Source organism: Anoplolepis gracilipes, unplaced genomic scaffold (assembly GCF_047496725.1).
Source record: "Anoplolepis gracilipes unplaced genomic scaffold, ASM4749672v1 Contig18, whole genome shotgun sequence".
NCBI classification, from domain to species: domain Eukaryota; kingdom Metazoa; phylum Arthropoda; class Insecta; order Hymenoptera; family Formicidae; genus Anoplolepis; species Anoplolepis gracilipes.
This window is the reverse complement of record NW_027328669.1, coordinates 2,055,729-2,127,817: the sequence shown is the minus strand read 5'-3', so window position 1 is coordinate 2,127,817 and position 72,089 is coordinate 2,055,729. Positions and strand designations below refer to the sequence as shown.

General features: G+C 44.5%; 2 protein-coding genes across 2 annotated transcripts; both read left to right on the top strand.

Moving 5' to 3' along the window:
• The first annotated feature begins 21,963 nt into the window (after positions 1 to 21,963).
• LOC140675711 (uncharacterized) lies at positions 21,964 to 22,770 on the top strand. Its single transcript, XM_072910336.1, has 2 exons — positions 21,964 to 22,311; positions 22,363 to 22,770. Exons 1-2 carry the CDS (start codon positions 21,964 to 21,966, stop codon positions 22,768 to 22,770), a joined length of 756 nt encoding a protein of 251 aa, XP_072766437.1.
• A 19,419-nt stretch (positions 22,771 to 42,189) lies between these two features.
• LOC140675710 (uncharacterized) lies at positions 42,190 to 42,798 on the top strand. The gene is made up of 2 exons (XM_072910335.1): positions 42,190 to 42,480; positions 42,583 to 42,798. The coding sequence occupies exons 1-2, from the start codon at positions 42,190 to 42,192 to the stop codon at positions 42,796 to 42,798; spliced, it is 507 nt and encodes a 168-aa protein (XP_072766436.1).
• The last annotated feature ends 29,291 nt before the right edge of the window (positions 42,799 to 72,089 follow it).

Genomic DNA, 72,089 nt, shown 5'->3' with positions numbered 1-72,089 from the left:
CCCAGGTGAGATCCACTATAGAATTCCCCTGTGGACGGACGCAAGTGGGCTCCTTACCTCTGTTAGCTATCCTAAGATCAAATTCGGCCGCCATATCTTCCAATAGCCTACCGCGATAATCCGTGGACCGGGCGCCCCATAGAGCCGATTTAGAGTTAAAGTCCCCGCAGATTAGAGTATTATTTCCAAGGTGTCGTATCTCGTTGCCGATTTCCTCTATTATCTTCGAGAATTCCCGTCGATCAATATTTGGCGAGATGTAGGCCGAAATCACCGATATATCGCCTATGGACACCGCCAGATAGTTCCTCTTACGACAGATCAGTCTACAGAGGGCACGTGAGTCTCCAGGGCAATAAAACACTGCAGAGTGTCCATCTAGGCTTTCATACCAGTTCGCGATTGTTGGGATTCGTGCCGGTTCGGAGATCACGCACAAAGTGATGCCCATTTCGACGACCTGTTGCCTTAAAAGATCAAAGGCTCCCCTGCTATTGTTCAGGTTGCATTGAATGATTTTCATATCGCACCGGAATTTGTGCTTGTCGAGAGCTGTCTTTCTTCAACCTTCCTACTAGCTCCGCATGGGTAACCACCCATTCGATGCCTAGAATCTAGACCCAATAGTCTACAAGGTAGACAATCGGTAGGATTGGGACAACTGGAGACTTGGTGTCCCTGTTCACCACACCTAAAACAATTCCCCGACCTATCAACCAAGGACTTGCACCTACCTCTAACGTGCCCGAAATCCCAGCATCTGTAGCATTGAGTGGGTTTTGCTTTAAGCAACTCAATACGCGCGACTGTCCATCCTATCCTAATTTTCGGAATCTTGGAAATTCTAATCGCCACAGCTAGTGGGCATCGTACCCAGGTCATAAATAGGCCTATCCTCATAGGCCGGATTTCTCCCATTTTTAGCTCATCGTTATTACAATTACCGAGCCTTGAGAGTTCGCTGAGAATATCCTCTCTCCTGACCGAGCCATCGAATCCTATCAACCTAAACTCGCCTTGGACAACCGGTCGGGTGATAGTAGCCGCCTCTCCAATTACCTCGGTTAACCTAGTTTGGAGGTTTTCAGCCTTTTTCCTATTGTCAGGACCGGCTATTTCAATTATCCACCCCCCATTGGCGGATGTACGAATCCTAGATTTTTCGATCCCCAGTTCCTGCAAGGATATCTTCTGCTTGGCTGTCCTAATGGCGTCTGCGTATGAGAAGCCCTCGGTCCTTCCCCTAATGACGACCGCTGAGGTCGTGGGGGCCCTGCGCCTAGATCTAGGTTGCAAAATCCTCGCTGATCCCTCTATTAGTTCGGACCTTTCTTGGGTGACAGGTGGATCCATCTGATTACCTCGTTTCCTTCTGGGTTGTTTCCTCCTACGTTTTGTTTTGGGCGAAACCCATCCTGACGATTCGCTCGCGCTCATATCGGCAGTGTCCTCACTGTTGACTCGTTTGGCTCTCAGTTCCGTCGTATTAGGAGGAGCAACCTGAATATGGCTTATTATTCTTGGGAGAGCTTTAGTTTTCCGTATCCTCTGAGGCTTGGGGGGCTTAATATAAATATCACTCCCACCCGCCAGGGGATCTAATATTCTGTAATTATCTATTTTATCTACCGTTGATTCCAGACAATTAGAATCCGAGAATCTGACTTTATTATTAGCCGAAGAGCACAGGGGGGGAAACTCCGTCGCATATTCGGAATTCCTCGCTTTCTCCAATCTCATTTCAAGGTCCCTCATCGGTGAAGTCCCTCTATTCACCTGTTCAGTCGTGAAGGTCCTTTTTTGGGTCTGTTCTTTAACAATCGTGGCCTGGAGACTCTCGATAACCTGTTGCATTTTCTCCATGTCACTTCTCAGCCGGACAACCTCTCTTTTATAGCCAGCAACCTCCGCCGCCAGCTCAAGGTTTCTCTTTCTCAAGGTTACTGGATCTCCCTTGTCCTCGTCTCTCTCTGCGAGTATCTTTACCGCCTCACCTATAGATACTAGTCTTTCGCTGATCATGCCACTTAAGGGCCCTTTAAGATTTTTGCTCCCTTTTCTAATGATGTCTATATCATCCACCCAGCCAATGGCATTTACTCTTAATCGAGAGGACGACAGATCCCTCAAGGCGTCGAGATCATTGGGAGTCTTCCTCATCTGTTCCACAATTGTCTTTTTTCCTTTCTTATTATTCGCAGTGCTGAGGGAATCGCAAGTGAGGTCAATAAAGCTTCCTCTTGGCGTTCGCTTTTTCCTTTGAACACTTAGCCCTACTTCTTCCTCGTCCGTCTCCTCATCCGTGAACAATCGCACCTTCCTCTTCGGTCTGATGTTTTCCGTTTCCATGTCGCTATCATACTCCTCTTGTAGGTTTTTCCTAGCATCACCCTAGGTTGGAGATGGACAGGGAGACAGTTCCACTGTATCTTCCGGGATAGCTGACCTCGTAATAAACTCGTCGTCCATTGGCGGCGGAAAACTATCGATCGTATTGCAAACAAGTTGGTCCGTGACCACATGAGTTAACGGAGTGTTCAATCCTTCTGTGTGTATAATACTTCCTATGTTATCCGCAGTTGTCGAAATATCGACAGCCGATTCCTCTATTCCGATTTTAATTAATTTTTTTGTGTTAATATCAGATTCCATTTTGGTCCCACGAGAAATGTCGGAAGGGTGGTTCGTCTGGGCAGAGCCGCTTGCCCAGATAAGCCTAACTTCACTGGGGGTGTCGGCCGGTGCCCCCAGGAGTCGTTTGAGACTGTGTCTATTCAGCTCGCCACAGCCACGAGCCCCTGAGCACGTCCTCACACCTCGAGCTACGAGCTACTCTTATAACTAAGATTCATAACGCATAAACAACTAGCTAACTACTAAAATGCAAGAATGCGAGTATTGTGAACAATAGTTAAAACTAAAAACTAAAGAGGTAAATAGGATTACGCGAAAAGTAATGCAGCAATGCAGCAATCAACAACCAGGTACGAGTATTGTGATCAACGCAACATAGGATTATATCAGGTATAAATTCAAGGTAAGTATATAAGGTAAGTAGTGAGTAAATATAATATATGAGTGGTTATAACTCCTAAATCAAAGTATGTAATTCCTATATCAAGATATAAGATACGAACGCAGTAAGTAAGCACCTGTATCGCCTACAACAAAAGATAACTCAACAAGAAGGTGTCATAACAAATAGGTGTGATATCTAAGGTAAATATAATCCAATAAACGGTTATAATCTCCTAGATCACAATCCGAGTACAAAATGCGAAAACACGAACACAAGATTATCCGCCACATGCTTGACACCGCCGCCATATGTAAGACACTAGCCGCCATATTTGTGACACTCGCACATGTGGGTCCATCATACCTACGAACGCGCTTTGTAAACGCGCCACCACACGGGCCGCGTAATGGCCGCCTGTCACTTGTGCCGTTGTTATCAGACTAAGCGGAGTGCATGCAGTTCGATATAGCCGTTTGATCGCGCAACGGCAGTCCACGGATAATAATCTTTTTTCTTTTCAGTTGTGCAGCCGTGCTGTAATACCTTGTGTGTCAGATGCGCCAAGAGGAGTACATCGACGGTGTCCTGCACCATCAACGACAGCCGTTGCCATCCCTGAGTATTTCATCCATTATGTTTATCATAGGTAGCCTAAGACTGCCAGTTGCGACGCTGGGGATGCGTCAAGTGTGCCAGGAGAAGCGCACTGAAAGCACCGCGATGCTCTCAACAACTGTTCTGGTATTCTACATCCATCCGTACTTGATTTTTATTTACATTTAACATATAACACTCCAGACTACAGTCTTATATATCGCACTATTTCAGATTAACCTTCCAAACTGTGACTGTCGCTCAGTACAGCGGTACACTGATTCAACTTAATCGCAAAGGTATCACACTCATTACCATAATCCAAACTAAGCTTATCAATCTGTTGCTTATGCCTTGTCTATCGCAGAAGCGCATCTGTCCAGTACAATATGATTCCTCTACCCTTAGATAGAGAGTATACTAATTAACATTAATTATAGGTCGCAGCCAGACAAATCTGTCACCGGAGAGGATGGAATGCATCGACTCATCGACGGTGTAATAACTTATAGTAAGTATTAAATTAATTTTAATTTATCTATTTAAGCTCCAAGCCGACTATTATGCCTAATAAGTTAGCATAACCTAACTTGTCATTGATAGGGTTTTAACCTAAAGTGTTATAGGCCATTTGCATGGACATCCTTACTGTTATAGTTTCCTTGCAAGAAAATAACCTGTTTTTGTTTTGTCGTGTAAAATGTGATACCAAATATTCCGCGGTATTGACAGTAACAATAACTTTCTCTGTTTCAGATTACTTATAGACAAAAAGGTATGATAAGAATATTGTTTTAGAGTATGTATGACCATAATCATCTATTTGGCTATATTTTATTATAGATACTTAAAATTTATTTAGTTCATCCTTTCAGATTATGTGGGTCAAATCTATATTCAACCATGAATAATATTTGTCACTATGAGTTCCAAGAGGAGGTAACCGGTATGTCAATATTTCTCACGTATTAAGTTACTGTCAACTCCCCGACACCTACGATATCAATAATTCACACTACTCTATTACGCTTCTGCCTTACAATTGTAGTGTATACACAATACAATGTTTACAATGTTTCAAATGTATCACCGCAGACAACCAACAACTATCATTTATTTACAGATCACTACTTTTCAGTCCAGCACCGGAGAGGATGACAAAACCGTCGACTCACAACAGTGTCAATTTATGGCGTTATCTACAATACGCAGCCTTATATCTAATTTGATGTATCTGTTCTTTTCATTGTGCTGTATTCAATGAAGAATGCCGAACATAACCATCTCAGCTGTCATTGACAGGGACCTTAACCTCGAAGGGCAAGTATCTCTTGTTAACCAATGTTATATGTACTAGTACTTATTATTCCTAATTGTTATCATCTGTGTTATATTAATAGTATTCTTCTTAATTATTATCGTCTATTTTATATTAATAGTAATCTTCTTTTCCAGGAAAAGACGTTCCGAGGACCCGACACCGCAGGGTCATCTCATTACTTCAACGGCTCCAGGTTTTCAACGGTAAATATTTTGACAATCAGAAGGATGAGGATGGGTTGAACAGCTCCCATCCTCTCACCTGTCATCTATCGTCTGTCTCATTCTGTATAAGTATATAACTAACTAAAACGTCTATTATATGTGAGTAGATGGATCAATTTTTTTTAATAAATCTAAGGCACTTTTCTTCTGTTCCAGGTTAATCTCTCAAGGATAATATCACCGCTATTTCGCTAGTATTAACTAGTACATTTGTAAATAAGGTAATTTCAGATATTTAATTAATTATGCCTTCTATTTATTCACTATTGAACTATCAGATACTATCTGTCTGTTAAAGTGAATTCATTCATGATTATAAATTAGATCTTCTGTATCATATGTAAATATAACATCAAACGTCAATAAACAATTAACACATCAAGTTAGTTTAACTGTATCTAATTTCTAGTTCTCTTATTTTTCAGGTTTTTCAGCAGCAAGAAGTCGGAAAGCAGCAAAGGATTCACTCAGGAGATAGTCACCGAGATGTCAAGCGATGGTAACCAGGACGATCCCGCGAGCCCTCCGGATCATCGTGTTGTTTTCTGTGGAAAAAACGGACGAGACCAGGCACACGCAACTGTCAAAGGTAAGTTTGACAATTACTGGTCACGCCGACACTTACGGTCAGCAACATTGCTGATTTAGTTGTTAATCTCCTAATACATTTCTCCTCCGCAGAGTAGAGACCAACCTCCGTGCAAGAACCACCACGATATCAATGACAATGACAGATCTTTGTCACTAAAAGTATGTATTATAAATAATATTTAGTCTGCTATTAATGGAATGTGACAGGTTAACCTAGACACATAATCCTTCTTTTCTAGATTACTGTTTCGACATCTGGAAGCTTTCGGCGCATCCGGACGAGGAATAATTGTCAATAAAGATTTTTCAATTCTTGTCTCTATTTTTATAAATTAACAATAACTAACACATGAGAATACACGGACCATTGCACAGCGGTCGTGTGCCATTGCACATCGGCTCACATAAGCCAATTATCCACTTGCCAATCATCATATGCATCTTCTCCTATATCTCACTGTTAACCTAGTCAACCCTCCACTATAACAAATACTGGTTAAATATTAATTAATTAATAATAATATTTTAACATTCCTTCTGTTGCATGTTATTCATTAAAGTCTTCTGTTTCATGTAGCCAAACATTCATCTCCTGTCATCAACTCAGCCGCCATTACGAGAAGCGCCCTCCTTAAATATCAGTCTCGTCACTTAGTTATTACCAGCCTAAGAAATAAAGACTATGAAGGCATGGTAACCAACCTCTTCGTTTTACACCGACCTTCTGTTCCAGTATTCCTCACGCATATACATTGCACCTCACTCATTTACTCACAGTGCACGTTCTTAATCAATTTATTTCAATTTAATAATTTAGTCTGTCTTAGTTGTTGGTGAAGTAATTGTTGGCCATAATGTAGCTTAACTAAATTATTGTACACTCTATTAATGCACCCTGTTATTGTACTTATACACTCAACTATTGTTTTACACTTCGCACAATCCACTGCGTTTATTAAACTAGTAGTCTACGTATTTACTTAATTAATTATTAAAATATAGTCTCGTATTAATAATCGTCCCGTTTTATTGTCTCGTTTTATCGCTTTACACGATGAATCCACTGTTACTCAAAGTATTCACAGTGCAGGAGGTACGTCATAAAGTGACGTCATCGCGACACTCAACGTCTGTATTAAACCAGATGTAACGTTTAAATAAATACTTCAGTGAACAAAATGCACTCTGTCACTATTTCTTGATCCAAGGTTCTCACTAATGTATGAAAATTATCAAAATTCACATTTCGCCACGGCACTATACTGTTCTACAGGGTGACGTGGATATGGACGTGGACATGACGTCACGTTCTTCCACGTACTCGACCGTCGCTATTTTCGCGGAAAATCACACGAAAGAGTTAACTAGCGCGCACAAAACCGCAACACCTCGGTTTTTAATTGTTCCGCGTTAAGCACTATGCAGATTTCACTGACCAAAGGCATCAATTAAGTCCATTTTACTCTTATAACACGCCAGCGTGGACGTGACGTGACGTCACCTCTCAGGCACGGTTTTTCGCTAATTATTAATAATTAGTAAAGCCTACACACCAGAAGAGTATATGTTTCTGTTCTATTCGACAGAGCGAACACACTAAAACACAATTCAAACCTCAAAAAGCACTTTTAACGTCTATTATAGGCCGTCTTAGCGGAGCGACTTCCGACACGTCTGCTCTTGACGCCAGACACCACCCAACCTAACCTAACCTAGCCTAACCTAGCCTAGCCTAACCTAACCTAACCTAACCTAACCTTTTTTTTTTTTTTTTTTTTACGTGAGGAAAATGCATTACGCATCCCCCCGGAATGTGGATATCCGGGGGGTATGTGGGACTCTCCCTATTTAAGGGGCATACCCACTAAAAACCTCACGAGTGGCATCTTCGGCGATTGTAGGAGAGACTCTTGGAACTAGCGATGCAATACTTCAGGAGCCTCCCCTCGCCACACTCCTTAGTTGGAGTTCTTCCTGGGAGGGAGGGGAGAAAAGAATATATCTTATACTCCCCTCCACTCCAAATCAAACTTTTACTCTGCGACGGGAGGGCCACTACCTCCTCCCGTCGTGTCTTCTCTTCCTCCCGATGGGGGTGGAGGGGGAGAGTCGAGATTTAGAATCTCGATCCTCCTCTCATCTGGGGGGGGGGTTAAATAGGGATGGCAAAAGAGGGGGAAGTAAGGGGGGGAAGGGCAAGCAGAACCAGTCTGCTCCCTCCCCCCACTTACTGTGTCACGTGCTGTGACCCACTGTTATCGTCTACCTAGGTGTCAATAACAGAATTGCTCTCTATTTAAGTTTTTGGGTAATCTGTCTAAGTCGGCTATACCCAGGGCTTCGCCGAGAGCAGGATCAATGTGTACTAGGAACTAATAAATCAGGGGATTTTTTTACTGATCTGGAATGATGATAATAGAGGCTTGATTTAAAAACTCTTTTATGATATTGTCTAAATTGTAAATAATATTTTCTTTTTTTTCCTCTATAAATTGAATTAAAGTTTCTAATATGACTTTAGGGTCAACGGAAGGATTTTGTTGAAATTCAGAATCAGTTGTCTGAGGCCTCATTTATTTTATTTTATTTGATAAGAAGGAAAAATAGAAAATTAAGAAAGTTGAAAATAAAAAGGTTAAATTTATGACATATGTATTTGAAAATGATTAAGAATGTCAAGCAAACGCGTTGAATCTCGTTATTGTATATTTGATATAGTCTGGTGGTCAGAATACAATTCACTCGGCACTAACGAAAGGCTGAGGAAGTTCTAGGAACTCCATGACACCATGACCATTATCGCGTATGCAATGAACGTGATGCACAATGACACTCGAGTCAATTAAAGAGTAAATAAAATTCTAAAATTATATCTGCAATAGTTTTAAATTTATTCAATTTAAAGTTGGAATGATTGGAAAATTTCAATGTTTTGAAATTATAAATAAATCAATTGTGATCAATTTAACAAATTTTCATTTATATTAGAGTTGGGCTAAGGATTAAGGCGGTTTGTGATAGTAATTATGAGGGATTAAGTACTTACTGTTGTTGTATAGTAGAATTCGCCGTCGAAGCAATTCCAAATATATACTGATTTTGGAAGTTTTAATTTACGACTTGTATAATGTAAGAACAAATTTCTCAGTAGTTAATAACTGCTTTAATATGAAGGACAAGGTTAAATTGTGAAATTTAAGTGGTTTGGATTTATATTGAATGTAGATATCTTTTTCCTTAAAAGAAAGTCAACTGTTGTAATATGATTTTATTTTTCATAAATTTCGTTGATGCATCTATTCATGTAATAAGAAAAGATTATTAAAATTGTTATTGCTCTTATGTAGATATATATATATATGTTAATAAGAGTATGGTTCTTTGCAAGTTCAGCACTGTATGGTGAGGTGTCATATAAAGAAATGTGCACTGGAATATGGTGTGGTGAAGGCCAGCGATACAATTTATTATTTCAAAATCACTGTCTCCGATGGAAAATAGGAAGTTGAGATTAAGCAAGGGATGCTCCGTTGTTTTTATTATCAAATTAAGTAAAACGAGTAGTTAATTCACTTACATTGATAGATCGATTATTTGCAAATTTATCGATATAGTATTTTAACTTTATAATTCTTGAGAGTAGTATCAGAATGTGAGTCAATTTGTAATTTTATGAGAGTCAATAGCTTGTACTGTAAGTTATTCAAAAGAGTGAGATATATATATATCTATATATCTTGTATGTACGTCTAGTTAACTGTATAAAAATTTTATTTCGGAGCTTGAGGGTGGAACAGTTTATTGCATTAGTCGTAAGAGCATATGTCTAGATTGTAATTATAATTGTTTTGCAAAATTAAAATTGTTAGAGTAATATGATGTCATATAAATGTCAATCACGATGTGTTATAAATAGTGGTTCAATTCGGAATTCTTTTCTTTTTATTATATTTTGTCAGAATATGAGTGCGTTTTCTTTTTTTATTAAAAATAGTAGTATTATTCTTGCTTGATCACATGCGCATGTGCCTGTATGTATTTAAAATAATGATTTACCTTTATTAATGACTCTAGTTTTGCTGATTTTCCTGGGCCTTTTCCTCGTAATCTGGACGTCGTGGATCTCCCTCAGGGATGTCAGTGGTAGAGATTGAGGCAGGATGCAGCTTGATTTCAACCAAAGGTTCGGGCCAGCCAATAAATTCGAAGGTTCTTCGCGAGATGGGAGCTTCAACTGAGTCAGATGCAGGAAGCTGATCGAAAAGTTCTACGACAATGCTTGGATTGTCAGGTACGTTAATTGGATTGTCTTTTTCTACTTGGCTGAGACCGTCATTACTGTTCGAAATTTGTTTCTGTCGGCGTAAAGCGGCACGTAGTTGTCTATGTCGTTTACCGGCGCGACGAGAACCAGGCATTTACTATAAATTATAACCAAAATTTTATTCTAATTTAAAAAGTTATTCATTTCAGTTTGACAATCTGGATCAAGCGACATTCAAGCAGCTCATCGACTAAGTCTCAGCTCTGCTCGAACTAACACGAGGGGCACGTCACTCTGCTCTATCCCAGGCACGGGTCTCGCTAACGCTCAAGATCCAGACGTACGTTAAATATTTAATCGATATTAAATTAATTATAGTAAATACTGGTTGGAGGTGAAGGAACACTGTATTAAAATAATTAACTTGTGAATATTCTGAAATAAGCGACTATGTATTTTAAAAGCTTGAAGATTTTACAGAAATTACAAGTAATGATTATAAATGTTGGTCACAATTCGAATGTAAAAGGTACAACCGCACTGTACCAGAAATTGGAAATTAATTAACAATAAAGTAGTAATTCTAAATTATAATGTAGAGTGAGTCGAAGCTCTAAATTATAATATAAGACGAGTCGCGAAGACGAGAAAGTAAAGTATTATTAAAGATCTACCTTGACGACACAAAGTAGCTGACGAAAATTAAGTTAAAATTGACTTTAAAACGCAGTGAATGTATAAAGACACAGAGACGACTTTTCACGACTTCGGACTAACGTTTCGGAGAGATGTTGAAGTGACTTATTAAGATGATGAGTGGTTAGCGACTTTTTAGTTTGAATGATGGGGAGCGACTTTCCAGGTTGATGGGTTGTTGGCGACTGACTCTGTCCGCAAGCTCGACTGACGTTCTGCGCTCCGTCCCCACTTTCGGGTCACCTCCCTCTAGGCGTTCGGTGGATCCAAGACTTCCCGGGTTGGCTTACTCATCCGGTGGAGATGGATTCTTGCTCTTGGTGAGGGAACTTTCCGTTTTCGAAGACGTCAGAAGCGGTGAGCTCTTCTTAATCTTAAGTTGATATTCAGCGGCGAATATCAAAAGGCACGTTGTTATAATATTTAGTTTCGTCGAGTCGCTGCGTCGAGAGATAGGCATAATATTCGATTTCACTGGTCTCTGCGTTGACATAATATTTAGTCAAGCTGAGTCTCTGCGTCAATAGATAAGAATAATATTCGGTTTCATCGGGTCTCTGCGTCAAGAGATAAGAATAATATTTGATTTCACTGAGTCTTTCTCGCCGTCGCCTATTGCGTCATCATGCGAATGAAAGGCTCTTTGTATTATAATAATTTCGCACTCTTATATTATAATTCTTTTTACAGCAAGAGAGACTTATTAATTTAACTATAGCAAGAGTTATTATTCGTTCTCAAAGTTATTATGTCTCATCATTAATATTTCTTTTCTTTTCACTTATTAATTTATGCTTTTATATTTAAATTTCCTTTAATTTTCTCTCTTGTTGTATCACATATTTTATATTGACATATCTGCTTTTATAATAGTATCCATATGGAAGATTTAATTAATGCAATTTTAATACTGTTATTTTTAATTTATAATTCCTTTCTATCGTGATTTCTTATGGTTTCACTTTAGCATAGGAGACTAGCTCTCCTTAAAATATATATATAGACATATATGTATAATACTTGTCGTGCGTTATCTTTTTAGAATATTACCTTTTCATCAATTACACTAAGAGAAAGTCTTCCATGTGGATTTACATGTTGATATATAAAATCAGCTTATTAATATTATTAAATATATTAACTTATATGTATTTCTCAATGTTAGTGTGCGTATACCTTTCGAAATGTGCTTCACTGAATAATATTTTCCTTTTTCTTTTATTATTTTCCTTTTGTTATAGTTATGAAAATGTAAAATTTATAAAGCGATTGTTAGTATGATTTAACTCTAATATAATTAGTTTGCAAGTGTTTCTGTTACAATCGCGTAATTGAATTTCAGCGATTCTGATATTACAGTAATATTTTATTTCCATATATTTTAGTAAAGAGAATTTTAGCTTTTATTTGGAAAACTAATATATAGTAGTCTAATGATTACAATTTTTTTTTATTTCTTTACTGATAAGGTCAGTATTATTTTGTTAATACTTCTATGCAAGCAACATCCAATTTAATAGCTATATAATACTATGCTTGATTAAATATTTTATTAAGTTCAAGTTGAGATATATATGTATATCTCATACTTTGTGTTCATATTTCTAGTGGTACTTTTATTTTTTTTTTTTTTTTTTTTTTTGAAAAATTTAATTTGAAATTTTTGGCGGGACGTCACACCACTTAAATAAGAGCCGCCTTGGTATAGTGACCGGATGAGGTGCTTCAGTTGATGAGCGCCCCCTGATCGACATGACCGAACCATGACGCAGCTAAGGAGATAAGCGAAATTATAATCAAAGCCATGGTTGAATACACGGGGGAATATAGACAGGAGTTAGGGATAGTAAAACGAGTGATGAAAAAGGGAAAAGAAAAAAAAACATATGTACACAAGAACCAAGAGGGTCGGTTATGATAGGTGGATAAGGGGCTCGTACACGCGCTAATGTAAATTGCTAAACGAGTTAACTTGACTTTATCTGACGGGTTGTTGGGACAGGGTGAGCCTTAATGAATTTACTTTAATTTAATATTTATTTTATATTTCAGACCAAGAAGAGCAATCGGAGGAATTGTGAGAGACGCCCTGAGAGAGGCGCAGTTCGTGGACTGACAGGAGGCAGATCACCCTGAGAGAGGCGCGACGTAGATAGAGGTAGTCCAGCCCTGAACGAGGCGCGCTGCTAGAAGGAACGTAGAGTCGCCCTGAAAGAGGCGCGCTACGTAGGAAGGATGTAGATCGCCCTGAAGGAGGCGCTTTACGGTTTAGGTAAGGATGGTTATCGCTCTCTGTCTAATGACACTCCCTATGAAGACGTCCGAATAAAATATTAATTTCTTCAATTATATGTTACAGATATCTGAGGCTCCGGGTATGTCAAGACGGAAGTCGCGGACCTTGCCACAGGTGAACGGATAAGGAAAAAGAAAAGAGAGAGAGAAAAAAAAATTAAAAGAAGAAGCTATATATAAGGAATACAAGAACGCCCTGGAGGAGCCGCGCACCGATGCAGGATAACCGGAACGTCCTGAAAGAGGCGCGCGTCGCCGCAGGATGAAAGAAAGAGCCCGATGTAGGCGTGAAGGAAGGATGACCTCATCAGATAAATAGCACTAATTTGCCCGATACTTTTAGTATTAAAATTATAATAGAAAGCTTGTCTCGATATTTACAGGTGCGTAGAGAGATTAATGGCGAGAAAGAATGTCACCGAGAAGATGACCGACGCCCGGAATGGACAGGGGCCGCGAACTGACACAGGTATGTATATTTCGAGTAAATTACACGTATACAATATGGTTAATGATTACACGAATATCTTAATAATAACGACAACGTACTCACTTCACTAAATTATTATATGTTACAGGAACCACTGGGGAACATACTGCCACGCGGGTGTATACGAGTATGTGGATCTACAATATTATTAGGATTATAACATTAATTAATAGAACTTTTCTTTGACTATAATTTCACGCGCGGACAGGTTTCGGACGCTTAAACGATATTAGACAGGCGACATTAATAATAATCTGATTGTCTGGAGAAGAAATAATATAACGCTTATATTGTTGATAGAGATAAATTTACTGCGAATGAAAATTAAAATAAAATGTTTTTGAAAATGATAGATAGAACTCGATATGTATTGTGAGTACCGTGAAAATCGAAAAAGAGAAAGGAAATATAATAGTGACAGTGAAAACAATTAATCAAGAATAAATTTATACGACGGTAAATGCAAGAACTGGAAACTATTTAATAATATTCGCGATATGCTAGTCTCGAAGTCTCTCTGAATTAATGATTTTGTATGAATAATACCGAGTAATAAACTAAAAACACTGATTCAAAGATATAATATTAATTACACTGTGTGAAAATTTGTAAGAACGTACGTATGATCGAATGCTATAAAGATAACCGATTATTAAATCGTATGAATAACTGTCTATACGTACAGTGAATTTAATTAATACTGAATACTGAATGTCTCAAGAACCGAACTGTAAGAACTGTCGATCTGACTGATCTGAATGAACTGAATGGGCGAAAACTGATTTGAATACTGACTGAATCGAATATCTGAATGAGCGAAAACTGAATGATCTGAAAGAATACTGACTACACTGCGAAAACTGAATTGTCTGAACTGTCTGGGCGAAAACTGAATTGTCTGAACTGTCTGAGCGAAAAACTGAATTGTCTGAACTGTCTGAGCGAAAACTGAACTGTCTGAACTGTCTGAGCGAAAACTGAATGCTGAGCGCACGGTGCTCCCGTTTATATACCCGTGGTCGCTAAGAGCTCCCACCCTTCTGAAGTGTAGCGCGCGCAACATGGTCCGATCCTGGTCACGCGTGTTTGTCACGGGTATCACGCGCCGGGCAATAGTAAGCGGTCACGGTGTTTGTCCGAAATTTTCACGTGACCCGACAGTTCCTGACTGTTCTAGAAGCTTCGGGACTAGCGTTATAATATAATATTTATATCGTTAATTTCTAGATATATCGCAATTATTACTAGCGTTACGATAACTTATCGCCACATTGTATTATAGCGTTGAACTTAAATAATTGTAGAGATATGAGAGCCTTTCGCTAATTAACTTATTAGTTAACAATTATTTATAATGTCGCATAATGTTATTTGTGGATTACAAGGTCTAAATTAGTTTACAGACATTAAACTCGCTATTATATAACTATATGTATGTATATCATTATAACTAGTAGTAAAAGTTTATATATATATATAAGTAATAATGGTATAAATGTACATGTAATACGCCGTGATATATTTACAATGAATGGATGAAGAGTGTGTAAGTGTGTATAAACGCATAAATGTGTGATTAGTTTATATTGTGAGAGATCGAGTGTGTAATTTAAATAATGTGTATGGAATATGTATGAATTAGCTATAAGATCCGGAACTATTGTGTTACCGTGTATATGATATGTTGATTATGCGTATATTAATATAGTATGCCTGTAATAAGTTTATAATAGGTTTATTGAGAATTTGTTTGAGAATTTATTTGAGATCTTGACGTGTAAAAAGCTGTCGTTCGGTGAGATCCTTCTCCTCCTTATTTTTGATTGTTGCTGATTGGTGGGCTCTGTACGGCCTCTTAGGAAATTTGGAGATTCTTCATTTGGTTATTTCCTGAGATTATGCAGCTGTTTTTATCCATTTATTTATTTAGGGGATCTCGCTATCGATTCTTTTCGATCATTTCTTTGAACATCGATTTCAATATTTAAAACATTTTTTCGTTCCTCGGCCCTCTTATGACTGGTTGGGCAATTATTGCTTCATCTTTATAGGAGGTAAAGACGTGCCGACAGTGCGTAGCGGCGTTATTTGTTTCTTTCTTAAGATTATGCAGCTGTGTTTGTCGATTTATTCATTTAGAGGATCTCACTATCGGTCCTTTTCGGTCGTTTCTTTTGACATCGTTTTTAAATAATGTTTTAAAATATTTTTCGTCGCGCGATCCTTTTTATGATTAGTCGGGCGATTATTGCTTCATTTTCGGGAGGAAAAACGTGAAGCCGACAGTGCGTAGCGGCATTATTTGTTTCTTTCTTAAGATTATGCAGCTGTGTTTGTCTGTTTCGTTGTTTAGAGGATTTCGTTATTGATCTCTTCCGGTATTTGTTTAGATATCGTTTTTAATGGGTCTAAACATTATTTGAGGGTAATGGTTCTTTTCTATTGCGCGACCCGTTTTTTGTGACCGATCGGACGATTATTGTTCATTTTGTGGGGGGGGGGGGGGGGAAACGTGGAGCCGACAGAACGTAACATATTTATTATTTATATTTATAGTCAAATATACATGATAATGCTTACCCACTGTGCGAAACGTTATTCTTCAGCGCAAACATCCGTACTGTCGGCGTATATGTTTTCATTTAGCAAAAATTTTATCTCACGCTTTGTCGTATAGATTTGTAACCGAATATTTGTATCGATTTCATCGTACGGCAACCACTTACGGCGCTCGAGAAAGCACGTGGGGACGCGATTTTTTATAATTTTTAGCAGCTTTACATTGGCGCTTGCAAAATTACGCCAGAAATACTCCCCTCCTCATTACGGTTTGCGATATTACAAATTGCTCGCAGTACTTTGAATAGTTTAGTATCGCATCAGTTGTCCGTACATAAGGTTGTGCTAAAAAATGTGCTCCACAAAAGAAACCAACAAGATGAATTTTTACATTCCGATTGAGAACGGTGAAATTCAATAAAAAAATGTAAGTTTCATTTATTTTCTAAATATTATTTTCTAAATATTATTTTTTAATATATATTTTAATATTTTATATAGCGTTTCATCTCATCGTGCGGTTTGCATACTTGGTTATACCTTAACCCCGACATCTTACAAATATTTGGAGATTGGAATAAGCGTTGGAGCTATGTCTTATGTGGAATTGATACTTGGTGATAACCAAGGCAATCGAGTAGTATTGCCTATCGTACTCTGGCACTTATTGATGCAGAAACGTACAGACATTGAACGATATGTACAATTGACTGAAAGTCAGCCATTATAGATCTGCGATCTATCTATCCAAATGATTAAATTAAACGGATCAAGGATTGTTAAATTAACATTATCTAATAAGTCTTTGTATATGCAACCTTAAACATTATTACATTTATTCAATTTTGAAAATTATATCGATTATATGCATCATGGTTGTGTCAAAATACACATCTCGTGAATGAAAAGTTTAAACAATTTTGTAACGTTTTGCAACGTAACAATATTATTAATGTAAATGATGCTGTGAAAGCGATTCGCGAGGTTAGGTTAGGTTAGGTTCCTCCCCCCGGTGCAAACAGTTGCACCCCCGCCCACACCCTTTCCCGACCAGGATGCAATTCGCATCCTTATTAGAGAGGAAGTGGCTCGGGCTCTCCATGAGAAACCGAGTTACACTGGAGAGAAAGATCCCAATAGGGTTCCCAAGGTGGGAGAGAAAAGGGAGACGAAAAAGAAAAAGGGACAGGAGCAGGAGTGGAGAGAGGTAAAGAAGAAAAGAAAGTCGGGGAAGGGTAACGGAGAGGTCCGCCCCAGTAACACTGAGGGCGGAAAAGATGGGAAGGAGAGGAGAGGGGGTGGCGATAAGATCAAAAAAGATCTACAAGACAGCCCTCTGAGATGTTTCAGGTGCCTCACAGTGGAGCACCTGAGCACCTCCTGCCGCTCTGGAGTGGACCGTGGTAACAGGTGTTACACCTGTTAACCGGTGTGGTACACCTGTAACACCACTCCAGAGTGGGATGCAGATCGGCCCCCAGGTGCCCCTTATGTGGGGACCTGGGGGTCGACGACGGTCATACTCTGGGTGGGGAGAACTATGTTCCGTCCCTCCTCGAGCGGAGAATAGGGGGAGGTGGAACACACCTCTCTCTCCGTCATCTCCCAATAAAGGGGGATGACGGTCAAGTGGGGGAGTAGGAAGGGGTAAGACATAGTCTTTCCCCCTCTCCCCCACGGGGCAGTGAACTCGGGGGGTCTTTTACCCTCCTCGCCCCAAAACGGCTTTCAATCAGGCCATTAGCGGGAGCGGAGAGAGTCATATTCTCACCTCTCCCAGGGGTCAAGGGGGAGTGGGTGCGGGAACACCCACTCCCCATTGCACCTTGGCCCCAGGGAAGGCGGCGGGGTTGCGTGGTGGTCCCGCAACGCCGCCGTTAATGCGTCACTGAAGTTTCTCTCAGTGACGCATTAAAAGGCAGGAATCTCTTCCGACCATCTGGGGGAGAAAGGCAGGGGTGGGTCCTGGTTGAATGCTAACGCGACCCCAGGGCCCACCCGCCAACCGCCGAGAGGACCACCATCTGGTTTTAGTGGGTATACCCCGTTAAATAGGGGGAGTCCCACATACCCCCGGGGAGTTCCCGCCCCTCGGGAAATGCGTAACGCATTTTCAGACAAAAAAAAAAAAAAAAAAGGTTAGGTTAGGTTCCTCCTCGTCGTGCGCCACCTTGTCGTGGTGAGGAGGCTTAACCCTGAAACTCCATGGAACACCCACACGGCTCCGGCCAAGTTGGGTGAACCTCCGGGATGGAAGGGAAACTAAGAGCGCACAGTACTTTTAGTAAGGGTACAAGGGGAGCCCAGCGACTCCCTTAGAGACTGCGCCCAACCCCTTGGGGGTGGTCTAAAGTGCGGACCCAATCGCTGGTAAAGGTAGGCGGCCCTGAGTGCAACCGCCCGGTGGTACGGCACCGTTGAGGGAGGACTGCTCCCCGCCCGTGACACACTGCTGGGTGCTCCTGGCACAGGAAGGTTTCCGCACGTGTGGGTGTTCCCGCCGTGCGGCGTCCCTCGGGGGGATGTGGGTGCTGGCATGGGCTGGCCTCCCACAGTGGGGCTCCATCTCGCGTGCAGGCGGCTTAGTGGGTTCTACCCCTGAGTGTGCGCCGCGGGAAGAACGGACGGGCCAATGAATTTTCGGAACTCCCGGACCCATCGGGCCGGGCCTCATTCGAGCCGCTTGGACGTTTTCCGAGGACGGTGTCGGGGAGACGGAGAGGGCCGACGCGGGCCGTACGGGCATAGCCCAGCGGCGCCGGGTCGGCCCGGCCGTTGGAGCCGCTCGGACGTATTCCGAGGCAGGGTTCGACGGCGGGATGGAGCCCGAGTGTGTATCGTGACCGTTTCCCTTCCAAAGCGGTGCACCGTCGGGGCCCTCTGGCGGGAGGTAACTTCCGTCAAGGGCGTGTGCAAGCTGGTCGCCATGGCGGGTAAGACTGGGCGGGGGAGCGGCGACCAGTCCCAACCGTCCATGGGGCTTCCCGGGTGGCACCACCCGCTGCGGTCTCCCGGAGGTCGGAAACCGGGAACCCCCGAAAGCCCATGGAGGCGTCAAAACCTCCATAGGTGAGTAAGGGGCTGGGGACCAATACCGGGGATGTATATCCCCCGGCCCGTGTCGTATGTCACCCCCCCCGGGGGAACTTGGGGCCCTGTCGTGGAGTGTTGCCGGTCACGTTTCGGGACACTCTGCGACAGGTGAGGGTATACCCTGGGTGACGGAGCCGTAGCGGGGAGCGGGAATTATCAAAAAATGGAGTCAACAAAAATAAATATAAATAAGGAGGTGGGCGTAACGGGAGGCACTGCGAGTCTCGCGGAAGGAAGAGGAAGGATAGCCTCGGTCGGAACGGCCGCTAGTGTCCCTGTGGTCAGGGGACAGGTCTGCTCTGCCAGGGAAAAAGAATAAAGCCTGGAAAAAGCTAAAATCTCAAAAGAAGATTGAGAAGGAATTAAAAAACTCTCCGGCAGCTGATGTCTGCGCAGAGATTCTCACCGCAACACAGGCGGTGGAGAAGGTGACGAAGGTCTCCAAGAATTTCAAAGGAGACCTCGTCAGGCTTCTTAAGGAAGCCGTGCTGGTGATCTCTGCGGGGGCGGTTACCATAGCCAGTAGGGGAAGCATGTCCTTTGATGAAGTAAGGAGGCAATTGGAGGAGACCAAGGCTCAGTTTGGGGCCCTCATTGAGGAAAATACCAAACTGAGAAGGGACGTCGAAGAATTGAAGGGAACGAGCGGTTCTCTTCAGCGCCAAATGGAGGAGTTGACGCGGAGAGAGACCGCGCTTAAAGAGGAGAATGTACTCCTAAGAAAAAGAGTGGAGGAAGGGACACCCATCAGGAGGAAAGAACCTCCCCTGGAGGTGGCTTCAAATACCCCTACCCCTGCCCCTCGTACAAGGAGCAAAGAGGGTATGGGGGTAATTAATTATGCGGAAAAAGGCTCCAGCGAGGAGATAGAAACCGAACCGCTCCTGGAGAAAAGGGCCCCAGAAGCTGACTCGGTGGCTCCCAAATCCATGGGGACAAACACATCCCCCGCGGGATCATCAAAGGGGGGAAGGTCTCAAATATAAAAGGGGAGGTAAGACTGGACAAAAGAAAGGAGGGGAAAAAAAAGGGTACGGCGAGGAAACTGGAAGTACCGCAACCCCAAAGTAAAAAACCGCCAATCTCCCTCTCGCTCATGGAGGAGGGGAAGATAAGAATTAAGGCCAACCCCGAGGTGGGCTGGAATGTGAGGGAGGTCGTGTCCGAGGCCCTTAAGATCATCAAAGGGCGGAAGTATCTCGGAGAGGGAGACCTGATGGTAGAGGTCAGGTATGCCGAAAACCTCGCCTCGGGATCGACCTTTGTGGGAGAGAATCATGGCCCCTCCAGAGGACAAAAGGAAAGAGGAACTAAAACCGCCATGCTTAAAGGCGGGGGAGGACCCGTCCCAGGGCCGTCGCGGGCAGTCGACAAGGAGCGGCTCACATATGCGGCGGCACTGGGAAGGAAAGGGAAACTGAGGATCAGGAAGGAGACCGCATTCCCGGCACCCCTGACAGCCAAGGTGAAGGGAAAGGAGAAGGGGGAGAAGAAGAGACCACTGCCACCTGAACTCCATAATGGGGGGAAAAAGAGAGCTGGTGCCCCCAGGCCGATAAGGGTCCTCCGCACTGCGGCGGTTGTCCTGACATGCCCGGATGGGCAGTACGGCGAAATGGTCCGCCATGCGAGGGGCCAGATCGACCTGACTGAGCTCAATATTACAGAGCTCAGGAACAGAAGGGCCCTGACAGGGGCGATTATATATGAAGTGGGAGGAGAGAGAGCCAGCCAAAAAGCTATGGCTTTTGCCTCCAAACTTAGGAAGGCGTTGGAGGGGGCGGAGGGAGTTAAAGTGTCCCTCCCTACCAAGACTGCGGAGCTCCTGTTCCGAGACCTGGACGACGTAGTCCAGGCTTCGGAGGTAAGGGACGCAATCGCAGAAGTCGGTGGATGTGCTCACGGGGACATCAAGGTGGGGGCGATTCGAAGAGCCCCCAACGAGATGGGGTCGGCGTGGGCCAAATGCCCTGCAGCTGCCGCCAATTTGGTGGCGAAAGCTGGCAGAATCAGGGTTGGATGGGCCCATACCAGGGTTGAATTGCTGGAGGAAAGGCCCCTCCAGTGCTTTAAATGCCTGGGTAGAGGACACGTACAGTCTAGATGCACGGCAGCCGTGGAACGGAGATTCGGTTGCTTCCAGTGCGGGGAGGAGGGACACCGAGCGGACTGTAGGGCGGCGCCCAGATGTCCCATATGCGCGGATAGGGGGAAGCCGGCAAGACATAGGGCAGGGAATGCGGCCTGCCCCATAGCGCAGGGAGGCCGCATGTCTGGGCGAACTGCCGGGGCCCCTAGTGGGGAAACATGCAGGCCCGCAGGGGAGAGCCCTGGCGGGAAACCCTCCTCTATAAAGGGAGAAAGACCGGACGCGTCAAAGAGGGCAATGGATGTGGGAACTCCCACGCCTCACGGCGCGTCAACCCCTAGGTCGCAACCGAAGAAGAAAAGAGAGGGAGAATTGGAGAAAAAGGCCAAAGACCTTAACAATTCTTGCTCCTCACCCCCCAATAAGCAGCTGAAGGAGGAAGGGAGAAAATAGAGGGGAATGAGGAAACGGGGTGTGTCCCCGACATCAAAGAAGGGGAGAATACCCTGGAGGGGGTACCGCCGGTAACCGCCGGAGCAGCGGTAGCTGGGATGGTGGGTGAGACCGAGGCGAAGAGAGGAAACAAAAAGGAGGATGAGGATAAAATTCTCTTTCCCTTAGAGTACCCCACTGAAGGAGAGGGTACAGAATGGGAAAAGGGTCCCGAAAGCCCCTCTTCTTTAAAGGGATCGGAGGCAGGCTCGAGTCAAAATTTAAATAATAAATAAATGGCGGCTTGGGTCCTGCAGGCAAATCTCAACCACGCCCGTCAGGCGCAAGATTTGTTTGTGCACACTCTGACAGAGCGTGGTTGTGGTTTGGGCATTGCTGCGGAGCCGTACCAGATCCCCGAGCACCCTTCGTGGGTGGGGAACGATTTGGGCTCCGTAGCGGTTACATGGAGGGCGGATGCTCCGGCCTCACTTCCCGCAACACTGGTGGGCAAGGGCAAAGGGTGGGTGGCGGTCAGGTGGGGACCCGTTTTGGTCGTCGGGGTCTACCTGCCGCCTAGCCAGGACCTCTCAGGATTTGCCGAGAGGTTGGACTCTCTTTCCGCTATCATCAGCGGGAGTGGAGTGGGACGGGTGGTAGTCTCGGGGGACTTTAATGCAAAATCGATGTCGTAGGGTTCCCCGAGGACGGACCGCCGAGGTGTCGCGGTCGAGGAGTGGGCCGTGACACTGGATTTAAGGCTGCTCAATGAGAGAGGAATAAGCACCTGCATACGGGAAAGAAGGGAGTCGGTGGTGGACCTTACCTGGGCATCCCCGGCGACCCTCAACAAGGTGCTAGAGTGGAGAGTGGCCACTGAGGTCGAGACATTGTCGGACCATATGTACATAGTCTACGGCCTCGTGGTCACACCTGAGCAGGTGCTCCAGCGTCGACAGCTGAGAGAGACGACTTCTCCTAGGCGCTGGAGCACAAAGAAAATGAACGAGGACGCCTTTATGGCCTCAATCCTCTTAGCCACATGGTTGGGGAGAGGAGAACCGAGAGAGGCCAGTAAAGACATCGACCAGGAGGTTGAGTAGATCCGGGGCGTCATGTCTGACGCATGTGATGCGTCAATGCTTCGGATCAAGGCTGGTCGACAAGGCTGTAGAGCGGCGTACTGGTGGAACGGGGAGATCGCGGAATTGCGACAATCCTCGGTCCACCAAAGGAGGATATACGCCCGGGCCAAGAAGAGGGATAGGCCGGTAGAGGTAGTGATAGGCCTTTACCAGGCGTACAGAGTGGCCAGGAACGCCCTACGCTTAGAGATCAAAAAGGCGAAAGCCAGGGCGTAGGACGAGCTCCTAGTGCAGTTAGAAGAGAACCCTTGGGGACGACCTTACCAGATGGTTCTCGGGAAGCTCCGCAATAGAGGGCCACCGGCTACGGAGACCCGGAAGCCCTGGACCGGGTGGTCGGAGGGCTCTTTCCCCCGTCCGAGGAGGAGGATACCCTTTCCCCCATCCTTACGGGGGGAGGACCCGAATGGTTGGAGGAGCTGAAGGTCTCGGGGGACGAAATGGAGAGGTGCAGGAGAAGACTCCGCGGCACCAAGGCCCCCGGACCCGATGGCCTCCCTAGGAAGGCGTGGAGTGGAGCCTTTGAGGTGATAGGTGGGCATCTCTCGCACCTGTATTCGGAGTGCCTCAGACTGGGAATCTTCCCCGAGAGGTGGAAGAGGGCCAATCTGGTCCTCTTGCACAAGGAAAGCAAAGACACGGAGACCTCCTCGTCGTTCAGGCCCATATGTCTGCTCGACGAGGCTGGCAAAATCCTGGAAAGGATAGTCGCCAATCGCCTCGTCAAGCACTTTGAAAGCATAGGGCCGAACTTGGATGACCGGCAGTACGGCTTCCGCGGTGGAAGATCAACCGTGGACGCAGTACTAAGGGTGCGCGCCTTTGCGGAGGCCGCGGTGCGGGAGGGCAGGGTGGCAATCGGCGTGTCTCTTGACATCTCGAACGCCTTTAACACCCTGCCCTGGAGATGTATCCAAAGAGCCATGGCCCGCTTCGGCGTGCCGGAATACCTCCGCCGAATCATCCAATCGTACCTCAGCGACCGCTCCCTGCATTACACCAACAACGAATCGGTTCCTGCTACAGACGCGACGGTCGCGGCGGAAATGATGGTGAACGCCACATAGTACGCCGGGAGCGAAAGCCCTTAAGCCGGAGCGTGGCTGGGCGGGGGTTGAGGAGTAACGAAGACACTACGCGAGGGCCTTAGCGCGCCCGCCTGAAGAGCGTCCTCCCTTCCGGAGGAGTCCTTATTATAGATGACACCGTATAAAACGTTACGTATATTTATATATAAATGGATTGATAGCTACAATTAGAATTATGTATATGTAAGCTTATACATACTTATACACAATGCCTGCAACATTTTATGTATAATTATTAATAATTATATATAAAATGGACAAATTTCGTATATTTTCGTATAAATTTGTATAATTAGATACGACTATTTTTGTCTGATTATATATAAAAATTTTTTACCGGGTTTATAACACAATATCAATATCTGATTGAATTCATGGTTTGTCACAAATGAACCAACGAGCATTTAACTGTAAATTTACAATATTTATATAAAAATGTAACTAATTTAGGGAAGATAATGTTACGCTGCGTAATATTACAAAAATTTAGATATCTTCATAAAATTTTTTTAAATATTAATGATTAAATTATACATATATTAATATTAAATATTAATTTAAAGTAAATTAAAAACTCTATTTTCTTTTTTTTTATTTATTTTCACACACATAAATACATATATATATTTTTATATATAATTATATATAAAATATAAAATAAAAAATATATATATATATGTTACGTCCAGGCCCGTAGAGAGGATGAGTCAGAGAAAGGGCGTAACAAGAACTGTTCCGATGTCAAAAGTCTTATCGACGAGTGACTCGGTCGAGCGAGCTGCAGGTTAGCAAACAGGTAAACGACGGGTGTCGTTATTACTCTGTTATGCGAACGCTCTCTCGGTGGTCCCTTTTTTGTAAAAGAATCGAATCTCTTTTACGCGGGACGGGACCTTATATGATTTTTCGCGTGGAGGGAGTGAGAGAGTTAAATAAGTTTACCGATCATTTTAATTTTTAGATTAATATTTATTCAATTAATTCTTACCATTTTACATATGATCTTATTAATATCGGCTTTAAAATTATTTGTATGAGTGTGTGCGTGTGTGTGTGTGTGTGTGTGTGTGGATCGCGGGTGTTACATAAGTACGGAGGTCATCAACCAGAAAAGAGGAGGAAAGAGTGCGATTCTAAAGATTTTATTCTGGTTGGTATTTGTTACAATGGTTTATAATAAGAGGAAAAAAAATAATAATAAAGATTTACGAAAATGTAATATGTGTTACGGCGCGATTTCGCACACGGTCGTGTCGTCCGATCTATGGTCTCGGCTGGCTCGCGAGAATCGGCGGGTCGGTGCGATTTTAGGCATACTTAGTAAAAGAACAGGGTTGAATAAAGGAGAAAGGAGACGATGAGAGAAAAAAAAAACAAAACAAAAGAAAAGGAAATTAAACTTACTATTTAGGCAGATTTGTTGCGTTTTTTTTAGCTGCTGGTGTAGTTGTGGCTCCAGTTGTGGTCTTACTTGGCGGGTGGTCTTTGTTGAGCACTGACTCTAATAGATTTTAAGATGTAATCGGGACTCCCGCAGTGTAAAACGAATTGCTTGAATCAGCGAACGATCGAAAAATCTGTGCCGAATGAATCTGATGCTGTACTGTCGACTGATTTTAAATTTTTTGGTCTTCGTAATGCGCGAGTCTTCCCTTTTTATATTAAATCTTGAGGGCGTGTTAACAATTTGAGCGGGAGTATTTTTGAGATTTTGACGTGTAAAAAGCTATCGTTCGGTGAGATCCTTCTCCTCCTTATTTTTGATTGTTGCTGATTGGTGGGCTTTGTACGGCCTCTTAGGAAATTTGAAGATTCTTCATTTGGTTATCTCCTGGGATTATCCAGCTGTTTCTATCCATTTATTTATTTAGGGGATCTCGCTATCGATCCTTTTCGGTCATTTCTTTGAACATCGATTTCAATGTTTAAAACATTTTTTTCGTTCCGCGGCCCTCTTATGACTGGTCGGGCAATTATTGCTTTATCTTTATAGGAGGTAAAGACGTGGAGCCGACAGCGCGTAGCGGCGTTATTTGTTTCTTTCTTAAGATTATGCAGCTGTGTTTGTCGATTTATTCATTTAGAGGATCTCACTATCGACCCTTTCCGGTCGTTTCTTTTGACATCGTTTTCAATATTTTAAAATATTTTTCGTCGCGCGATCCTTTTTATGATTAGTCGGGCGATTATTGCTTAATTTTCGTGGGAGGAAAAACGTGGAGCCGACAGTGCGTAGCGGCATTATTTGTTTCTTTCTTAAGATTATGCAACTGTGTTTGCCTGTTTCGTTGTTTAGAGGATTTCGTTATTGATCCCTTCCGGTATTTGTTTAGATATCGTTTTTAGTAGGTCTAAACATTATTTGATAATAACGGTTCTTTTCTATTGCGCGACCCGTTTTTTGTGACCGATCGGACGATTATTGTTCATTTCGTGGGAGGAAAAATGTGGAGCCGACAGGACGTAACATATATATATATATATATATATATATATATATATATATAGTGTTACGTCCGAAAGCAGACTCGTCTTCTTGCGACGCTCGTTTTTCTTTCAAACTTTTGACCGATCGATATATCGATTTCCTTATAGCTGACACGGACGTAACAGTATATATAATTTTATATAATTATATATATATTGTATATATATTATATATATATATAAAATGTTTTAAGAACCTGCCATTAAAATATTTACCAGTCATTTCGGGAAACCTTGTATGTATAATATATGTATGTATGTATGTATGTATGTATACATATATATAATATAAAAATAAAAAATAATTATTGACTTAATTATTACTATACTACTTAATAGCAACAGTAATGGTATTATTAGTGAATTATATAAAAGATTATTTTATTAACACATTTTTTTAATAATGGAAGTATATAATATTTAATTAATTATAAATGTAATTATATATATATATATATATATATATATATACATATGTGTCAAGAAATGACCAGCATCTCAGCTTTATAAGAAAATACCCGATTTTAGGGCAAAACAATTGTTTAAAAATTTGTTTAATTATTTTTATTATCAGAACTCTTTATGAAATTAATGTACATGACCAGAACTATACTAGACTGTTTTAAAATAAACAGAACTGTCGAAAATCGACCAGCATCTCAGCTTTATATTAAAAAATACGCGATTTTAGAGCAAAATAATTGTTTAAAAATATTTTTAATTGTTTTTAACATGAGAACTCTTTATGAAATTAATGTACATGACCAAAACTATACTAGAACTGTCTTAAAATAAACAGAACTGTCGAAAATCGATCGGCATCTCACATTTATGTTCAAAAATATAAATTTTTTGGGTAAAATAATTGTTTAATCGTCAGAACTATTGACAGGACGTGTTTAGGCGATAGAACTCTTTTTATTCTTACTTCCCCGTAATCAGGTATTCGAAATATGGTGAGATGCTGTAAAGTGTTGTCGGAAGTTAGCATCTCATTTTTAAAAATTCGATTTTAATAATTAATTGGACGGAACTTTTGTTAAAACTTATCAGGAACTGTAGAACTATGCTGGATGCAAGTAAATATAAAGTTTATTTTTGAGATTCTAACATTTGAGATGCTAACTTCACACACCCAAGGACTGCCCGGCCAAGACCCCGAGCTATTCGACTTGTGCAGGGCGCGGGCGGCCGTCCAACCATTTGATTGGACGGCAAGTCTGCCCCGTAACAAAACCTTAGTCGAAAAAACCGGCAAAGGAAGGGGGAGGGGCCGTGAGGACCCCCTGCCGTCCCCCTCTCCCCCAAAGAGAAAGAGAATATCCCGTTTGGATCGGCGTCCGCCCCTCCTCACCCCGCAACCCCTGAGGTAGCTGTGCTACCCAAGTATAGAGAGGAAGTTACGGACGTCGATGCCAGAACTGGGAAGGAAAAAAGAAAAAGGTATGCGAGGGAGGACCCCGTATCCTTGACACAGGGAGACGCTTAAGAGGCCCAATCCCCACCTGTGAAGGTTAAGGTAGTAGAGGGCCCACGGGAGGAGGGAGGAAGAGGAAAAACACTTCTTCTCCCCTCTGTCCCCCTCCACCTTCCAACCCTGGAATCTGTGACAGAAGCGGCAACCACGTCGCCCTCACCCTCCCTCACCTATTGTCTACTTACCGATCATCCCCTAGATGGGGAGGGTTGGGGGAATCTCCAGGTGGGGACAGAAGATTCCTTGAAGGACCTGATCGCCTTTAATAACCAAAATGAAGGCTAAAATCCTTCAGGCCAAACTGAACCACTGCCGCAAGGCGCAGGACGTTTTTGTCCACAGCCTCGCAGCAGAGGGTTATGGCCTGGGGGTGGCCGATTTGGGTGCGGGACAATCGGGGCTCCGTGTCCATAACATGGAGACCGAGGCGAATTCCGCTCTGGCCTCCATGTTAGAGAAAGAAGACGATTTGGTGGCCGTCCAGTGGGGGACCACCGTGGTGATGGGGTGTACCTTTTTTTTTTTTTTGACGCAGGAGAAATGCTTGATGCATACCGCCACCCTCGAGAGAGGGATGGTGGTTATGTTGGACTCCCGGTGGTCCTGATCATATTGGACCACCGGACTACCAACTAAAACTCCTGCGGTGGCCTTCCGCGCGATAGAGGGGCAGGCAGGGACCCGGGACTCGCAGTTACATTACTTCGGTATCCCTGACCGTGGGTCCCCTCCGCGCTTAAGACTTGGCGACATTTGACTTTCGCTGAGTCTCTTTCCCAGATAGGACTGTTGATGTCCTACCTGATTTCTTCTATTTTTGTGAACGAGTGGGGCCACGCCGCCCGTCCACCTTCCTCTGGGACCCGACACAGGGCAATGCAGGCCCCCGCCTGCACTACCCAGGTCCCGAGGGAGAGACGCAACCGTCTCTAAAGCAGACGTTCGTCTCTGGTTGGGGGAACATCATTCCAGCCACCTTTCGTTGAGGTGTGGTTTTTATAGAGGGGCCTATTGGCCCCTCTCTCTTTTAATTCTCTCATTCGCGTTTAGCGACCATGAGGGGGGATTTTATTACCTCCTCGCCATCCTGTTTGTTACTAGGGGGGCTAATAAGGGGGAGGGGAGCACTTGGTGGAGACATCCAATCCCCAACCATGCTCCCCTCTAATGTCATCTTCTCCTTTGAGGAGAGGGCGACTGGATTGTCCCCCCTCAATTGCTCGTCAAGGCTGTAGCTCCATTGTCAGTGGGGGTAGCCGATGCGAGGAGGGACCCAAGCTCCCATCGGAGTCACTCTCCTTCTCCTGTTCCTCCTCGCTGCTGTCATCTACAACAGCCGCTGCAGCGGCCGCAATCGCCGTTTCTGCCGCCACCTCTTCTTGTCGGCGTATGCGCTCGGCCCCCTCCTTCTGCGTCATAACTTGTTCGCAGAAGAAGGCGATCGCCTTCCAGGATCTCTCATCACCTAACATCTTCGTAACCATGGTTGGCAACGAGAGGTCGTTGCCAACCATTGAACAGAGATCACGGCGCAGCATGTCCCATGCCGGACACTTCTCCAGCGTGTGCCGCGCCGTGTCTCTCACCTCCTCACAATGGTGGCAGGCCGTGGTACCTTCCTTGCCGATTCGACACAGGTACTCACCAAAGCACCCATGCCCGGTGAGCACCTGTGTCATCCTAAAGGATACCTCACCTCGGGCCCTGTCTAACCATTCTTGTAGACAGGGCCGGACGGCCTCAACACGGGTTCTTTAACCCGCAGTCTTCGGGTCAGATAGGTGGGCACTCCATCTCTCCACCATAGACCGCTGGGCGTGGATCTGGATGGTCTTCTTGACCCTGGCTGGTAGAGGGCTATGACCCCTCCTGAGCCCCCTTTCCCAATTATACCGCTCCGCGTACATTGCGGCCAGGAACTCCAAGGGGGGCGAACCCGCCAGGACCGTGGCCGCCGCATGGGACACCGTGCGGTAGGCCCTTATCACCCTCACGGCCATGCTGCGCTGTATGCGTCGGAACTTGTCCTTTGCATAACGCATGGCCGCGAGATCCGTCGCCTATATTGGGCATTCATACAGGGCCACCGCATTTACGGTGTCCATGTATATACGGCGGACTCTACTAGAAGTACCTCCCACCCGGATATGAGTCCTTGGCGGTTTCCCAGAGGATTTACTGTGAAAGTAAAGAGCCTCGGTTTTTTGAGCCGCCACTCTAAGACCCATACCAGTGATGCTTCGTACCACGGCTGCCACCGCTGTCTCGGCCTTGGCTGCTGTATCCCCCAGCTGCTCCCCGCGGCCACCACTAATGTGTCGTCTGCATAGCAGATGGCGTGGCAGCCACGAGGGAGAGGAAGGCAAAGGACTCGGTTGTATGTGAGATTCCACAGTAGGGGTCCTAAGACTGACCCCTGCGGAACCCCGCATCGAATTTCCCGTCGGCATTGAAGTCCGTCTTGTGTGACGAACTCCAGGCTCCTATCCCGGAAATATTGTCTGATGATCTCCACAAGGTAGGGAGGGACCCTGTATCGCAACAAGGCATCCATTACTCTATCCCAGGGCAGGGTGTTGAAGGCGTTTGCGATATCTAGTAATACCGCAAGTGCCACCCCGCCCCCTTCCACGGTTTCCTCCGTGAGGGACGTAACACGACTAATCGCATCCACAGTCGAACGTCCCTCGCGGAAGCCATATTGCTCCTCGTGGAGACCACCCTCTCGGGATATATGTCGAACAAGTCGGTTTGCAATGATCCTCTCAAAGATCTTGCTGACCTCGTCCAGCAGGCATATTGGTCTATATGCCGACGGGGTTTCTTCTTCCTTGCCTTCCTTGGGGAGCAGGACCAATTTAGCCTGCTTCCAATGCTGGGGGAAAGCGCCATGTCTGAGGCATTTATTAAATATGTACCTCAGACGTTCTCCCAGAAAGTCCAGTGCCCAGACCCATATCTTTCCAAGCACGCCGTCAGGGCCAGGAGCTTTTCCTGATCCTATTCTTTTGACGGCGCGCTGAAGTTCGTTGCTGGATATCTCCTCGTCCTCCTCTAGTTCATAAGGTCCCCCCAGGCCGGGACCCCAGTTGAGTGTGGACTCCTAAACCACTAGCGGGAAGAGGGTGTCCACAACATTCCTGAGGACGGGAGTATCCAGGGATTCCGTGACGGGGGGCGTGTCCAGTTCCTATACTTATTCAGAACTATTCTGTATGGACGCCCCCATGGGTCCGTGTTGAGGGATGACAGTAGCTCATCCCAACAACTGGCCCTGGACTTCCTGATAGTGGCGCTAAGGGCGCATCTTGCGGCCCTATAGGCAGCCAAGGCCTCCTCTCGGATCTCCGGGTTTCTTCTTCTGGGAATACGAAAAAGGGTGCGTCGCGCCTGGACAGAGGAGCGCCTTAATTGCGCTATTTCCTCCGTCCACCAATAGACGGCGTGACGTGGGCGGAGGACCCTGGCGCGTGGCATGGCTGCGTCGCAGACTTCGCGCATAACGCCCCGCAACCATTCCACTTCCAGGTTAATGTCCCGCCTTTCCTCTCCCTCCGGGATACCCCACGAAATGGTCATTAAGGCCTCTTCTAGTTTCTTAGGTTCCAGCTTTGTGAGGGTCCACCTACCTGTGTCCCCGCCTCGAGGTGGGTGATGTACCCAGTGATGCACGGCGTCCAGAACAAATTCAATGTATTGGTGGTCCGAAAGGGTTTCCCCTCTCGAGTCACCCACCACGCGCCATCCCCGCACCATCCTCTTGGCCACCTCGGAGCCGATCGTTATATCCACGATCGACTCCTCTTGGGGCCGGACACATGTGCTCACTCGGCCTTCGTTAATAACGTGAAGGCCGAGCGAATTCACCCACCTCACCAGGGTAGTTCCCCTGGTGTCCTGCCTCGACTCACCCAGTGCCAGAGACTTGACGTTAAAATCTTCAGCTATTATGAGTGGATCGGCAGGGAGTATGTTTCTGACAACATCCCCCACCTGTTCAAGGAGTGAGTCAAACTGAGCAGGACTTCAACTAGGGGGGAAATAGCAACTAACTATTGTTGTGGACCCCCACTTTGCTGCAACATATCCGTTCCTCTTTCCAATACATTTGAGAGGGGGGGGTGTTATTTGTTGCAGCACCAACCTCGATTGCCGCCGTGCCTTTTGCATTCCCCAGCCACGTAAGCTTTGCTGGGATCTTATAGGGCTCAGCAACAATGGCCAGCCCGATGCCACGCTCAGCCAGGCTCTGATAAAAGAGATTCTGTGCCTGACTGGCGTGGTTTAGGTTAGCTTGGAGGAACCTGACCGCCATTTATTTTGGGTGATCAAGCTCCTCCGGCTCTGCCTCTATCTGCGTACCCTCCCCATCATCTTTCGGCAGGGGGGTATCTCGGGCTTTTTTTTAGAGCCTTTCCTTAGTACCCTCTGCTCGAGGGATTCCCCCTCTTATCACCCCCTCTTTATCCGCGAGGACCTCTCGCATTCGGCTCGCCAACGCATCCGCCTTCTTTTTGTTGTCCGGACCCCCAACCTCAAATAGTTGGACACCGGTAACTGCCTTTCTGGCCTTCAGGCCATTAATTTTGAGACTGGCGAGGTCTATACTGTCCATCGCCAGTCTCAGATTCTCCTTGTATTGGCCGGATGGGCATGTAAGCACCATCGCAGTTGTACGGGGGACTCTCCTACGTTCATTTTTCCCTCTTTTTTGGTTGGGAGGGAGGATTGGACGTCGCAGGCTTAGGTTGAGGGCCCTGTGGTTTATTGCCTGGCTCCTTCGCCTTCGCCTTAACATTCGTGGTTGCCGGAGCCCGATTGTCACCTTCTTTGGTGGTTTTTTTGCGAGCTTTACGCTCTACCACCTCCGACCATGTCTCCTTTTTCCCTGTGAACGGGGGAGGCGAAAGTGTTGTCTTTTCGGTGGGTTTTGCCTTACCCTTGAGGGCTTGTGTCTGCCCTTCGACAGGGCCCTGTCGGCCCCTTTTGGGTTTGGAGAAGGTAGCTTCTCCTTTCCCTTTGGGAGGCGGCTGGGGTCCCGCTTTCAGTGGCTCTTGCCCTCCGCGGGCCTTTTCCCCTTTCCTCCTCCTCTTTCCACCCTCTCGCGGTCCCTCCGTTTTTGCGTCAGGGGCCGTGGGAGCGGGTCCCACGTGATTCTGCTCTTGTCTTCCCCGGGGATTAGAGGCCTTAGCCTCCTCTCCAGCGGTAGACGGGACAGGAAGCGGAGCCGGAACAAGCTTTTTTGGAGCAACCACCGCTCCAGAGAGCCTTAGCATCTCCATCTGCTTCGCGATGGGATCCAGGAGTGCTAGAACTGCATCCTTTTGGTCCATCAGCTCATTATATTTTGCCCTCAGCTCCTCGGGCAGGTTCAGAGGGAAGGCCTTCGATGGCCGCGGTACCCCTTTGATCGTCGATCCCGCCTGTCTTACGGGACCTGTCCTTGCCGGGGGGACTGCTGTGTTCATCTTCATATCCTCCCTTATATCCTCCTCCCCCTGTATAGGAAGGGGAGAGGGGGCAGTCCCTCCCGCTAAACAAGGAGAGGTCGGATTCCGATAATCCTCCTCATCCGACCTCACCACCAGCCTCTTCCTTCTTGTGTTCTTGGGTAATGTCCCTAGATGAGGAAGAGTATGGGGCGGGTAAAAATACAAGGGGAGGAGGAGGAGCTTTCTAGTTCGCACCTCCCTTTTCAACTCCGCATTTTCCTCCCGGAGCTTTGTCAGTTTCTTACGGAATTCTTTAAGCTCAGGGTTCTCTTCCTCCCTGATTTGTCTGGCCATAACTGTTGTAGCTGCTCTCAGCAGGACTACAGTGTCTTTGACCTTCCTGACCAGAGACCCTTTCATTCCGTTGGAGCAGTCCGCCACCTTATATAGGATGGTGGAATGCTCCATGAGTTGCGCCGCAATTACCTCGGTGGATTCCAGCAAGAGCAACTCTTCCATCTTCTTTTCATCGTTGAGGAGACGTTTCCACCTCGCTGATTTAGAAGGATCCGGAAGCAGCGACTCTGCCGCCCTTCTATCTCTCTTCTCTTCTTTTCTGCGTCTTCAAGCTTCCTTCTTTTTTTGGCGCCTTCCGACGTGTTTGCCGATGACCGGTTGATGGCCTTTGCCCCGTTTCTCCTTTTGCTCCTCGACTATATTTTCTGCCATCGAACTGGTGACAGAAATATTGTCATTCTCCTCTGCGATCTTATCGCGGATCTCCTCGCCATCTATGGAGTCTGCCTCCATATTCTCATCATGAGCGGAAGTCCTCTCCTTCTTGAGCCAGGAATGGTTTTATCCCAGCACACGTGCAGAAAAATCTTCCGCAGCTGGCCTGGCCTCGCTGTCCTTTGCACTCATCAACGGGGATGGAGAAGGGTCATGCCTCATCCCACTCGTGCTTGGAAGTGGGTTCTCCATCGTCCCTTCGGTTTCCTTCCGACGGGTGAGGGGGAGTCGGAAGTTGACATCTTCAATCCTAGTGATGCGCAACTTCTCCATCCTAACCACGTGTTCTCTGTTTGTTGCAGAGGCTAACCTCGCACTGCTCCTGTAGGGAACCTGACGTGGACGCGTTGGCTTAAGGGTCATCCTAACCGAAGAGGAATCTTCGGATATATCGCCCGAACGCAACGGACAGGTGGACCGCGACCAGATCCTTTCCCCAGCGTTTTTTCCCTCCTCGTTGTTATTATTTTTTTTATTTATAATATTATTTATTGATGGGTCCATTTGAAAATAATCCCACTTTCCCCTTGCAGCTCCCTCGACCAGGGTATACCTTCACCGCCGTCGAAAGCGCCCCGAAACATGACTCGTAACGCTCCCGACGAGGGGCCCCAAGTTTCCCCGGGGGGGTCGAGATACACCACGGGCCGGCGGCCAAAGACAGCACCGGCACTGGATCCCAGCCCCTTACTGACCCATGGGGTTTTGACGCCCTCATGGGCTTTCAGGGGTTCTGTGTCTGACCTCACGGACACTGCAAGGGGCGGCGCCACCCGGGGGGCCCCACGGACGGTTAGGACAGAGCAGCTGCTCCCCTACTCCGCCTTACCCGCCGTGGCGACCAGCATACCGTGTTAACACCCTCTCCTCGACAATCCTCGAGGAGGGCACCGGCGGTGCACCGCTTTGGAAAGGGGAACGGTCGCGATGCACCGCCGGTGGCACCCATCGCGCCGCCGGGCCCTGCCTCAGAATATGTCCGAGCGGCCCCGGCGGCAGGCCGATGCTGCACCTCCGGAGTAAGCTCCCTCGGCGCGCACACGGCCCACCCGCCGCTCCCCGGCCCGAGCTCAGAATACGTTCGAGTGGCCCGGGAGGCGGCCCTCCTCAGGGACGCTGAGACGAGAGAGCCAAGGCTCTCCACTAGCACCCTAAGGCACTGTTACCGGCCTGAGCTCAGAATACGTCTGAGTGGCCCGGCAACATTCACCCCGCCTCTGTGCGCGTACAGAGAGGGCCACGTCCTTCCGCCGTTTGCACAGAAACAAAGGGTCTCTCACCCTACTGTGGGACGCTGTCTTCCCCCATGCCAGACCGCGAACGACGACGCAGAAGATCCCGCGCTGCCGTCCCGGCCCCAGGCACAAGGAGGAACGGCACCCACATCCCCTCCGTGGCCCCGAAAAGGGAGCTCTGAAAAGGGCTGAACCCCATGCTCGGCGGGAAAGACTGGAGCAGCAGCCCCGTGCAATGTCTTTTTTTAACGGTGCCGTGCCACCGGGCGTTTAAATTTCGGGTTGCCGTCCCTTACCACATACGGGTCCCCTCCGAAGAGGGTTGCCTTTGCGGGGAAGTGGGCCCCGTCCTCCCAAAATGCGAAGAACTCTTCCACCCCAGGAGGAGCCCCCCCGAGACTGGGGAGCACTTCCCAGAACTTGGGGAGCAATTGTAAAGTCCGAGGACTTCGTACTGACCGCTCTGGGCACCCAAAATGTCTTCGGGTGAGCCTTCCCACCACGACAAGATGGCGGTCAAGGGAGGGGATGGGGGTGTACTTGCCTCTCCCTCTGGGGGAATTCAGGGAGCGGCTGGACACATTAACGGACTGGTTGGTCCGGTACAGCCGCTCCTGGCCGACCCTCACGCTGGGAACTTCAACGCATGGTCTTCAGCATGGTCCGCCAGCACAAATCTCTGCGGGCGTTTGGTAGAAGAGTGGGCGGCAGCAAACGACCGGTTGCTAAATACCGGTGGCGTGAGCACCTTTTTCCGCGGGGCGGAGAATCCATAGTGGACCTGGCCGACCCTGACCGAGAGCTAGCAGGGGACGTCGACCTGGACCGACGACCGCAAGTTGGTATTGCAGCGAGTGGAGTAGTGGGCGCGCGAACCACGGAGTGAGAGGCGAGTGCTGGTTGGCGACATGCGATTTGATTTTGTTCAAATAAGTTTTATTTTCTGGTTTATGAAGGCATCGATGATATCTATATTTTGTTCTTTTTTGACATGGCCCTATGCCAAACTTTGTTTTTTAATTTTTTAATAAAGACAATTTGCGTTTGATGATTAACGTTGTTATAACAGGGCATTAAGCCGACTTAACTATTTAACTAAAATTGTAAGTGTGAAAGACCGAGTTCGATTTTTAGTTTTTGTTTACTATTGTTGTGCCGCTGTTGGATTTCGACCCGATCTGGTATCAAGTTTTGTTATCTGCGATGCGTTTAGAAACTAAGACGCATATATGTTAAAGTTATTTTCTTTTGTACTCTGGACATGGCCTTATGCTGAATTCTGTTTTGCTAAAATAAGTTGCGTTTGGTTACTCATACATTTATATCTGATTTTGACAAGACACTATTTTGAGTTTATTAATTAAGTAAATTGTAGGTGCGTTAAAACATTATCAAAAAGGTTATTTTAGTTATCAGTACCGGTTCTTTTTTTTGTGTTTATTCTTAATATTAAATTAAATGAGGATGGTACATATATCCATGTGTTAACGAGACGATAACCCAAGCAATGGGATTTGTAAGTTTGATCGGGTTAACATAGAATATGCGGTACGGCTGCGATTGGATAAAGCAGTGGCAGCAGAACGACGTTTGGCATCGCGCTGATAGTGCGAATGATCCGGGTGGACGTCGGGGTATCGTGCGCGAGCGGTGCTGTTTTCTGGCACAAGGTGCCTGGAGTCGGCATGCGATCGTTGGACGTTTGGACAAGCGAGGACCAGCGCTGCTTTGATCAACCTGAGCAGACTTGAATTGGTCAAACTCGACCTGGCTAAAGTCGACCTACGCAAAAACATTAGATGGCGCGCACGCGGAAGTCGAAAAAGGGGAAATCACTCCTATAAAAGGCGAGAGCGGACTGGCCTCGAGGTCAGTCGGTCGTTAGAATCAGTCGTTCTTAATAGAAGCTGGTCGGTTCGTAAATTGTAACCCGATCCTGTCTCCGTACAAAGCGGTTAATTTTGTAAATTGAAATACGCATAACACGGAAAGACTTTTTGTAGAATCGTTGCACGATAAAGAAAGGAAAAGAAGAAGAAGTAAAATATTTCAATTCAATTCAATACTTACCTTGTTGAATACTTACTTCGTCAATTGCCTTTCTTGATCTGACATTGAGCGGACCGTGGATCGAGTAGCGGTGCCGTAGACGCGAAGGCTGAGGCTGGAGGATCGTGAAGCTGTGGAGCTGCAGAAAACCTGGATATTTCGGAAAAATCCGGTCAGAATTAGTTCATTCGAAGAAGCTCGGGTCGAGTATTGACCCGAAAAATACTTACCTTTCCACTTGGCGGTTAAAGTGGATGACGACCATGGCCTGCAATTCAGATGAGAGAGATGTAGTGTAGGTCTTTGAGGTGTGCTCGGGTAGAGCGTCTTAATAGGCCCTATAGGGGACCAATAAATTTGAACGGTTCGGTCACAACCTAACGTGGGTCACTCCCTCCGCCCTGCGAAATGCAAGCGAATAGAGGGTCATCCTCGAGCGGGAATCGTTGTCTGATGACAGACACGTAGAGTTCCGCTCGGGGGTAGTCCCTTCACAGGTGTTCACTCGCCACCGCCAGGCGGCATGGATACTCTCTCCGCTGTGGTCCATCCACAATCTTGTGGACGAGGACCTCCTGATGGCCATATTTCTCTCGGCTACTTAGCTCGAGAGACCGGCCGAGGGGTCGGACCTCCAGTTGGAGATGGAACGACTCCAGGGCATCATGACTGACGCGTGCAACGTGTCGATGTCCCGGGTCAGGACCGGCCCTGAGACCAAAAAGCCCGCCTATTGGTGGACCGAGGAGATTGAGCGATTGCATCACTCCTCGGTCCGCAACAAGCAGGAGTACTCTCGGGCCAAGAGGAGAAACAGGCCGAGAGAGGTTGTGACACAGATATAACGTCTACCGCGATAAGCGGGACCTCATGCGGGCTGCCATCAGGAGGTCCAAGGCCAGGGCCTGGGAAGAGCTCCTCGCTCTTTTGGATGAAGATATTTGAAGACGCCTGTATCAAATAGTTGAAAAAGTTTCGACACAACAGCCCCCAGCGACAGCCGGAGGGTCCCGTTAGCACACATCCCGATAGCACACAACCACACATATTGACCGATGCCTAGGGTAACCAACACGGTTAGCCAATCAGAAGGTTCAATTGTTCATTGGCCAATTAGCTTTGTGCGCTATCGGATCCCGTCCGCGACAGCCACCTTAGCTCCGGATATTTTGGAACGAGCCGTCAGCACATTATTCCCGGATGACCCCGGGACACGTGTCGGCAACGTATTTCCTCTCCCGACAACAGAGAGGGGAACCATAGCTCTGGAATAAAGTCCGCAGCTTGAGGTGACGAGCGAGGAGCTAGAGGAGTGCCGGAAAAGATTCCGGGGTAATAAGGCCCCGGGACCGGACGACATTCCCCGCAAGGTCTGGGCCCTGGCCTATGAAGAAATAGCGCCAATACTGGCGCGTGTGTGCAATGCCGCATTGCGCACAGGCGAGTTTCCCCCACAATGGAAGAGGGCCAATGTGATCCTTTTCCATAAGGAGGGCAAGGACGCTGTTACGCCCTCGTCGTTCCGGCCGATATGCTTTTTGGACGAGGCGGGTAAAATTCTCGAGAGAATTATAGTTAACCGCCTCGTTCGGCATATGGGAAGACATGGGCCAGATCTGGATGATCGCCAGTACGGATTCCGCGGAGGCCGATCAACCGTAGACGCGATCTTACGCGTTCGGGCCTTTGCGGAGTCCGCAGGGAAGGAGGGCAGGATGGTGATTGGAGTGTTGTTAGACATTTCTAACGCATTCAACACCCTCCTGCCCTAGAGATACATCCGGGAATCGCTGGTTCGCTTCCGCGTTCCGGGGTATTTCTAGGCGATCATCCGGAGCTACCTCAGCGGCCGTTCCCTGTCATATACCAACAGGGACGCCGTTGAGGTAACACGACAAGTGGAGCGCGGGGTTCCACAGGGGTCGGTTCTTGAACCCTTGTTGTGGGACCTTGCATACAACAGCGTCCTAAAGACCTCCCTTCCCCCCGGCTGCACTGTTGTATGCTACGCAGACGACACCATAGTGCTAGCCGAGGGAGAGGAGTGGGAGGACACGGCGGAGCTGGCCATAGCGGCAGTGGGCCGTGTGGTGCGGGCCGTGAAGAACTTGGGTCTCCGGGTGGCTGCCCATAAGACCGAGGCCATGGGCTTCTACGATGGTCCTCGATCGGGCTAATGCCCCCGGACACCCAGGTCCAAGTGGAGGACGTGCCAGTCCGGGTTGGGTCCTAGATGTCATATCTGCTCCGCCGAGGGTGTGCCACTTTGTAGTGGTGGGAGGACTTAACCCCGGGCTGATCATCGGGTCCTAGGACCCATGAATTGGCTGGGGTTGCCAAGAGCACACCTAGGAGAAGGAAGACTCCGATTCAAAGCCGGTGGTTGCCCCGTAGAAGTGGGAAAACACTCCAGCGTCCGAGTCAAGCTCGCTAAAAAACCGGGTCGTGGCTTTGTTATGCCACCATTTACAAAACTATGAACATGCAAGAAGAAAAGAGTGAGAAGCTTACCGTCCAGGAGGCTTTCGGACTCTCCAGGGCCGGCGCAAATGCCAATATTGTTGGTGCTGCGTCGTCATGGAACAATGGGCTAATTGGAGTGTTGCTAGCGGGCATTTCGGCGGAATTGGCTACCGCTAACAATTTGATGGATACCACGGAAAGCAAATCGTCAATAGGTTTGGTGCTGAACCCTAGAGTGGTCTTGACCATCTTGAATATCCAGGTCATCCTCGATGACGTCCGTCAAATCGACGGCCTCGAGAAAGAGGAAGGACTTTCCGATGTAAACGAAAGTCGAATAAAAGAGGACTAGAAACACCGGTCCACCGGTTTGTGTGGACCTCACAGACGTCACCTCATCTGGTGTTCATAGTAGCCAGGAGTCTGCGATCCCCACGACTGAATACGAGTCCGATAACAAAACCCTCACTGAGAAGGCGATATGTTCTGGCGAAGGAACTGAGCCTACTGAGAAATCAGTAGTTAGGAGGAAAGCGCTCTCCAGGAAGAATAGGAGCATTAAAAAGGCTGGCTCCCATCGAGGCCATTAGAAAGGATCCCAGATAAGTTTGGATCCATGGATATTATGGAGATGACGGCACCTGTCCTGTGCGATCTGGCCATTGAATGGCTGGACGAAATAAACGAAGTCCGAAAGAACTCAGGCAAGCTACAGGGCAGGTTCAGCGGAATTATAAAGTCCAGAGTCTACGGACTTATCGAGGTGGTCGAAACTCTAACAAGCAAAGTGGAGGCTCAAGGAGATGGGGAACTCCTTAGGAAGAAGAACCAAAAGTTGAAAGCAAAACTTGCGACGGCCACCAGAGAAGAGCAACGCCTCCTTAGAGAGCTTAAGAAGGAGAGGAAGGATAGGCTTGAATTAGAAACCGAAAGGGATGGACTTCTCGATAAAATAAAAGAGGATTCAAAAAAACGGAAATATCACAAAAAAATTGGCAAGGTAGAGGAGGATTATACTCTCACACCGCAGTCCGTCTATGCGGATTCTAAAAAGTTAGATCCAAAAAATGAAGATGCCAGCTGGCCCACCCTTGGTGGCGTGGCCAGGCCACCCCATACACAACCTAGTACCTCTGTCCTCAGCGACAAGGCCCGTGAGGCTGAGCTGAGTAAGCAGATTGCTAATCTTGTGAGTATAAAGAAGGAGGTCAGAGAAGCTATCACCGCTGAGTCTGCCGTCGAATTTGCAGTCCCCCAGGGACTCTCCCCGAGACCTGCGAAAGGTAAAAATAAGGGGATTAAGGTGGTAGATAATGTTCAGGTTGCCCCACCACGACAGACTGCTAACCCAAAGAGGTTATCTCATCCCGACAGTCTATCAAGCCCAAAGAGGTTGCTGCTAGCAGCGATGCGGATTGGGTAGAGGTCGAGAGATCCAGGAAGAAAAGGAAAAAGCAGGGACAAGTTCCGGCAAGAAGTCGACCCGTCTCCAAGTCTCGCCAGACACCCGCGGAGACCAATAAGAATCCCGCCAAGGGTCTCAGTGCGGCCAAAAAGGAGAGGGCCACTAAAAGGAGAAGACTACCCAAAACCGCAGCAGTGTCCATTAAGGGGTGCACGGAGGACTTCTCGTACGCAGAAGCTTTACGCACCGCACGCGAGAGAATCTCCTTGGACAAGCTGGGAATTCAGTCATCAAAGATTCGCAATGCGGCAAATGATAAGATCATTATTGAAATCCCAGGGACGGGTGAAGCCCGACTCCTTGGCCGCCCAGCTGAAGGAAGTCCTACTAGGCATTGCCAAGATAGCGAGAGCAACAATTAATGGAGAGCTAAAAATCTCCGGATTTGATGTTTCGGTGAACTCAGAGGAAATGATACACGCTATTGCAGAGGCAGGATCGTGTGCTGTGGACGATGTCACGAATCGGCCACTTAGGAGACTGACCAATGGCCTCAACACCATCTGAGTCAAGTACCCACTTACCGCGGCATTGAAGATCTCAAAGGTAGGAAAGATCCGACTAGGCTGGACATAGTAAGGGCTGAAATCTTGAAAGCGAGACCAGTCTAATGCTATAAAGGCTGAAGATTCGGACATATTAAGGAAGTATGCAAGGCCGAGATAGACCGTAGTAGATCTTGCTTCCGCTGCGGGGAAGTTAATCACCCGGCGAAAGTCTGCCAGCGGATCCCCAGGTGTGTGGTCTGTTTTAAATCCGGATGAGAGCCTGGACATCGTCTAGAATCTAATATCTGCGAGGCGACCAAGGAGCTAGTTAAGGCATAATCAGCTTCCAAATTGAGTGAACCATCTCATAAAGTGGAGGACTGAGGAAATGGAGACCAATGATGGTACGGTTACTGCAATGCAACCTTAACCACAGTTGGCGTGCCCATGATGACCTCATGGCTCAGCACATGCTAGAGGCGAAGATCGGTGTGTGTGCTGTCTCGGAACTCAGACACGTCCCGGACTCTCAGTTTTGGTTAGCCAGCGAGAACGGCCTTGCGGCCATCCACTGGAAACCGGAGCTCACATCAACACCCTGTATGTTGGTGAAGAAATGTAAGGATTTTGTTGTGGCCAAATGTGAGGACTTTCACATAGTCTCATGTTACATCTCGTCCAATACTACTAGCGTGGTCCTCTCAGGGTTCCTGGATGAGTTGTGAAAAGTGATCACGCGTTTGGGGACTAAGGTTCTGGTATGCGGAGACTTTAACACGGCGTTTATCTTATAGGGATCTACCACCTCCAATAGTAGAGGACATCTCGTCAAAGCGTGGGCCGCGGAGTGCAACCTCCAATTGATAAATGTAGGCTCCACACCAACATGTGTGAGACCCCAAGGGTCATCTGTGGTGGACTTCACTTGGGCATCATACAGCCTTGCTGGTATGACCAGCATCATATATCAGAGATTGGAAGGTGCTACAGGAAACGGAGACCCTATCTGATCACTGTTACATCTTGTTTGAGATTAATATCACCCCGTAAGACAGCAAAAACGCATAAGAACGCGTTCCCGAGATGGAACTGGCGCAGGATGGATTTGACAAATTCATCGTCTCCCTGGAATGGAGTTGCTGTGATGGCTCTCAATTGGAAGGCGATACCATCAACGCTAAAGGTAGAGAGGGATGGCTGCGGAAAACAATGAGAGACGCTTGTGATTCAGCCGCGCCAAGGATTAAGAATGGCAACCCTAAAAAGTCTGCATATTGGTGGAATTCTACAATAACTCACCCGAGACAAAAGTGTTGCAGAGCCAAAAGGTTGTGGTTCAAAAATAAAAGGAGGCAAAACACTGACGAGAGGGAATCTTGTGCTAGGAACTACAAGTTAGCCAGGAACGTCTTTAGATTTGAGATAAAAAAAGCCAAGTCTGCGGCATGGCAGAAACTTCTGCGGACCATCGAGGAGGATCCCTGGGGCTTCTTTGCAAGGTGGTCCTTAACAGATTGCGCAGGGCCTCTCCTGGCCTTACAGAGACCATAGAGGAAGGAAACTTAAACCTCCTGTTGAACTGTCTATTGCCGTGGGATGAGACATCCAATCCATCCGAACGTTGGGACAATACTTGGGAGTGGAATGAAAAGTAGGAGATTAAGACCTGCAAAACGCGAGCAATCCTAACGAGGAGAGACATTAAGAACTCAGCTCCTGGGCCAGATGGGGTCCTGGCGACAGTTTGAAAGATGGTCCCGCAGGAAATGATACAAGCAGTAACGGACGGGTGGGGGTGACACATTGCTGTGCCACTCCCACAGGGGGGATTAAGGTGGGGAAGATGGGCCGGGAATGGCGTGGGTGGGATGGGTGGTGGGTGGGCTGAGATTGGAATGGGGTTTGGGATGAGAAAGGGAAGTGAGCCTCTCCTTTGGAGAAAGGGAATGGTTGAGAGGTTGGGACGGGGCTGGAGCGGGTGGGAAGATTGGTGGGTGGATTGGGATTGGGACTGGGGTTTGGGTACGGGGAATAGGGATAGGGAAGGGATGGGTCTGGAAAGCGGTGGGAAGATCCAGGAAGGGAGCGCCAAATGGCGCAGTCTGCCGGGGCCACAGTAGTCATGCGGAAAGCAGAGCCCGTGACTCTGGCTACAAGACAAAATGGTGGTCCTGCACAGGAGGGTTCTTAGTCGGTATTCCGTCCGAGGCACTTTCCTGCTCGGCGGCGAATCCGATACACCCTCGCCGGAAGGACGGCAAGGTATGCGTAAATGCATTTTCCTCCCTGTCGCAAAAAAAAATGTCATATCTGGGCCTCCTCCTTTTTTTTACAAGGAAGAAATGCTTTTACGCATCCCCGGTACGATGACGGTGGGCCGAGGTATATGGAACTCGCCCTTCCGCTATTATACGGAAGGGAATACCCACTAAAACCTCCTTGAGTGGCCTATCCCTGGCGCTTAGTGGGGGACTCCCGGAACGTGCACTTGCATTACTTCAGGAGCCTCGCGCGCCCTCTCCCAAATAAGGAAATCTTCTCGGGAAGGATAGGAAGGCAATCCTCTACCTTCCATAATGGTCATCTCGCTGTTATAATGGGAGGGCCACTACCTCCTTCCACCTGACCCTACTGGGGGGAGGGGGAAAGGGACCTTAAGGAGCCTTCGCCGCCCCCGCGGACGTGAGTCATCCGACCCCGTCTTTGCTTTTTGCTCGTTTTAGCCGGGAACCTCTCCCGGTGTGAACAGTGGCAGGATGGTCGGGTGGTCGACCTCTGACCCCGAGTTCTCCGGTCGGACTCGGCCATGTTTACCTCCGCAACCATTGGGGGGAGGAAGACCCTCCCTACGGTGCGGAGGCAGCAGGCACTAATCCTTAGCGACCTCAGCGGGGGAGGTTTGCAACATGACGTCGCACATCCCTCCTCGCATCTGAGTCGCTTCATCGCAAATATCGGGGGGTAGATCTGTGACATAAAGTCACAGATCTCCCCCCCGACCCGCGATGCCTCCACAAAGAAAGGCCTGCACTGTCATCCCCCGCGTGGCTGGGCCTCATCCTGGACAATGGCGCTTCATCGCCCATTTTACCTGTCTGGCCCCGAGGCTTGACGCAGCGGCGGCCTCATTGGGTCGCCTGCTGCCCAACCTCGGTGGTCCGGACGGGCGTGTAAGGAAGCTGTATGGGTGGACAGTCCATGGCTCTTTATAGGGCCCCGGTATGGGCGGCCGATATACGGGAGAACCTTTCAGTTCTCCCAATTTTATGCAGGGTCCAGCGCAAGGTGGCCCTGCGGGCCGCCCGGGCGTATGGGACCGTCGCCCATACAGCCGCCGTAGCCCTGGCGGGGACTTCGCCCGCGGAGCTCCTAGCCCAAATGTACGCCGACGTATATCGGCGTATATGGGAGCTCCATGAAGGGGCGGAACCCAACACCATTATCCCCCACCAGGGTGTGGCAGGCGGTGAAGCGTCGCGCTCGGCGATGCCTGTTGGAGAGCTAACAAGACCAGCTGCTCCACGTTGGCCCCGGCTAGCCGGGCCACAGGATCGCCGACGCGATTGGGCTCTATCTACCAGAATGAGTGGACAAGGCCTTTGATGGCACGTCCTACTAAATGACGCAGGTGATTTCCGGGCATAGGTGCTTCGGGGAATACCTGTGTCGCATTGAGAAGAAGCCCGCACTACGGTGCCACCACTGTGGAACGAGAAATGATACCACTGACTTCAATTTCTTTGGCGTCAGTAGTATCATGACGGGGGCGGTAGACTTGGCACAGCACACGCTCGAGTACTGCTTGGCGTGGAGCGAGCTTTGCCGGGTTCTTATCGACCAGATCGGCGATGACCTCGATCTGCGGGCCGTGGTGCAAGTCATGGTCCGCAGCGAGGTCAACTGGCGGCCCCTTCAATAGTGCGCCACCTTGACGTGGTGGAGGGACTCTGTCCCGAAGCTCCGGGAAACCAGGGTGTAAGGATAGCTAAGAGCGCACCGATAGCCGGATACCTTCGTGGGCCCCGGCTCGGACAGGATGGATAGCACCGGTATGCATACCTGGGTGTCGGACGAGTACGACTCGGTCTCCGCTACGGACGTGATGTTCACGGCCGAAATGATGGCGAACGCCACATAGGACATCGGGGCGGAATCCCTTAAGCCGGAGCGTGGCTGGGCGGGGGCTGGGGAGTAACGAAGACACTACGCGAGGGCCTTAGCGTGCCCGCCTGAAGAGCGTCCTTGCTTCCGAAGGAGTCCTCTTCAGAAGAGCCGATCGGATAGAGAGGCGCGCGAAGCTTAAGGCTCCCGGGTTCTGATCCTGAGGTGAGGCTTACGTGTCGCCTAAACCCAACTGGACGGGAGGCAAACGGTTGGGACACGGCTTCTTGAAGGAGGCGGACCTTCGGGTACCGACGAGCCTCCTGGGACGGTCGTTGCTTCCGAGCCGCCCGGTGGGGGGAGGTCTGTCGTTCCTTTGGGGATGGCGGGTCTCACCGGCACTATGCGGTCGTTTTAAAGTAAACGTACACTTAACGATGTAGGGTTTAAGTGGGACCTGTTGGCTTGACAACAGGACGAGGCATCAGAGGTCCATTCCCCCCTGATTCGGTGGTTTTGGTGGTGGGTGATAGAGGGATCTTCGGCTAAATTCGAGTCCCAAAGTCACTCAACACCGCAACAGGGGTTCCTTTTCCCCTGTATAAAGAAATGTCGAAAAGTCCGGTGGCAAGACGCCCAATGTGGGTTGAAGGACTACGATCCCGATGGTATACACGGTACGCACAGGGGTCCGCCTTCCTTCCTTGTAAAAAACGCGGAGGCGGGGACACGGGTTAGGAAGCCCGATGTGGATTGACGGACAATGGTCCCGATGCTACACACGGTTCGCACAGGAGTACGCTTACCCCCTGTATAAAAACTCGGAGGCGTTCGGCACAGGATGTTCATCGGCATGCGATAACATCCTGGAAATGGTATGACCTGACCGGCGGCAATCGGCACGTACCGGATTTGGGCGTCGTTGCACAGAAAACCCACTGGGCCAAAAATACCCTTGGGCCAGTTTGTCTCGACTCCTTTCCTGGGAACTCGTCCAAGGGGAAGCGCCCTGCTGGATCGGGGACCTTAAACGGGTACCTGTTAGTAGTGGAACCCCGAGAGGGGTTTCTGCGAAAGCAGGGCCCTGTGGATGAGCCTTATCAAGGTGGGGACCCGTGAAGGTGGCGACCGGTCTGTCAACACAGGCGTCCGTCTAGTGGTAACTCGTCTCGCCCACTATAAAAATCGAAAGACGCACGCGAAACGGCTATCCTCCGAGGGTGTACACTGGAGACAAAACGCCAGGGGTGTCACCTGGGGGATGCGAAAAACGGTGTGGCCCGGGCGAGCTAGGAGCCAAAGGGGATATCGCCCGGTCCGGTCAAACGGCACGGCCCGCACCACCGTGTACGTGGCCGGACCATACGGGCCATCTATCGACCCTCTTCGGAGGGTGCACCACCCTGACGGTGCGCCACCTTGTCGTGGTAGGGGAGTTCACCCCGAAGGTGACCCCGGTGTGATCATCGAATCTTAGGACTCACGAACCCTGGGCGATTCAGAGGGGTGCTAAGAGCGCACCAAAGAGAAGAAGCACCATGAAAGTCACACCAATTGTGAAGACCTTCGTAGTTTCGGATGCTACGGACCGGCGGAAGGGGGTATCGTCCCTGCCCTCCCTTTGTCGTCATCCTGCGAAGGGCCACCTAGGGATTGACGGCGAGTCCTCCGGGGGCATGGGTTATCGCCAATGAGACGAGGAACCCCATGGTTCTCATTGATATGGCCTTGAGGACATACTTCAAGGGATATTTGAGAGGGGCGGATCTTGAAACCACGATCCGGAAGAGATGGAGGAAATTTTGTGGGCTTGACCCGGACGAGGAGACCCGCGAGTGTGGTCTTGTGAGGGCAGGCGAGGATATCCTGGAGGCGGTCATATACCTCACAGAATTTCTAAGGAAAGGCTTTAGTGGATGGCGCTTGTGTAAGGATCCCTCATTACACAGTGACACTAAGGCCCCCTCGAGGGATGCCTCTACACAAACGGAGGCAACAGCAGTGGACACCCCCACTGATGTGGGAGCGTTCACGGAAGTAAAGAAGGCGTTGTGGCGCCTGATCAGAGAGGAGGTAGGGCTCATCCTTGCTGAAAAACTGGATGGACCCACACGTCCCCTTCCTCTAAAAGAGAACACGACCATTGTGTCAGAAACGGGGTCATCACCGAGTGGCCCCGTTCCTATGGAGATGGAGGCGCCACCCTTTGGGGACGTTTGTCTCTCCCCTCTTCCTTCTCCTCCTCAAAAGAGGAAAAAAAAGAGAGAGGCTCCCTCTCCGCGGGACTCCCGCCCTCCTTTGGGGGGTGTTAGTTCCCCCAGAAAGATTGGTCCCTCTTTGGATGGAGGGACTCATTTTCCTCTTCGGAGAGGATGAGTACCTCCCCCTATCAGTGAGGAGTGGGACGATCCCTTCCCGCGGGGCTCTCATCCTCCTTTGGGGGGTGGGAGTGTCTCCGGGGGAACCGATCCCTCTCTGGACGGGGGGGGCCATCTTTGTCTTCGGAGGGGATGGATACCTCCCCCGTCGTTGTAGAAAGACGCAGTCCCGTCGTAGCCCCAAGGCAGCGGTGGCACCTGTCGTGAGGTGGGTGCAGGGGACACTTCCATCCTGACGCCTCTGCGGGGACTTTGGAGTCCCGGCTGCTCACCCTTTGGGGAAGGGGGACTATGCTCCCGTTCCCTGAGGGTGATACCGCAAAAGGATCCTCTCCGCCCGCTATCTAGAAGAACCGGTGGTGGGGATGAGTGGAGAGTAGTGGCGAGGAGGCCAGAAGAGAGAGGAGACGAGAGCGAGGACGGCTAAGCCGTCAAACCGGTGTCCCTCCCTGCTTTCCCTGTCCTTCCTTCCTTGTGGTGACGTGTCTGCATCCCACTTCGGCGGGCGTCTCATGGGGTTGGGGAGGGGCAGTGAACACAGGGTCGGTATATTTAATATGTCGACCTCTCGCCTCTCTGCCGCGGGAGCCGGTCGCAAATGGGGAGCGCGCTGGGGGAGCACACCCCAGTGTCCCCTCCTGTCTCCCCTCTTCCGGAACACCAATCCCACGGCGCGTGTAGGCAGGGGTGGAGGATTGGGGCACGGCGAGTTAACGCGTAAGCGTGCGCTTCTGGGCTCTGACTCCCTCCTCCGCTGGACAGTTAATGTGTGAGCCGTTCCCACGAATGGGAAAGGCCCGTGCTACCTCGCCCTTTCAGGCATACGCCACATATTTACATCTACTGTATATCGGAACCGCCCCGAGACGGGCGATGGAAAAATCCAGTAGCGCCTGCTGGTTCGTTTGTGCAGGATGGACAGTTTGGCCACGACGAATAAGCCCATCCTTCCTTCCTTAGGGTGACATAAACTCCGCCGGCTGGCATTCGCCACTATCCGACTCTTTCATCCCGCTATCTTATCCGTCGTGCCTACGGGGACCACGGGGAGGCCTGTCCATTTGCATCCCGACCTGGATGAACGCTTCTGACCCTGTTGGGCGAAGGGAGTAGTGGGATAGGTGGGCGTGTTAAGGTAAAGTGGAATCCTACCTAATTCTTTTTTTAACGCGACACAAACGCTGCTCGAGAGCGTGGTTGTCCCGAGAAGATTACGGGGTCACACCCCCATACCTGAAGGCTCCGACCTCTTTGGTTGAACAACGGACCTACCTAATATATAATCTACGATTCGTATCCCTTCAGCCAGAGGGATTCTCGGCAATTTTCCGCTGGACAGGGAAGGGGACTCGGGCGGGAAACCTGGGTCTCTTTTCATGTAACCTCTCCAGTGAAGGGTGGCGGAGTGATTGGTGCACACTCCGCCATTGGGCCATTAAATAGGCCAGTAAAGAAAATGTGGCCCAACAACATCTGGGCTACAGTGAAGGGAGTTCCCTCTTGGGGTGAACTCAGGCTAGGGAAGGATCGCGGGATAATGCCGCTGGCATGGAACGCATAAGAAGGAGGGAGAGATCAGGCGGGTCATCCCCCCTATACTCCCCGTGGACCCTGACCCCCCGTGGTTCAGTGACGAAGGTAGCGGGGAGGAGGCGAGGAAGGGGAGAGAGCGGATGATGTTAAGAGGGGAGAGGAGTAACTCCCCTCTCATATCCCCCCTCTGGTGCATCGTCTTTATTACCCCTTCCCCTTTCCCTATTAAGCCTCCTCTCTTGCCAAAAAGGAGCCGTGAAGTCGGGGTTTACCTCAAATTGGTAACTCCTCGCCCCGACACATAGCCGCCGGGGAAGGGTTGGATGGGATGGAAGAGGCTTTCCCCCCTGTTAATCCGTCTGGCCTCCAACCTCTATTAAGCTAGATCCCCCACCATCTCCAAATAAGATCGCACCTATCAAAAAATTTAGTGCTAATTATGTGCTAATTTGTTGCCGTAGTCCGGATTTTGTTACTTTTATCGTTTAGCAGGAATTTACGTTCAAAATGGGGGAGGGGGCCAGCTTGACATTAAGCTAGCCCCTCCCATAATGAAAAAAGTATATAGAGTGTTCGAAACAAAAAATCGTTTGCACTAGAATTTGTTGCTATTTTGTTGCTCTAAGATAACGTGAAAAGAATTTTAAAAAATTATATAGAAATATAAAAACTTGATATCTTGTCGTTGTGTAACAGATACGCCGCGCACTAAAATCATTATAATTCCATAAAAAATGTGTTGCCAGCATGTATATGGTACTAAACTAATCTGTGAGCAATATACTATCGAAATATATATGTTATTGAATTTGTTGCTCGTTATAAAGTATCGAAAATCGACACTTTGTCGTGATACCGACTCTGTAACGACAAAGTGTCGATTTTCGACACTTTAAAGCGAGCAACAAATTCAAAAACGTATATGTTTCGATAGAATATTGTCCACAGATTATTTTGCTACAAATAACACACAAGCAATCAATTTTTTTAATTAACTAAAGCGATAATAAGACGCGCCGCGTAGAGTCTGCGACGACAAAGTGTCGCTTTTCGACACTTTAAAACGAGTAACAAATTCAAATAAAATTTTCATTTATGACGGAGGAATATATTCTTGCTGGGATAGTTAATTTCAAGCCACCTGCAAAACAAACAAGAAATACTATGGATCAAAATATTGGCCATTAGACTGCCATAAATTATCGACGAAATAAGTGGATAGAGTACGATGATTGTAAAGAAGCAGAAACAATTTTAAAAGATAGTGGTATTGTTTGCCCACATAGAATTTTATATACAGCATAATTATAAAAAAGAGGTATTAAATATTACACACACATGCACGCGCACGTACATGCACACGCACGCACACACATGCACACGCACGCACACACAATAAGCACGCATATATATATATATATATATATATATATATATAGACATATGTGTATATAGTAATACTTGTCATACCTTATGTTTTTAGATTATTACTTTTTCAACAATTATACTAAGAGAAAGTCTTCCATGTAGATTTACATGTTGATATATAAAATTAATACAATGATTGCAATTTTATAAATTTTTTTTTATTGATAAGGGTCAGTATTATTTTGTTAATACTTCTATGTAAGCAAGCAATATCCAATTTAATAGCTATATAATATTTTGCTCGATTAAATATTTTATTAAGCTGAATTTGAGAGATATACGTATATCTCATAGCATGTTTTATAATAATTCTAGCGGTATGTTTATTTTTTGAAAAATTTAATTTGAAGTTTTTTTTGCGAGACGTTACACGATGTAGATTTACATGTTGATATATAAGATTAACTTAGAAAATATATTAACTTATATGGATTTGCATATATATATATATATATATATCTGAAAGCTAGTATGCATATATCTTTTGAAATATGCTTTACTAAATAGTATTTCCTTTTTTCCTTATTATTTATTTTTTTATTAATAATTATGAATTTGTAAGATTTGTAATTGATAAAGCGATCGTTAGTATGATTTAATTTTGCTATAATAATATAATTGATTTCCAAATATTTCTATTACAATCGCGTGATCTATTTATTGAATTTCAACGATTCCTATATTTTAATGAAGAAAATTTCAACTTTTATTTAGAAAATCAATATATAGTAGTCTGATGATTGCAATTTTATGATTTCTTTACTGATAAGAGTCAGTATTATTTTGTTAATATTTCTATAAGCAAGCAATATCCAATTTAAGGGGATACCGTACCGTACTACCTTACCGATCAAAACGATTGTTTAGTTTTTAAAAGAAATTATTAAATTGGTTGCACAGAATGAAAAATGCTTCTCCATGATTAAAGTACATATAATAACGAACCAGGTTATGTTCAATTTTCAGTTAAAAACAAGAAAAAAAAAATTACAGTTTTAAATTATCAACTGCTAGCGTCAAGTCATACATATATTTGTTTAATATAAAAGTTTTGCAATTTGCACGTACAAAATAAGATAGATTCCCGCTTGGAAATGCATGAAAGAATATATGTAAACTTTTAGAAATGATTTTGAGATCTAGTAAAAATAATTTCGTTTTAAAACACTTTCGTGTATATTATCATATGAAAATCGAGGATAAATGGATAAAAAAGAGCAGTAGATTAGTGCACCAGCAGATTGACTGGTGTCGCGATAGTCAGAGCTCTAATCTTTTTCTGTGACAAGGAAGGACAATAGTACTATCCTTGTCTGTTTCATGCGTAGAGTAATATACATGCACGCCGGTGATACCGAACCCGTATGACACACACACAAGCGCGAGCCGTTTACATGTGAGCTTGGCACGTGCGCGGTGCCACATATACACGACTCGCGCTTGTGTGTACGTCATACGGAAAGTGAGCCATGCATCTAATTTGGCATTACTGATGCACGCTCTAATATCGTTTAGTGTAGTGAAGTTATTTGTGTAGTGTTAGTTATTTATGGGTCAACAGCACGATTGGAAATATTTGTCTCTCTGTCAACGTAGAGTTTTCTTCAAGGAAGGATGAAAAGGTTAATATTTTCATTTATATAAAAGGAAATGTTTTAATGTTGTTATATCATATGTTATTTATTATATTATATTGTTATCCAAATATGTTATGGCATATCGTTTTCGAATGAAAGATTTCATTACTCAAAGAGTGATCTTATTTTCCAATAAATTTATATTTTTTATCAAATATGAATTTTGATTCATAAGTTATATATAAATAATATATACATATACAGGGTGTCCCATAATTCGCGAACCACCTATTACGTGCAGGTAGAGTAGGTTAAACTGAGTAAAAAAATTATCTACCATTTTGCAATTTTCGCAATAGTTAATGAGATATTAATTATAAGAAATCAGCCAATCGGCGCTCGGCAGGAGCGCGCGGCACAAAGGAGCCTCCCATTGTTACTTGATACTAGGCGCGCCGACGAAGTGGTGGGAGGAATGCTCTGCATTGACAACATGAAGAGTCACACACATAGTCACACACACATATCGGCGCGCCTAGTATCAAGTAACAGTGAGAGGCTTCTTCGTACCGCGCGTTCTTGCCGATTGACTGATCTCTTATAATTAATATCTCATTAACTATTGCGAAAATTGCAAAATGGTAGATAATTTTTTTACTTAGTTTAATCTACTCTACCTGCACGTAACGGGTGGTTCGCGAATTATGGGACACCCTGTATAATATATATATATATATATATATATATATATATATATATATATATATATATGTAAAATATAATAATATATAATATTATTTAAATAATATAATATATATAGAGAAAGTTACAATGTCCCATTTGACACTTTCACTTTTATAAAGCACATACTTTATTCTCTAATAATTAAATTATCAAAATAATAAAATAATGTTATAATGTTCTTGAAATTGTCCATTGATCTAAAAATCCAAATATTTCTATTAACACAAGACGGATTTTTAACGTCATTAATCACACTTTTTGAGTGATGACTTGTATCATTTGAAAACGATAATATTTCATAATTTGACTTCCATAAAGTCCATTAAAACATTAGTATTATGAAAATTGTTTTACATTTTTTTCCAAATTATATCTTTAAAACAATTCCTAAATAAAACATATAAGTAGTATATAAAGTCTATTATTAAAATGTGGTTTGCATGTGCGCATTAGTTAAAAAATAATCCCAAAGGCAATTTAGTCGTAATCTGGTTGCAATATTTTATGCCAGATGCGGTTTGCAAAACGCACTGGTTAAAAAATTATCCCAGAGGCGATTTATTCGTGAGCTGGTTGTAATATTTCGTACTAAATGCGGTTTGCATGTGCGCATTGGTTAAAAAATAATCCCAGAGGCGATTTATTCGTGAGCTAGCTGCATTTTATGCCAGATGCGGTTTGCATGTGCGCACTGGTTAAAAAATTATCTTAGAGGCGATTTAGTCGTAATCTGGTTGCAATATTCTATGCCAGATGCAGTTTGCAAGGCACACTGGTTAAAAAATTATCCCAGAGGCGATTTATTTGTGAGCTGGTTGCATTTTATGCCAGATGCGGTTTGCATGTGCGCACTGGTTAGAAAATGATCCCAGAGGCGATTTATTCGTAAGCTGGTTGCATTTTATGCCAGATGCGATTTGCATGTGACATTTTGCGCTGCAATTGTAAAGAACATTTTGTTCCCTCCCTCTATCGATACCGCGGCTATGAAATATAGTTGCGAGAGGAAAAAAATTGCAAAAAAAATTGGACAAAAAATAAGAAAAAGAAGATTAAAACTTGCGGATTATTCATTGATGTTAAAACTCCATGCTTGGGTGCTTCTCCTGATGAGCTCATAGATAAAGATGGCCTGGTAGAAATAAAATGTCCTCTATCAGCTGAATATTTAACAGCGGAAGAGGCTATAAAGACGCTGCCTCAATTAAAAAGCGTTTTTGATAAGAAAAATCTAGATAAGATGAATCCAAAACATCGATTTTTCTATCAAGTTCAAGGCCAGTTAAGTGTAACGCAGCGAGAATATTGTATTTTCACTGTGTGAACGCCAAGGAGCTTAAAAATAGTAAGTGTTAATAGAGACAATGTATTTTGGAATACTCAAATGCTGCCCTTTTTAACACGTTTCTATTATGATTGCATGCTGCCCGAAATCTTGGATAATCGACATAATAGACATATGCCTATTAGAAATCCTAAATATATAATAGAAGCTCAAGAAGCAGCCCAAAATTTACTGGTCAAAAAAATCGTCGACAATATAATATAGACGAAAATATTATCGAAGAAAGTCAATGTTGCGAATCCAATATTTTACCAATGGAAGCAACTAATACTACTGTTACTGTTCTGACAAATGCGGAACAAGATGACGATTGCATCATTGTTAGTTATTCACAAAATAAAGAAGAACTAACTGAAGATGATATAGCGAGACATAAAGAATTTCTCGATAAACAGATTATTCCTTTTATAGCCCAGTAAAATTGCTCGATATTTCACGATTTGGAAAAAATAATTGAACAAATGCTGCAATTTTGTGGAGAGGTCTGTTTTAGAATGCTTTTTGACATATCAAAAGTCCCCATGTGGAAGCTACGGAAAACTCACAGTGGTGATAAAAAGGTCCAAAAAACCGGTTTTTTGTAAATAATTCGAAAAATATCAAGTTTACGAGCAAAAACATGAATATCAAAATTGTAGCTAATAAAATTCCGCACAATTTGGTTTTTTATAGAACTCCGTACGACCAATAGAAGTCGAGATAGAATTTTTTTTAAATTTGGGTCATTTTGCGACGCGACGAAAACGCGCTTGCGCGTCGTGCATTTTTTGTTAATATTTCGAAAATAGCCATTTGGATCGCAAAATCATTTAAATGAAAGTTGTAGAGCACTAAATTGCAAATAAATTGCGTTTTTTTATTTCTGTGCGATCGATATTTGCGGAGATACGAATATTTAAAAATTTTTTAAGTGCGCTGTTAGTGGCTAAAACTACAATTTTCGTGTGAAAAAGTCGATTATAACTCAGAAAATACTGATCGTACGCATATAGCATGTATTATAAAAGTAATAGGGAATAAAATTTTGAAACTTTACATGTATATTTAAATTCATTTTGGTAATGAGTGTATGAGATAAACGCAAGAAAGTTGCAAAATTTGAATTTTGAAAGGTATTTTGCAAAATAGCTCACTTCCGGTTGACTGTAGGCTATAATAACATATACATTAATTAAAGATAATTAAATTATCTTTAATATGAGCCGTGGCAGACCCTTCTACGATAAATCGTTTATGAGTTATAGGTGTTTAAAGATAAAGGCCAATATATATTTTTATTAATAATTACAGTTATAGCGCAAAAAACGTATGCGTAACAATTTTTTAAAAATTAGTTTTAACTTATTTTTATTAGTTCATATAAAATAAGAATAATAGAATCGGCAATAAAGAGCAGGTAAGAGTCATGTAGAATCGGAATGAATAATAAATAATACGAATTAATAATTAACCATTGTTAGGTGTAAGTTATAATTAAAAATTACATAATTTTTGAAAAAATATGTTAACCAAATACGTATAGTTGCATGAAATAAAATGCTACAACTTTTAACATAATTAAAACTTAAAGTTATAAATAAGAATACATCTAATTAATTTTAATGCGGACGTTGCGAGCTCAAATCTGAGTCTTCTTCAGCGCGATATTTTAATTATAATAATAAAAATTTTTTACATAAAATCATCAATAATCTATACATAAACTTATAACTACGCCTTCGACTGACTCGCATAAAAACATCTCCGATGATATGTATTAGTGTTTATCAGAGAGCGGAGTCAACATTAGATTGAAGTCACTGACCTGGTAATATTGTTAGTGGAAAAACAATGTTCGTTGCAATCTGCAAAATTGATGAAGTTTTAGACTTAAAATAAGTGAAAAACTGTATATATTAATCACCATTCACTAACTGTTGAATGATCACTCACTCTTTTAACAATATTTTGTGTCGGTGGATAGTACTTTGTTGACTCAACTCCTTGTGTTGTGGAGGTCGCTCGGATAGTGTCAAATAATGATATAAATTATCTGTTTATATAGTGTTATTCCCACCACTATATTTTTGGAAGGATATTAATGATATCATGATAGACACTTGGTAAATTTTCAGTATCAGTTTGCAGATTTAGTCCGTTCTTCTGTCTTTTGATAAATAGTATTTCAGAGATAAGCCTCTTGGTATAAAAAGGAGCCTCAAGGATTTTAACGTTATCCCAATCTAAATCATGGTCAAATTCTCTTCTCTGGTTAGTGATTATCGAAGTTGTGTTAGTATTATGATGTATATGTCTTTTATGCTCTGTAATTCTAGTTTTTAACTTACGGGAAGTTTGACCAACATATGAGGCATCACAATGGCTACACTTAATTTTATATATGACGTTAGTTTTTAATTCTGTTGGAATATTATCTTTGTGAGCTCTAATTAATTTGTTCATTTTGTTAAGACTATGGTGAGCAAGTTTCATTCTTGAATTTTTCGTTATACTGTTAAATTTTTCAGTTAAACCTTGTATATAAGGTATCGTGAAATAAACCGGTTTCACGTCCTTTGGTGTATCATTTGTGAGGGTTTTGTTGTGAATGATATATTTTAAACGCGACCGAATAACATTAAAAATCAGTTTTAATGGGTAATTATTATCTAAAAGAACTCTAATAATCATGTATAAATTTTTACTGTGATATTTTGGATTTGAGAGGAAAATTGCTCTGTCTACTAACCCGATGATTGTGTCCCGTTTCTGGTGGAGAGGGTGATGTGAGAAATAGTTAAGATATCTCCCTGAAAAGGTAGGTTTATGATACCAATCCAACGAATTAATAAATTTCATATTCTCATCTAAGTGGGTGTATTCAGCTTATTAACAATATCAAAGCTATTCTTCACATAACTAGGAGGGGTCAAGAAATTATTAACCATGATCTTATGTAAATAAATGGCTAAAGAGTGTAGTGGGCTATTTATGGAAGATACTATTAGTCTGTACGGTGTATTCGGTTTATGGATTTTAGGTAAACCGTAAGCACGTGGTAATGTGCCATCAGTGAATAATAACGATTTATACGTGGCTGTTGAGATGTGTCCGCTATTCTTCCATCTGACTAATAAGTCTCTAAGATTTGAAATTAATTTCTTTATTGGATCTTTCTTAACGATACTATATGTTGATTCATCCGCAAATAAATTTTCTATTTTAGTAACATATTCGTTTTTATCGAGGGCCACTGTCACATTTCCCTTATCAGTTCTTGTAAGAATTACATTTTTATTGTTATTTAGGAATTGTATTGTGGAGGAATATGAATTATTTAACCAATCATCAGAATCACTCTTAGGATAAGAATAAGATGAGATAGTTTTTATGATGTCTCTGGAGAAATTTCTCATTTGTATTCTCTCATCTACAGGAAGTTTATTTATGCTATTCTCAACATTTTTTATAAATTCAATCGTTAATGACGTTTTGTTGGTAAAAGGAAGACTGAAATTTGATCCTAGTTGTAAAAAACATTGAATATCATGGGGAATAGGTGTTCTTGAGAGGTTCATAAACCATTTATCTTTGATCTTATTTAAACTAGGTTGTGAGTTTTTATAATTAGTGGATTCAATGTGAACTGTCGTGGTCTTGTTTGTCTGTCTTTTGTTGTAGAGATTATTATGTAAAATTAGGCTATAATCAGTTCGAGTTCTTTGGTAAACATTGGTGACGTTGTGGTTTTGAAAACAATAATAATGTATAGGCTCAATATTGTCATTTTTTCGTTGTTTTGTCAACATAAACCTAAACTTTTCGTCAAATCTCTTTTTTTGTTTTTTTAAATATGAAAATAATGGTCGACTCTGCATGTTAAAGAAATTATTACATATAACCATTGGTAAGGCCTCATATATTTCCAATGAAATAAGAAATATTCTATCAATAGATCGTCTTAGGAAAGAGTACGAATCTCTTAGTTTGATGTTTAATATTCTTTTAAAAAATGTGTTTTTTGCCCTATTAAAGTGATGTAATGATCTAATGTTATTTAGGTTACATTTGAATTTCGATAATAACTTTTCAATATGTGGTGGGAATACATTGTGAGTTATACAATTCTTAAAGGATTTTATCCTAATTTTATGTATCATGATGAGTCGTCGAAGACTAATTCATGACTTAAGTAGTTTTACAGTTCTATCGTTAAAACTATATTTAATATAAGCGAAGAACGAACAATTATTAACACGCATTTTCAGCCTGCGTACAGATAAATAAATAATTAAAGTCAGTGCTCTCTTAGATATAAAATAAGAATAATATAATTGGCAATAAAGAGCAGGTAAGAGTCATGTAGAATCGGAATGAATAATAAATAATACGAATTAATAATTAACCATTATTAGGTGTAAGTTATAATTAAAAATTACATAATTTTTGAAAAAATATGTTAACCAATTTCATTTTTATTCCATTTCTTATCTATATCTTCATTTCTATCAACTTTACAAAGAAAATGCACACGACCTAAATTGAAGGAAATTTTGTTACCTTCAATTTAGGTCCTGTGCATTTTCTTTGTAAAGTTGACAGAAATGAAGATATAAATAAGAAAAGGAATAAAAATGAAATTGGTTAACATATTTTTTCAAAAATTATGTAATTTTTAATTAAAACTTACACCTTAATAATGGTTAATTAAAGAAAAAGGACACATGCACCTTTATGATAGATTCCAGTTCTGATTTAAATTTAATTAAGAAACAATACGTCAATTCTAATATTTTTCCGGATAAAAGAAATATTCAATCATTGCAAGGAATAGCATCCGGACCCATTAATACTTTAGGTGCAATTTATATATCAGTACTAGGAAAACTGAATTTCACATAGTTTCCAACGACATACTTTTCTCGCAACACGGTATTCTTGGTAATCCGTTTTTAAAAAATAAAAATGCAAATTTTGATTTTAAAACAAAACAATTACTACTTTAAAATACTTCGATTCCATTCGATGAAGTGGAATATATTAACATTAAACAAAGAACAGTCACTTCTTTCTTTATTAAAATCACAAATTCTGAAATAAAAACAGGATACCTTCCATTAATAACTTCCATAAAAGGAATATACCTTGGAGACGCGATAGTTTCTAATATTCATGGCAAAGCTTACTTGCCTCTTTTTAATACTAATGATGAAGATTATAACATAGAAATACCTTCATTCACTCTGCAGGAATTTGACACCATTGATACCCAAGAGAATCTATATTCCTCTTGTGGTGCCAACGGAACCCGAGGGTTATCCAAGGCCACAGTTCGTTGTGTCTCTGATCCTGATTCTTCTTACTAATCCTCTTCTTCTTTTGAGGAAGACGAAGATGATTTTTCTACGTCTCATGGAGGCTTTTGCAGTGTTATTGATTCCCGAGGGCATCAGACGAGCATGAGCCATCCTTCAACTCAAAATTCGTCTCAGTTAGACGAGATCATTTTTGAAACACCGCCAGAGAGTGCGGAACTTACCCTAAAGCTCCTAAGGTTGGAACATTTAAATAAAAAAGAAAGGAATAATCTTCAAAAACTGGTTTATAATAATCTAGACAGATTTCATTTGCCTAATGATAAATTGGCAACTACTCATGTAACCCATCATTCTATTTATACCACGGATGACTTTCCGATCCACACCAAGCAATATCGCTTTCCTCCTATGCATAAAGAAGAAATAGACAAACAAATTACTAAGGGATGATATGATAGAATATTCACTCTTACCTTATAAACCACCAGTATGGATCGTCCCTAAGAAACCCGATTCTTCTGGAAATAAAAGATGACGAATGTCACGTGCAGTGACCCACTGTTATCATCTACCTAAGTGTCAATAACAGGGTTGCTCTCTATTTAGGTTTTTGGGTAATCTGTCTAAATCGGCTATACCCAGGGCTCCGCCGAGAGCAGGATCAATGAGTTCTACGAACTAATAAATCAGGGGATTTTTTTTTTATTGATCTGGAATTATGATAATAGAAGCTTGATTTAAAAACTCTTTAATAATGTTATCTAAATTGTAAATAATATTTTCTTTATTTTCTTCTATAAATTGGATTAAGATCTCTAATATAACTTCAGGGTCCACAAAGGTGTCTTGTTGAATTTCAGTGTCAATTGTTTAAGGTCTCATTTATTCTTAATTTATTTGGAGCTAATTAAAAGAGATAGGAATAAGATTTATGTCTTTTACATGTAAGTGTTGAGAATATTATAGATATTTGAATTTTAAAATTTAACGAGTAATGATTTTTTGACAGCCGGTATATAAGATATGTATATAGGGTGGCTTTAAAGTAAGATATCGTCTCTATTATTCAGTAGTGGGTATTAGGTATTATCTTAACTTGTTAATAAGAAATTGGAAAATTTTTTTAATTAATTTATTTAATTAACTATTATAGAGAGTGATTTGGAGAATCGAGATTGGGGACAGATCATCGTCAGTTCGAGTCTATTACAATGAAATTGGTCCGGTTTTCCTAGGATGGACCAATAAAAACAAGATGGCTGACGTCTTATAAACAAATGAAAGTATTTCGGAACCTATTAGGGGTAAGTTTACGAAATTTTGCCTATAAGGTCGTCAGGAAATATTGCATAAAATGGACGTTTCAAATTATATTTTTGCAGGTGCAAAAACTGTGATCTATTGAATAGTAAAATTCTAAAGTTGTCTCAATTTAGTCGAAATTTTGTATAAATCTTAGTTTAATAGTAGTAAGGGTATTTAAGGGTATTTGGAATCCTTAAGTCAAAATATAAAAAATTTAAAAATGGCGGCTAAAATGTGTAAAATAAGCTAAAAAGCATATCCTCGAAGTTTTGGGCAAATTAGAAATTTTTGTTAATAATTTATTTATTTTGCAATAAATTTTTGTTTTTTATTGTTATTATTAAATACTATTGTTAATTGATCATAAGGAAAAATTTTGTTGGAAATTATTAATTTACAGGTAGAATAGAATAAATGAGAGAAATTTCTAATATCGTATCCCCGATAGATCTTATGTTGTTCAATTTTACAAGTAATTTGTTAATTAACTTATGTTGGAAAAATAATATTTGTAATTGTACATGAGTCTAATTATAATGACTTGACTAAATTTTATATGAAAAAGATAAATTGTTTGTAAATTTTATTTTTTTTTTTTTTATAAATTTAAATCTAAAAAATCGTTTTCAAAAAATTAATATATATATGTTAATGGGTATACATAGAGTTTTAATTTTTATGTCCTAGTTTCTCAGGTCGTAATCAATTGGTGGACCAAATTTAGTCCCTTAATGCAAAATGGTATAAGAATGGTAACTCTAGGAAGTTATATAGTTTATGGCTTATGGAGGAACATATGGCCTAAGACGTATCAGAAGTATATATTATTTTAACAAAGAAATCGGCGGTTATTTATGGATCTTCGGATAAGGAGGTAAGGTATGTGATTAATAGTTTCGTATGGAATATAAATTTCGTTGTTTAAACAATTATTGTTGCATGTACTAACGAATTATATGAGAATGAGTTAACTATATTAATTGTTATTAGTAAGAATTTATTATATTTTTTTTCATAATTGATAAAATTGATATTTTATTTAGTACGATTTGCAACTAATAAGAAAATGATAATTTTATAAAATTTATGTATGTATGGACATGTTCGTGATTGAGTCTGGTGGGAAAAGGAAGAATATTACTAGATAGAACATAAATATGAAAGGATAATGAGTATTGATGATCACTCTGTTAATTTATTGTTCTGAAGGAAGATAAAATTGACTTAATATGAGTTGTTGATTAAATTGATGTAAATTAATTTATAAGTTTTGGACAAGTTATATCTGTATAGTAACGAATATAAGGGAATCAATTATTTTATTTGTATGAGAGATTTTATGGTTCATGAATACTTTGAATTAATTTTTTATTCTATAGTAAAGCAATTATTATTATTAATATTATTATTATTCTTATGATTAAGTATATATGTACTAAATAAAATATATGTCTTTGCAGATTTGATATTAAGTGGGAAGGTGTCATACAAAATAAATAAATTCACACTGGAATATGGTTCATTGGAGGCCGGCGATATTATTTATTTAAAAATCACCGCCTCCGATGGAAAAGGGAAATGAGTATAAGAAGGATGCTCCTTATTTATTCATATCGTTATTTATTAAGATAAGTATCATGAATCTTCCTTTTTATTATATTTTATTTGTTTATTTTCTTATTATAATTAGAAAAATCAATAATTAATAATTTAATATTAATTTTATTGATAAGAATAAAATTTATTGTTTCATAAGTACTTATACGTTTGTCTTAAAAATTTGAATAATATTTTATTTATCTTAAAGGTTTTATATGAAATTATTATTATCGTTAATAAAAAATTTTTATAAAATATATATATATTTTTTTTATGGGTTATATATATATATATATATATATATATAGAGAGAGAGAGAGAGAGAGAGAGAGGAGCTAAGGGTGGAACAGTTTATGAGCAGTAGTATAAATGTTATTTGTTGTAAAAATATTATTATTATTATGTTTTATTTATTATATTTTCTTTATATATATATTTAACAAAATTTTACGTGTTTTATATTCGAAAATATTACTATGAAATATATTGATAAAACTTTAATATAGTGAAAGCAGTTGGTTATATTATTTGAGTGATATTCAATTTTAAATATGATAAATCAATAATAAGGATATATGTAATGTGGTGTGTGCGTGTGTGTTTGAAATTATGACTTTACATTTATTAATGCTTCTAGCTTTGCTGATTTTCCTGGGTTTTTCTTCTCGTACACTGGACGTCGTGGATCTCTCTCAGGAATGTCACTAGCAGGGATTAAGGCAGCTCGATTTCAACCAACGGTCCGGGCCAGCCAATAAATTCGAAAGTTCTTCGCGAGATGGGAACTTCGACCGAGTCAGATGTAGGAAGTTGGTTGAAGAATTTTACGACAATTCTTCGATTGTCTGGTACGCTAACTGAATTGTCTTTTATGTCTTTTTCTACTTGGCTGAGGCCGTTATCACTATTCAAAATCTGTCTTTGTCGTCGTAAAGCAGCACGTAATTGTCTATGTCGTTTACTGGCGCGACGGGAACTAGGCATTTACTATAAATTATAATCAAAATTTTATTTTAATTTGATAAATTATTATTCATTATAGGCTGACAATCTGGATCAAGCGATATTCAAGCAGCTCATCGACTAAGTCTTAGCTCTGCTCGAACTAACACGAGGGGCACGTCACTCTGCTCTATCCCAGACACGGGTCTCGCTAACGCTCAAGATCCAGACGTACGTTAAATATTTATTCAATATTAAATTACTTATAGTAAATACTGGTTGAGGGTGAAGGATCACTATTTTGAAATAATGAACTTGTGAATATCGTGAAATAAGCAACTATGTATTTTAAAAGCTTGAAAATTTTACAGAGATTACGAGTATAGTAATGATTGATTACAATTTAAAAGTAAAAGGTACAACCGCACTGTACCAGAAATTGGAAATTAATTAACAATAAAGTAGTAATTCTAAATTATAAAGTAGAGTGAGTCGCAGCTCTAAATTATAATATAAGACGAGTCACGAAGACGAGAAAATAAAGTATTATTAAAGATCTACCTTGACGACACAAAATAGCTGACGAACTAAGTTAAAATTGATTTTAGGACGCAGTGAATAAAGACTCGGAGACGACTTTCTTATTGCAATAGTTTAATACGATTGCTGAATTTCGACTGACTCCGTCCGCAAGATCGACTGACTTCCTTCTGTCCGTCCCCACTGCAGGGTCGCCTCCCTCCAGGCATCCGGTGAACCCAAGATTTCCCAGGGTTGGCTACTTCGTCCGGATGGAGATGGATTTTTGGATTCTGGTAAGGGAACTCTCCGCCTTCGAAGACATCAGAAGTGGCGAGCTCTTCATAATCTTAATAGGTTCGATGAAAATTGCAAATTTCATAAGTTGGTATCTAGCGGTAAATTTCAAAAGCGAGTTGTTATAATATTTAGCTTCGTTGAATCTCTGCGTCGGTAGATAAGGATAATATTCGTTTTCATCGAGTCTTTCTCGCAGTCATCCAATTATTGATTTTTTGATACGCGAATGAGAGACTCTTTGTCTTATAAAATAATTTCGTACTCTTATATTATAATTCATTTTACAGCAAGAGAGGCTTATTAATTTAACTATAGTAAAAGTTAATATTCATTCTTGTAATTATTATACCTCATCATTAATTTTTTTTTTTCACTTATTAATTACATTATATTTTTGGATTTCATTTAGTTTCCTCTCTTGTTGTATCATATATTTCTTATTGACATTTTACTTTTATTACAGCATCTATATGGAAGAAATTATTATTATAATTCAATTATCACAATTTGTTACTATCATTTGTAAATTTATGATTTTTCTCTTGGCTCCTTATACTTTTACTTTAGCATAGGAGTCCGGTTCTTTTCCTATATATATATATATTATAATAATAACCTCTTCTATATAGATGCTGTAATAAAAGTAAAAGTTCCTATATATATATAAATTACAGTGGCGATCAAAAGTTTCGGGCCAAGCAGATTTTTTTCCATATTTTGGATATAGGAAAAATGAATTAAAAAAAAGATTAATTATACATAGAATAACATATTTTATTATGAATAAGCGTTGATAATGCTAGAGTAACAATTACAATAATTTTTTTATTTAACATATTACAAAAGACTCATGATCATAAATATCGGGCTAGGAACTTCAAGTTACTTCAAATCACAAAAATTAACTAAATCACTAGAAAATACTAAAAAAAAACAATAGTAATATTTAATTTAGTAGCCATCCCTTTAGAAATAATGACTGCTGCGCAACGACGTGGCATTGACTCGGTTAAACGGGTGATTAAGTCTCGAGGGATTTTTTTCCATTCTTCATTTAAAGTGTTGAATAAAACCCGTTTATTCGAATGTTTCTTGTTGGCTACTCGGCGACCAAGTTCATCCCAAAAATGCTCAATAGGATTTAAATCCAGAGACTGAGCAGGCCATTCCAAAACTCGCACTTTTTTTGCAGACAAATACTGTGATACGATCTTTGAAGCATGTTTTGGATCTCTATCATGTTGGAAGATCCATCCATGAGGCATATTATCCTTCGCGTAAGGAAGCATTTGCTTGTCAAGTATGTCCTTATACACGAAGCGATCCATCACACCTTCAATTTCTACCAATGGACCCACTCCTTCATACGAAAAGGTTCCCCAGAGCATGACTCCACCTCCGCCGTGTTTCACTGTTGGTATTTGGTATTTGGAATCGTATCTGGTACCAACGGATCGTCGAACATACTGTTTTCCGTCACTTCCAAATAATTTAAACTTGGATTCATCAGAGAATAGTACTTTTTTCCAATCCTGCACAGTCCAATCTTTATGATTCTCGGCAAATTGCAATCGGGCTCTCCAATTCTTTTTACTAATGAGAAGTTTCTTTACACCGATTCGACCGAATAGCCCAATATCCCTCAGATGTCTGGATACTGTGATACGACTCACATCAGCAAGGTTCTCGTCACGTAATTCCTGGGCAATCATGCCGGCAGTCTTCCGAACGTCAACCACAGACTTTCTTCTTATTAATTTGTCAACCCGCGCTGTTATTTTCCGGGGTCGATCACTTCGTGGACGATCAGCTACACTTCCTGTAGTCTTAAATTTGTTGATAATATTATTCACCGTTGTTTTACCTATTGATAACAATGCTGAAATTTCTCGCGACGTCTTGCCTTCTCTTGAAAGCTTCACAACAACTTTGCGTAATTGTATTGTCGTGTGTGGCGACATGATGTTCGCTAGACGACTTGTTGTGAACTAATGTAAACATTTCAATACTATAACACTCTCAATGCAAACAAATACATCGTCAGAGTACCTAGTTATATCTTGGCCCGATATTTTTGAACACACAAATTAATGCATTCCAGGAATAATGAAGTAAATATATACATTCCTTTATCTTAAACTACACTGATTTACTGTTAAAACTAAATACTTTTATGACATTCAGGCACTCTTTACTATATAATTATCGTTTTTCGAATATCGCAAAAAAATATTTGGCCCGAAACTTTTGATCGCCACTGTATATATATATGTGTGTGTACAGTAAGGCTTGTCATATTATGCTTTCAAATTATTAATTCTTTATTGGCTACACTGAGAAAAGAGTCTTCCATGTAGATTTACATTTTATTGTGGAATTAATATGAGAAAAAAGGGGTTGAAGCGTCCAACCCTTTTTTTTACGTCTGGAAAATGCTTTACGCATCCCCCGAGGAGCAGGAACTCCCCGGGGGTATGTGGGACTCCCCCTATAGACGGGGTATACCCACTAAAAACCAGACGGTGGTCACTACCCGGCGATTATGGGTGGGCCCTGGGGTCGCTTTCGCATTCTACCAGGACCCACTCTCGCCAATCCCCCCGGATGGTCGGGGGGGATTACTACCATGATGCGCCGTTGAGAAAACTCAACGGCGCATCACCGACGGCGCCGCGGTGACTACAGCGCGGCGCCGCTACCTACCCTGAAGCCAAGGTGCAATGGGGAGTGGGTGTTCCCGCACCCACCCTTCTTGGCCCCTGGGGGAAATGAGAATTAATTCTCACCTCCCCCCACTAATGACCGGATGTACGGCCAAGTTTTGGAGCGAGAGGGGTCTAACAGACCCCTCGAGTTCACTGCCCCGTAGGGGAGAGGGGGGAAAGACTAGGTCTTTCCCCTTCCTACTCCCCCACTTAACTTTGCTGGGGAATGACGGAGGGAGAGGTGGAATACACCTGTTCTCCGCTCGGGGGGGACGGAACATAGTTCCCCTCACCCAAAGCATTCGCATCGTCTACCCCTAAGTCCCCACATAAGGGGCACCTGGAGGCCGACCTACACCCCGCCCTGGAGTGGCCAGGTGTACCATACCGATAACACCTGTTACCTCTGTCCACCCCAGAGCAGCAAGAGGTGCTCAGGTATCCTAACGTTAGGCACCTCAAACACCTCAGAGGGCGGGCCTTCGGATCCTTGATCCTCCCACTACCCTCTCTCCTCTCCTTCTCATTCTTTCCGCCCCCAGTATCTTTACTGGGTCGGATTTCTCCCTTACCCTTCTCCGATTTCCTTTTCCTCTTAACAACTCTCCACTCCTCCTCCTGTCCCTTTTTCTCTCTCATCTTCTTTTCCTCTCCCTCCTTAAGAATCCCGGTAGGATCCTTCACTCCAGAGTGACTCGGGTGACACCCCCGCCCACACCTCTTTGTAGGTTGTGAGGAGCCTTCAGTTCTTCACAATCCATCAAAATCGTGTCCTGCGATCCGGCTCTCACTTCATCGTGAGGATCCAGATCGCAGGACACGCCAACCTCTTTTTGCTCAGGAACGACCTGAAGGGCCTTTCTCCTGAGCTTCGGCCGGGCTTGGATTGCTTGATCCATTTTCCCGGCCGAACCATCTCCATTCTGCTCCAAAAGCAGCCGACCTACCTCTTCGAGGTAATCCCTCAACTTATCAATGATGCCATAAGTTAGTTCGGCACTATACTCTGTCCAGTACCCGGCATCATTGTACTCCTTCGTGCTTTCGACTTCCTCGAGCTATTGATATAGATCAAAGCCCGAGGATCGAATTTTCTCGACCCTGGCGATAGCCAATGCCCCCGAGGGCCTCGCCAGCAAGTCCTCGGGTAGCCCTTCGCTCGATGACGACGAAGGGGGGTCAGAGACAATAGCCTCCCTCCGCCGGTCCACCGTATCTGACCCGGTAGCGGTAACTCCACTGCATCAGCTCATCCCATGTTTTGGCACACTCTTGGTCCCTTCAGGATCTCCCGGGAGTTGTGGGTCCTAATTCCCGACAACCACACCGGGATCACCATCCAGGTGAGTCTCCCACCACTAACCTAACCCACCACGTCAAGATAGTGTGCCGTCGGAGGTGTGCACTCTTCGAAGAGAACCGATAGATGGCCCTTAGTGATCTGGCCGCGTACACGGTGACGAGTCGTGCCGTTTGACCAAATCGGTCGACATCCCCTTTGGCCCCTAGCTCGCCTGGGCCACGTCCACTTTTGGCATCCTTCGGGTAACACCCCTGGCCTACGCCTTTGCCTCCGATGTCTACCCTCGGAAGGTAGCCATTCGCGTGTGTCTTTCGGTTATTATAGTGGTCAAGACGAATCACCACTAGGCGGACTCCTGTATTGGCAGTCCGGTCGCACTTCATGGGTCCTTACCTTGACGATGACCTTCCACAGGGCCCTGATTTCGCAGAACCCCTCCTGGGTTCCACTACTAACAGGTTCCCGCTTCCAGTCCCCGATCCAGAAGAGCCCTTCCCCTTGGACGAGTTCCCAGGAAAGGAGTCGAGGCACGTACTAGCCCCAACGGCAGTTGGCCCGGAGGGGTCTTCTGTGCAACGACGCCTCAATTCAGCGCGAACCGGTTTCCCCCGGTCAGGCACCAGCCATTTCACAGGATGTTATCGCATTGTCGATGAACATCCTGTCCCGAACGCCTCCGTGTTTTGTACAGGGGGTAGGCGAACCCCTGTTCGAACCGTGTGTAGCATCGGGACAGTAATGTCCTTCAACCCACATTGGGCTTCCTAACCCGTGTCCCCATCGCCGCGTTTTTATACGAGGGAGAAGGCGGACCCCTGTGCGTACCGTGTATAGCATGCGGTCCTTCAACCTACATCGGGCGTCCTGTTAACCGATCCGTCTTTCGTGATTCCTATACAGGGGAAAGAGGACCCCTGTTGCGGTGTTTGGTGACTTTAGAATTCGAATCCAGCCGAAAATCCCTCCATCACCCACCACCAAAACCCGAATCAGGAGGGAGCGACCCCCTGATGCCTCGCCCTGCTGTCAAGCCAACAGGTCGAAGTCCTACCCGAACCTTGCATCATAGGGTGACTATCTAACCTACAACGATCAAAGCGATGCCGGCGAAACCCGTCGCCCCCGAAGAGCCGGCGGACCCCGGACACCGAGATGGCCCGGAAGCAACGACCGTCCTAGGAGGCTCGTCGGCACCCGTAGGTCCGCCTCCCCCCCAAGAAGCCGTGCCCCGAACGCTTGCTTCCCGTCCTGTTGAAATTTGCGACGCGTAAGCCTCACTTTAGGATCTGCAGCCGGGGAGCCCGATCAGCATCGGGTGCCTCTCCATCCGATCGGCTCTTCTGAAGAGGACTCCTCCGGAAGGGAGGACGCTCTTCAGGCGGACACGCTAAGGCCCTTGCATAGTGTCTTCGTTACTCCTCAACCCGCCCAGCCACGCTCCGGCTTAAGGGCTTTCGCCCCCGGCGTATTATGTGGCGTTCACCATCATTTCCGCGACCGTCGCGTCTGTAGCAGGGACCGATTTGTACGCGTCCGACACCCAGGTATGCATGCCAGTGCTATGCATCCTGCCCAAGCCGGGGTCCAAGAGAAAATCCGGCTAAAGGTGCGCTCTTAGCTATCCCTCCACTCCGGTTTCCCGGGGCTTCGGGACAGAGCCTCCCCACCACGTCAAGGTAACGCACCATCGAGGAGGGGGAGGCGTCCAACCCTTTTTTTTCTTTTTACGTGAGGAAATGCTTTACGCATCCCCCGAGGAGATCCCGCTTTACGCATCCCCCGAGGAGCGGGATCTCCTCGGGGGTATGTGGGACTCCTTCCTATTTATTGGGGTATACCTACTAAAACCTCACGGTAGTCCTCTCAGCGGTTAGCGAGTGGGCCCTGGGGTCGCCTTCGTATTCTATCAGGATCCACCCCCGCTTGTCTCCCCCAGATGGGCAGGGGGAGAAAAGCCTCAGTGACGCATCAACGACAGCGTTACGGGACCACCACGCAACCCCGCCGTCTTCTCTAGGGCCAAGGTGCAATGGAGAGTGGATGTTCCCGCACCCACCCTCCCTTGACCCCTGAAGGGAAATGAGAAATTGGTTCTCACCTCCCCCCGCTAATAACCGGATCTTGTGGTCATTTGTTGGGACGAGGGAGGCCTGAAAGACCCCCCGAGTTCACTGCCCCGTGGGGGAGAGGGGAGAAAGACTATGTCTTGCCCCTTCCTACTCCCCCACGATTTCCTCATCTGTTAGAATGAGGAGGCCCTATTTCCCCTGGGTGGGGGGACACTACTACCTCTATCAAGGAGGCATTTTCCAAAGCTTCTGCGGAGGGGGGGGGACGTTAAAACATTCCCACCACCCCTCTCACCAGAGGCCATCACCACCTCGAGGACCACATCTGTCGGGGGAAACACCTCCGCTCCCGACAGAGGGCCCCCTCTCCTCTTCCTCCTCCTCATCCCCTCCACCCGAAGAGAGGAGCAAGCCTTGCCCCCACCCAGGGCATGATCCACGGGAAGCCCCAGGTCCGCACAAAGCGCACACCTGGGCGTCCCTCTACATCCCCAGCTGAGGTGTCCAGGGACGCCACACCGGTAACACCGGTCGCCCCTGAACACCTCAGACCTGCAGGCGGCACCGATGTGTCCACCCTAAGACATTAGAACACCTCAGGGGGCCATCGGTGCCGTCCCCACCTCTCCTCTTCCCCTCCTTCACAAGAGAGGAAGAAGGCTGACCCGGACATACCTTATCCCTTTTAACAGGGAGGATTTCTCCGGGACCAGATTCTTCCCCTTGCTCCTTCCTCCGCCCACTTTCGCCGTAACCGATGCCCAAGAGTGCTACACGGCGGCCCCTTCACTTGAGGCGGAGGAAGGTGGGCGATAAACTGCCCGTAGCACTTGGTGGAGTCCGCTTAGCCTAAGGCCAGAACGGACCCCACTTCCTCCCTAACAAGGCTGCGAAGGAATTCCGTATCCACACAGGGCTGCGGAGCCTCCGCAGCCTTGGGGGTCTCCACGTTGGTCTGGAACCCTTCGTCCACCAATCTTGGGGGTGAAGGTGTAACCTGCACTTCCACACCCGTCTTCTTTGGAGGTGCAGGTCCCACCTGCACCCCCACATTCCTCGTGGACGTCTTTACTTGCGTGGAGTCGTCCACCTGGGAGGACCCCCTCAGGAACACCCGCACGTTCTATTGCTCAAAGAGCTGGTCCAGGACGTTAAA

Excerpts from the sequence above, each read along its gene's own strand:
- LOC140675710 (XM_072910335.1), top strand. The coding sequence starts at position 42,190 with ATGGTACGGTTACTGCAATGCAACCTTAACCACAGTTGGCGTGCCCAT. Across the intron at positions 42,481-42,582 it reads TCTCGTCCAATACTACTAGC|GGATCTACCACCTCCAATAG; the intron begins GTGGTCCTCTCA and ends TTTATCTTATAG.
- LOC140675711 (XM_072910336.1), top strand. The coding sequence starts at position 21,964 with ATGGCGGCTTGGGTCCTGCAGGCAAATCTCAACCACGCCCGTCAGGCG. Across the intron at positions 22,312-22,362 it reads CTATCATCAGCGGGAGTGGA|GGTTCCCCGAGGACGGACCG; the intron begins GTGGGACGGGTG and ends TCGATGTCGTAG.